General features: G+C 33.0%; 4 long non-coding RNA genes across 5 annotated transcripts in view; 3 read left to right on the top strand and 1 right to left on the bottom strand.

The window, feature by feature from the left end:
* Positions 1-22,194: 22,194 nt before the first annotated feature.
* Positions 22,195-24,728, bottom strand: LOC127120593 (uncharacterized). Its single transcript, XR_007803228.1, has 4 exons — positions 24,306-24,728; positions 22,959-23,099; positions 22,713-22,813; positions 22,195-22,472 (listed from the first exon to the last, which is right to left on the bottom strand). It is a non-coding gene; the product is annotated as an uncharacterized LOC127120593 (long non-coding RNA).
* Positions 24,729-34,491: 9,763 nt separating this feature from the next.
* LOC127115348 (uncharacterized) lies at positions 34,492-35,060 on the top strand. Its single transcript, XR_007800700.1, has 2 exons — positions 34,492-34,658; positions 34,782-35,060. It is a non-coding gene; the product is annotated as an uncharacterized LOC127115348 (long non-coding RNA).
* Positions 35,061-41,648: 6,588 nt separating this feature from the next.
* LOC127115346 (uncharacterized) lies at positions 41,649-42,176 on the top strand. Its single transcript, XR_007800699.1, has 2 exons — positions 41,649-41,780; positions 41,901-42,176. It is a non-coding gene; the product is annotated as an uncharacterized LOC127115346 (long non-coding RNA).
* Positions 42,177-70,505: 28,329 nt separating this feature from the next.
* Positions 70,506-72,089, top strand: part of LOC127120505 (uncharacterized) — a 15,826-nt gene continuing 14,242 nt past the window's right edge. For both annotated transcript variants that reach the window (XR_007803222.1, XR_007803226.1), the window contains exon 1: positions 70,506-71,202. This is a non-coding gene — a long non-coding RNA (uncharacterized LOC127120505). The remainder of the gene's footprint in view (positions 71,203-72,089) is intronic.

Below are 72,089 nucleotides of genomic sequence, written 5' to 3'. Positions count from 1 at the left end.
TTTTTTTTTTGTTTGTTTTAATGCCCCAGTTGGTTGTTCTGCTGATTCTCGAGATGCAGCTGAGTAATCTTCTTTTCTTGCTCAAGGAGTCGGGAAATACCGTCAGGAATCCCTTCAACATCATCTTCTTCCGCTTCGAATACAGGGAATTCAAAATTGGGAGATGACGTCCGATCATTATGTTCAATGGGTTTGAGAAACAACCTGCATAAAGATTTTGAGTATAAAAAGCACTTTGAAAATCAAACAAGACAATCGCTATGCAGATGAAAAGATTGCTTTTATTCTTGTTTTTTTTAGGGTTTTTTGTGATCACCAATTTCATGCAAAAAGCGAAAAGGGAAAACAAATGGAAAAACAAATGTTCAAACATGAGTTTATTTGAATGAAAATGTCATTGCACAAAATGTTGCCAACAATGTCATCACTTCTCCTTTTGGCATGGGAGAAGGGTTTTTAAACAAAGTGATTATTACTTTGACTTATGAACAACTGTAGGAAAGCCCACAGTGACCCAATTGTGATAGATCCCACCGGGGATGACAACTGTCAGTATCTCTTGCATCAGCAGCTTCTGTTTTCTGAACAACCCTTCTGAAGAAAAGTCGGCGCCAGCCCAGGACTTGTTATCTTCAAGCTTGATTAACATGGGGACCCAAGTCCTCAAAGCTCAGAATACCTGATCTGACAAGGTCTTGAACTTTCATCTTCAACTGAAAACAACTGTCCATATCATGACCAGGAGCACCCGAGTGATACGCACAATGCTGTTCAGGCCTATACCACCACCGAGGGTTGACGGGTATAGCCGGCGGGTCTTTGGGAGTAATCAAGTTCCGCTCTATCAACGAGGGATACAGCTCTGCGTAAGACATGGGAACCGGGTCAAAAATGATCTTCTTCCTCTCATTACTTGTATTGGCTTGATTACCATTGTGAGGCTGGTAAGCCTGCTGTTGAGGACGATGTTGCTGATGTTGATATTGCTGAGTTGGTCTTCTCTGTTGCTGTTGAGTTTGAGTTGCTGGGATAGTCACAGCAGCGACCTGACGATGTGGTCCTCTGTTTGCACTCCTTCGACGGTGCACAGCATTTGTTTCACTTTCTCCCCTTTTGGGTGCCCCAGAGGATGGCTTATTAGAACTGGAAGAACTTGAAGAGCCAGGATGGCGAACCGGAGTTCGGGTTGCTCTGACATTAATAGTCTCTACAGCAAGAGGTTGTTCACTGATTCTGATCCCCCTCAATTCATCACTCACGGCATAATCATTGACGAGAATAGTGACAGCATCATTCTCATGAACGGGTACACCCACTGGTGAAGCACGGTGGACTGGTGGAATCACGGCTTCCAGTCTCTGGGCTAAGGCACGCAGCTCCTCTTGCCCCTGAACAACTCCTTGCATCATCGTCATAAACTGGGCCATGTTTGCCCTCATCTCAGCCAACTCTGTCTGAACCTGGTCCATAATCCTCTGATGATTGAGTCTGGTTGAGTACCAATGCGGTCTTCGATCAGCTATCCTGTCTCAGTCAGGAACCAAAGTGAGGAGTCTTTCCAAACATGTCTGTAATGCAAGATATGTGCATGATATGCATGATATGGGTACTATTTTGTCATGAATGATCCTGATAAAGGATATGCATATGCGAGTTAACTTTTTTCTTTTTCATGCACTATTATTATTTTTTGGAAAATAAACATGCTATGATGCAAATGATGGAGCCAAGACTGGCAGGCTGTGCATCTCAGAACACCGGATCGAAGCTTCGGCTTGAACTCGGAGTCGCAATTCATCTGAAACCCAAGGTCAATCTGATAAACTGGCATTTGAACCCATTCTGAGGAGCCAAAACACTATCTGAGCGAGTACCCTCAAATTCAGCCCAGGGATTCGAAATAAACGGAACCCTCTGATCAATACCAGGGTCGAACCTCCGGCGTCCAGAAACAAATGTCCATGATTCATAGTCACCATCAGTACCGAGAGTCACCAACTGTACCTGTAATAATGATCATTCCCTCCCCACTCACGGGTGTCGTCTAGGCCAGGGTAAGGTCGAGAGAAACGCAGCATAAATAACCTTTCGCAGAATATCATCCTGTGCACACCCGATGTATGCACCGATAATATCCCACCAGGGTCTGAACTGCTCGTGATATCAATGTTCCGCTAAGTGGCGTACACCACCCGCTTCCCATGAATCACTCTATTCCTAGGCATCCTAGATTTCACTCATGGTCTGGGTATTGGACCTTTTACCTCGAGTAACTCCCACCCCAAACAGAGAAACACAGCCAGCACAGCAGATGAATGTGAATGAATGCAAACATTAATGCAAACAATAAATGCAAACAATAAATGCACATATATACAATGAATACAATAAATAACAGCAGAAAGCAACCAAAGCCCTAACCTAGAGAGCGCTAGGAGAGACTCGCCTAGGGAAGATGGACCAGCATAGGTCAACTTCTTTCATCCCCAGCAGAGTCGCCAGCTGTCGCATTACGCGAAAAACCGGCGGGAAAACAAGAACAACAGAGCCGCCACCGTGCGTTATTTATCCCAAAAGAGGGAAAGGAAACGCTCGAAGTAAACCTGGAAAAGACATGGTCTCGCGACCAAAGAGAATGGGATCGGGAGTCGGTTATGCGAAGGGAAGGTATTAGCACCCCTACGCATCCGTCGTACTCGACGGGATCCACGCACAATAGGAAGGAAAATGGTTGCTAAAACACTGCTCACACACACACACACTGGCTGAAAGAGACACAAGAAAACAGACAAGACTGACTCGGCAGGATACCGCATCCTGGGCCTACTTAGTCTATCAGGCATAGACATCAGAGTCAAAGTAGTTCGGACTGGGGAAACGACACATGCTCAATAGGATATCACGTCCTATGCATACGTATCTCCTTTGGACGAAGGAGAATCAGAGCATTCGTAGCTCGGCTGACACGCACACAAACAAACAGACAAAGGCAAACGTGGAGCCCGAATGCCAATCACTGGACTTACATCAGCATCCGAACCAACAAACACACACAGGAAACCAACTGCCAATCGCTGGACTTACGTCGGACTCCAACCAGAAAAGGAGAAACAACTCACACAAACAAAAACAAAAAGGGCGCCCGGAGCCCGAATGCCAATCACTGGACTTACATCAGCATCCGAACCAAAACACACGCAAGGGTGGTTAAGACACAAAGGGTTGAAAAAGAAGAAGGGCGCCCGGAGAGATCAGCTCATCTCCTACCTACGTACCTCATCTGGTATGAGGATCAGGGCGACGTAGTTCCCCTACGCAGGGAAAGGATGAACAAACAAACTAAAAGGGAGACTAGAGCTCGAGCCTAATAGTTGCCACGCAAACAAAGAGAGACGCTGAGACGTCAGAAGGAACACAAAGGTTGAAAGGACAAACTAATAGGGAGACTAGAGCTCGAGCCTAATAGTTGCCACACCAACAAGAAGAGACGCTGAGACGTCGAAAGGAACACAAAAGGCTGAAAGGACAAACTAATAGGGAGACTAGAGCTCGAGCCTAATAGTTGCCAAACACACACAAAAAAAAGAAAAAAGGGCGCCCGGAGAGATCTGCTTATCTCCTGCCTACGTATCTCATCTGGTATGAGAATCAGAGTTGCCGTAGTTCGGCTAAACTATTCCCGTTGGTTTGTGTTTTTTAAGTGGACAATGTCACTGCGCAATCTACCTGATGCTCGACCTTTGGAGACTTACTCACCTATAGTAGAAGGAGTTAACGTATCCTTAAGAGGGAATAATGTTTGTTTGTGTTTTAGGAAAGCTCAAGCAAGAAAGGAAGTCCTATACGAAGGAACCGTGCTACCTTAATTGACATGCAAACGAGACTACACGGAGTCTAACAAACCTAGGGGATACAATCACACCACACAAGCACATACAGCATGAAATAAACACACCAACAAGGGGCTCAAACATCAAGGCTAGGTTTTAGTCGAGGGGTCATATCAACCTCAACAAACAAACCACTGGAACTGGGTAGTGTTAGCTCTTAACCTTGCCATTGAGGGGCTAAGGTGAAGCAGATGAAAGGTGAGTGAAGATAAGACTTCACAGCTCTTATCCCTGGCCTGGGAGAGCTTAAGACAAGAATGTGTGGGTTCAGAAAGTGGGAACCCTTCTACACATTTAAAACTGACTCAACTGTACAATTGTACAAGATCTTGGGTTTGTATCTGCAATGCATCAACACAGTGGTGTGAGCAAAGCAGATGACACACAGAATAGCAGGGGATAGGTTGCATATCCCTTGGATTCTGCCAATTGCCTCTTCACTTAGGAGGTCTTTGACTCTATACAAGGACAAATGTAAACAGTCACAAACATTGCCTCTTAAGGAGGACTTCAGACAGTTGCCTGGCCAAGTAACAGGCCAGGTCTTCCAGACTACATGAAGTAAAGAAGTTATACCTCAATGCAAATTGCTCTTAAGCAAAGCAAAGCGAAGTTCACAAGGAACTAAAAGCAACTAAAGTACCTTAAATCAGTCAAGCACAGTTAGTATACAAGTCAAACTTAAATCAGAATGAAACAAAAGTTAACAGTCTACACAAGCAGATAAATGTGCAATGCACAAGGTTCAAGGCATGTGAGCCAAGCAACCTACAAAACAAATAGATTAGTCATGATAAACAAGCAAACTCAATCAATTTGTATTGGTCTCATTGGGTAATTGTTGCTTAACCTGAAAAAATGAGCTCAAACATGAGTAACCGGACCACTAGGACAAGCCTAGGGTCAAAAGGGGATGAGAAAGTCAAAACAGCAAATGAAATCCAATCAAAATCATATTCAAACAATCAATAAACAAACTCAATTGGGTTCACATTCATATCAATCATCATCATCATTTCATAAGCAAAAGATATCAAAGCATGGCATATGGAAGCTCATAGAAGTCAACAGCAAGACTCAGTTCAAAACCAATCATAAACAATTCCAAAATTTCTCAAATAAATCATGGTCAAACATAATCCATAGCATGGTAAGCATGTCAAATTTCAACTCAATTGGACAAGTAGAAGGTGGTCAATGAAAATCAGAAAGGCAAGGCGATTTTAAGCATGCTCCAAGAAGTCAACCAAACATGCATCAACTTGAAAAAATCATAAATCAGTGATAACAAATGAGAAATTAATGGGATCAAAATCATGGCAAAGCTTAAGATGTCTACTAATCACATATCAAATTTCATGTCCATCTAATAAAGTATGAGGATTTCACAGATGAAATGGGAACATGTATCACAAAAAGTCAACACAAGACCAAACAGGGGACAAAAATCTCAATCAATTGGAAAATACCATAAACAAATCCACAAAAAATCACATGTAAACTAGACATACTCAAGTGAATTCATGCAAAAAAATCAAAGCATTTTGAGGTTAAGAGGCATGGCTATGAAAATCATCAAGTTTCACATCAATGGTGTGACACAAATTGTCACACCCTACTTCAAAAAATCATAACTCAATGACCAGAGATGATAAATTCATAAACTTTATACCAACATCACCATGGATGTGTCTAGTTTATGCACAAAAAATTTCAAGGCCAATGGATAAAGTGTCACTATTTCACAAATGATTTGGTAAAAGGTACAAAATATTATCACATGTCACAAACCCTAATACCAAATAAAATACATTTATCACAAAAATCAAGAAAAATCATGATTAAATAATAGAGATCCAGATGAACACAATGCAAAAATTCCCATTAAAATTGGATCAAACATGATGGAATTATGAATTTTCAAAATTTGGGCATCAAATGAAATTAAAATCGAGAAAAACAAATGAAATAACATGATTTTAATGGGTCAAGGGCACGGTAGTGGCATTTTTGTGAATATCAGACCAACTAATCCAAACGCCGCGTTTTAGCCATGCAAGGGAAATAATCTGATTGGTCAATGGATAAAACAGTAACATGTTCATGCAGGCACGTGAGAAATTCAAAATTCTGGGCATGGTAAGTTTAGGGTTTATGTACAGTAAAGCTTCATCTTCATCAATCAGATTCGAAATTTTTTTTTTCCAGAAATACAAATTGAAACCATCATCGTGATCAGCAAACAACAAACATCAACATTCCAAAAGCCATTTTCATTGAAACAAACCATGCATCAAGAATCGAGCAAAAATAGATATGAACAACAAACTTCATTTCCACATAACTTCAAAAATACTCAACCATTTTTAGTGGTTTAAGTTTCAGAATGACCAGCATAGCAAGCTCTACATAAAGCATAGCATCATTTCAAGAAATGAGAGATTCGAAATACATACCAGATTTGAAGAGCTGAGTTGGATTGTGGTTGTTTGGTCTCAAATGGTTGAAACAGATGAACCACGATGCTCTAGATGGTGAGTGGTTAAGGAATTTTGGCTCAGCAACCCTTGAAACAAACCAATTCGAAATCTGCCATTGATGAGTTTGGAAATAGCAGCCCACGAAAGAAGCTTTACAGTTGGTGAATCAAGCTTGAAAGCAGCTCAAAGATGATGGTAGATGATGTAGCAAGCAAGGCAGGCGCGAGGGTTTTGCAATTTTTTAAGGAAAAGTTCAAAATGCCAAAATGTCAAATTGAGAGAGAGTGAGAAAATTCTGTGATAATGTTGGCTGCTAGGGTTTTGATTGACAGAAAATGAGCTTATGTACTTCTGTTTTAGGTTGCTAAGTGGAATGCTAAACACAATTAGCTAAAATGAAGTAATCTTTGTCATTTGCTAAATTTCAACCAAGTTGGTAGTGGGGTGTAGGTCTGCACGAAATTGGGCCTCTAACAAGTCACAAATGCAATTTCAGAACATATTTGAATGGCCAAAATGGTTGGAAATGGTTAAATTGAAGATTCACTTTTTCACCTCTCTTGAAAATAATTCATGTAAGTGCAAAAAGGCCATTTTGATTGGTAATGTTTTGATGCATGATGGTTACATATTTGGAAAGAGGAGGTCAAATGTGACTTGTTGCAAAAAAACCCCACCCAAATTGGCCAAATGGTTTGGGAGATATGGCCTTTTGAAGTTCAAGAATTTTTGAAAATGAATTGATCATAACTTGCCAACCATACATGGGAATTGAGAGTTCTTGGACTTTTTGGAAATGGGAGAACAAGATCTTCAACTTTCATGTTGGGCAAAAATTCATTTGAAGCTTGTATTATGATGTAAGTTTAGGATCAAGAAGTTTCCATTTTTGGCAAGTTTCAGTTACAGGTCAAGTTTCTATTTTTGGAAATTTCTTGTCTGGCTTCAAATTCTTCCATGATGGTGTTTGACATGTTATATGAGGCCTATATGGACATGAATGAACCCTCTCAAACCAAATCCCACCATCAAAACCATAAAATCAAGCCCAGTTGACCAAGGTTGACTTTTTAGGGTTTCTGGTAAACTGTGCATTGACTGATGACTTCTGAACATCCAATCCCTGACCAAAACACTTCCAAAGGACCCCTAGGTCATGTGAACATGTTGGACCAACCCTAGGGCCTTGGCTCAATGGAGATTGTACTTGCTTGATTGATTGACTGATCTCCTGATCAGTTTGACCTAATTCTTCTGATGATCTTGCACTTGAGGCAAAAGGGACAATGCAATGCTATGCAGTGGACCATGTTAATGCTATGACCTAATATGAGAATGTATGTACAATGATAGGTGCAAATTTGAGGTGCTACACAATTATGAAGCAGACTTAATAAACAAAAGTTAATGAAAATGAAAGTGATAAGACAAGCAAAAAAACCACCATATTTGGTTTCTCCCCCTGAATGTGTTAGAAACATGCAACTTAAGTCTCTCCTTGGGATATGTAGCTTCAGAAGGCTCACAAATAGAAAAGATGGTCGCTGCAGTAGTCAGTTGTTCCACCTCACACTACTATGGAAAACACATATAATGACGGTTTCACGTCTATTGTTAGGTAGCGTGTGATTGTACGTATACTGGTTCCCACAACGTGCGAATGATTGTGGTTATAAGTTAGGTAGCATGCATCTTATAACAATGGGTAAATAAAATAACTATTGTGAAATCATTTATTCGTCCTAGGATCGAATCCCTGCAAATCCATTCTTGCGTTTTAATATTTCACCACGGTTATATATTCCAACTGTGATCGTATGTGTAAGAGTTTATTATTAAATATGGGATTACTTGTTTTTTCCTGCCACTCGTTAACCATATACAACCATTCAAATAGTTTTTTTAGATAATAAACAAAAGAATTAAATTATTCTTGAAAAAAACTTAGACAGACCAATGTTGATCAAATTGTATGCATCTTGTAATTTTTTATTTCATCATTAATCTATATAATTTGATTCAATCATAAAATTTTCAAAGTAAAGATAATGGATGTATTCTAAGTCTTTCACAAAAAAATTGATTTCCTCTTTTTTTTTCTAGTTTATGCAAACATCAAATTTTGTGTGAACGACTCGGACTAGAACCCATTTATCACCATTGTTTTTGAAGAATTTATCGCATTGAATTAAATTCTATAGGTTAAAGAGGAAATAATGAATTATAAGATGCATAGAATTCGATAAACATTGGACCATCTAAGTTGTTTTACAAGAATAATTTCATTTTTCTAATTATCATCTAAGAAATCTATTTAAATGAATGCAAGTTCAATGAGGGGTAAGTGAAACAGAGAATCACATATGAAATAACAAACTCACTAACAACATTTATCAACAAAAACATCCATTAATTAACATAGATTAGGAGAACTTTATAACTAACCGTTCCTGGAATCTATGGAGAGGGTAAAGTAGAAGGGAGAGTTGAAAACATGTGTTCACTATGGGAATATTATATGATAGAATAATTTAATATTTCCACAGCGAACACAAGTTCGCTCTTAGATCCATGTTCATACAACCAGCTGAATCAGTGATAAATAAAGAACCATAATCCAACAAAAGGTTAACATATCAGAATATTGTAATCCAATAAATATTTATCAACATACAAGGTTAACATGTGATCCAAAAAAGGTTAACTAGAAGTACATTGTAATTCAACAAAAATTAAATCAACAATATGTGAAACATAAAAATGTCTTCAATCTTCATGTTTAGTAGAATTCATGTAGTTCTCAAGGTCTTCATCTGATTCATAATCAGTTGTATTCAGATTCATTAGGTCCTTCACAATAGCCTCTTCCTTCCTTATCTTTTTAGGGTTAAGATTCTTGAAGAGAATCTTCTTATAGCCTGTTCCACCAGATGGTTCACCAACACTAATGTGATCCCTAACATATTCAACTTCCTTTGCTTTGTTCAACCATAGATCTACCATATCAATAACCCCTCCTTTGAAGCCTCAATCACATAGATAAGTTTTCTTCCACTATTCATATTGAGAGAATGATCTGAAATCTAAACATGAAGAGAAACTCCGTTTCAAACTAACATACAACAACATACACAACAATAACAATAAAAAATCAATAAAATCTTGAACAAGAAGAAAATCATGTTAAAATCATGTGAAACATAACAACAACATACACGAAAACGAGAGAATAAGGGAGAAGAAGAATATCTTTATGTATGAAGAATAAGATTGAGGCTATATTGTAGAATAGGAAATCTAATGACGAAGAAGAAGAGAGAAAATGCGACGATACTGTCAAGAAGCGAGAGTTAATTCGCTTATATATGGATAAACAATTTCAACACGGTCGTATTCAAAAACCGTGATGAAATGTAATGCCTTTTACAATAGTTGACATTAACAACCATGGTGATAGGTATTTTAATTATATATATATATATATATATATATATATATATATATATATATATATATATATATATATATATATATATATATATATATATATATATATTAAGGACAACACTCATTGTAACGAAAAAGTAGAAAATTATTGGAGCTGGGATTCGAACCATGTCACTCCATGAATATATAATCATGGTTGATTAGTTTGATTGTAATGCAATGTTTTTTCATAAATATAAATAAATAAAGCGCGTCCAAAAATGAGGTATTACCACGGTTAACTGTCAGACCATTGTAATTTAGTGTTATCAAAGATATATTTTGTAGTAGTGTCAGGAGTCACACCCGATATATTAGTCACACTATTATTGAAGCAACAAATACAGTCAATGCCAAACTACTCGGAGCAGAAGTAGCAGCTACACCATGAGTCATCGGCACCCGGCAAGACAAGCCAGTCATAAGACCCTAATCTTTGGTGAACATGAGAGCCTTCTGAAATTGATCCATGTCATCCGGAAGGCACAAGTTACATCTTGTAAAAAAACACCCTAATTATCATGCAAATATCAATTTATTTCTGCTTATGCTAAGAAGGGGGTACCTCGTCTAGACCAAATATATCCTCATAGACAATCCCTAGATATCAATCACACATAGCCTCCTTCATTTTTTCTTCCTTGGAAGATAAAGAAAGCAACCCGGAGTGGTAAAATAATGAGGCCGGTGGAAATTATCTATATTCCAATACTTCAAAAAATAGCTTTTGCAAGAACAGAAATATCCCACTGGGTCTGAAGACAAACAAAAAGAAAAATGAGCCTAAAGAGTGAAGGTTTCACCAACATGAAACGTTCAAGGAAATTACCCCAATCAACGGTGAAAGGGTTGAACCAAGGCACTTGGGAGCAAAGGGAGACCAATCCATGGTCCCGGGTATCATCCTGAGAGGTACGGGCCACGAAAAAAAATATTGAAAAAGAGCTCCATATAAGATCTCTAGGATTTATACTTGATGCAAAATTCGAACACTTCCATGAAAGCCCAAGCTCCAGGATAAAGTTGAGAGGGGGAAACTCTCAAACCCTTTATTACGACCACCTCAAAATTGGAGAAAGGCAAACGCATCCCCAACATGGAGAAAAGGAATTCATATAGTGAAACCGAATAACCTATAAAAGAGATGGATGTCCTCTCCTCTGGACCTACTGGGAAAATTAACTAATTTGAGGGTTGTCGATTATAATGTTAGCATTTAATATAACCTCGACAACATTATAGATGGAAGGAGTCCAAACCACTTCAACAACCACTTAATGGTATCTATTGTCATTATCTGGCTCAACTAGCCGAAGTCCTCTAATCTAATTCATCAGCTTTATAGTGATTGTCAAGACCGATCTAAGACACGATAATAAACTTCCTTTGACATTCCAAATGATGCGAGATTTTAACATCATTGGATTCACGATAATTCATCTACATATATAACAAGACGAAGTTACCAGAATGTTACCTCTTTTGACATGTAGCTTCTATTTCAGTCCAGTAAAGACAGTAGGAGGAAATGGCTTTTCAATAGAACTCTCACCCCCATCCGCTCTCGTTGACAATAAAGTCTCTAAAGAATCTATGGAAGGGGCTTCCTCTGAGAAGTAGTCCTCGAATACTCCTTATGTTTTGGAATCCCCAGTTAGAGAAGCAATCTCTCATTCAGAATCCCAATGATCATAAGGAAGGGAATGTGATGCGGACTCCATTCCCCTTTCTGAAGAAGAATAAGTACTACTCTCTGAATCACTCTCTATGATAATAAGGTTATCACTCATCTTAAATAATGAAACGGTAAATACTTGAACAAAAATATAAAATGAAGAGAAAGTACCTTGAAATATAAGGTCGAAGGCAGTAAATCTAAACAAAAGGCCGAAACTCGGAGCTTTGAAGCTTTGAGTGTGCGGTGATGGTTACTCCCATAAAAATGCTCTCATAGAAGAGGGAAATACTAAAAGGAAACAATGAAACTCAATTTACAAGATTTCAAAAAAAAATCTCCATAATCACTCTATCCTTATATAGGCAAAAACAATTGAGTGGATTGAATTGAAAGTAAAGAGTAAATATGGATCAACAGTCAGATTTCATTTTGGGAACACAACTTCACTCAAGTGCACAACAAGCTATGTCACACCATTTCATACCTTTTTGGTCACACATCAAAGAAAAACGGAATTTTTTTTGATGATAGGATTGCATTTATTGCTCATGTTCCCCATTATGCTTTCACAAAACCAAAGTGACGCATGCCAACCGACGCCTGGAGAGCCTCTCCCAAAGGTCGACCACAACTAATAAAATAATCCCATGCCTTTCATATTTCCTAGTGAGTCTTGGGAACAATTATTTCGTGTTGGTCAAAGGCCTAAGGACACACTTCACTACACCAACCAAAGACCTACTAACATGAGGCCCATTTATTTGACTTGCTCTATTAACCCAAGGTATAAATACCTTCACAAATGGGTTTCAAGTATATAATCTCTAACCTTCACTTTCACTATGATTATCTTAAACCCTAATCTGACTTGGGTGTTGGAATGTTAACTATGTAGGTACCCTCTATGGATATATGTGTTTGCAGGTAATAAAGACCAGTATATAGAGTTTTGATGACGACAATGCATGACAATATCTCGATGATAACCAAAGTATCTTATAAGATAACTCAAGATCATGTGCTTATATAATCGAATACTATCTAGCAAAGTCTTGAAGCTACTCTGACGAAAGGTGTGAAATATCGCTAGGTCATGTCTGTCGGTATGTCTGAGTGAAACGAGTACTATAAAAGTAAGGTAATAGCTTAAGAGTACTAAGAAAATTCATGCACACACACACACACATACACACACATACCACACACGCGTGCGCACACACACACACACACACACACACACACACACGCGTACGCACATACTTGAAACCTCATTTTTAATCAATCAAATATCTTTTAAAAAAATTCAAAATTGAGCCAACTGATTAAAATATTGTCAACCTTCTTTTTGAAGCATTTTTTTTAACTAACCAATCGTTTGGAACCTTAAAATAATTGATTGGAAGATATTTTTGAACTACCCAATCGATTAGAACCTTATGAAAATTGATTGGAAGAATTTTCTAAATAACTAATCGATTGGACCTTAATCTAATCGGTTAGAAGAGGCCTAAACAATTAACTAACTGGTTAGGACATTATCTTAATGACTTGTAACGACTCCATATCAAAACTTTCCATGTTGGAATTGTTAATCGATTAAAAGTGAGTTGTCTAATAAATTATAACTTTATGCTAATAGACTAGAACATTAATTTGCCCCATGGATTATTTCCTTTTTCGGTTTTTTCTTCTCCTATATAAAGGTGGGTCGCATCCTCTTCATTTCACACCAATTCCCAAAGTTTTACATTTTCTTTGGAATTTATCTCTCTATTTTCTCCCTCTATATATAAACATTTTTCTTCACTTAAAGTTGCCTTGGTGCTTTTGAGTTAACACTTCTTTTGAGGAAGAAATTGTTTGAGTGAAGTGTCTTTGTTAATACTTTCAAGAGTGTGATACTCTTGAAGAGTAGAGTTTGGTTCTTGATATTAATCAGACTTACAATCTTTGTTTGGTTCTTGAGATTAGCCTAGAAAGTATCTATTTTGATTGTTATTTTAGCTTAGGTAAAATCCTCTTGTTTGATTAGGGATAAGCCATTGTAAGATCAACATATATCAAATGTTTCATGGGCATAACATGTAAAGCTTAAAGTTTTAGTAAAAATATCAAGAAGACCTCTTGAGGACAGAACTAGGCGAAAGTTTGGCCAAACCTGTATAAATATCTGGTGCATCTTTCTAACCCTATCCTTTTACTTTTCTGCAATTTACTTTAGTTATTTAATTTTTAGCTGCAATTACTCACATAAACTTACTAATATGATCTTAAATGAGAAAAGATTAACATTAATCACAAATTTTGAATACCACAATACCCCCCCCCCCCCTCTTGTGCTTGACGTCACTTGTTTAATAAGTGGCATCAGAGCCTAAATCTTGTTAAGGATTATTCGTCTCAGGAGTAAAAAAATTCTTCAAGCTATTCACTAAACAAACCTCTATCCTTCATTGGAGAAGGGTGTATTTCGTGGAAAGATAAAATGAAAATTTTCATAGAAGGGATAGATCGTGGAATTTGGAAGATTGTGAATGAATGTCCATTTTCTCCTACACACATAGTTAATGGTGTTGTAGAAAAAAAATGGAAAAAATTGGACGAAAGATGATAAAGAAAATGTGAAACGCATTTTAAAAGAAAAAGTTGTCATCATTACTGCTCTCGGTCTTGATGAGTTTTTGCGAGTTTCTCACTGTGAAACTACAAAAGAAATGTTGGACATCCTCCAAATCACCCATGAAGGTACTACTGAGGTGAAGATGGCAGGGTTGGGCACATTGAACCATGAGTATGAACTCTTTAAAATGAAATCTGAATAGAGCATTAATCAGATGCAAACACGATTTACCCATATTGTGAGTCATATGAGAACTCTGGGAAAAATATTTTCAAATGAAGAATAGGTTATAAATATTTTTAGATGCCTAAACCATAGTTGGCAACCTAAAGTCATTGTGATATGTAAATATAAGAATTTAGCAATCATGCACACACACACACACACACACACACACACACATTTTGGTAAATTGCGGGAACATGAGATGGATCTAAAAAGACTTGTAGATGATGAAGAAGATAACAAAATGAATAGCAAAAGTATTGCACTTGAATCTACAAACATCGAAGATAAGGAATCAAAATATGAAGACTATCAAAGTCAGGTTAATAAATTCGTGAAGTTCATGTTTCTAAAATTCAAGGAGTTCCTAAGGCACAAAAAGAAAACTTCAAGACTCCAGAAGCAAAGACAAGAAATTTCATCATTCATTCGTACATGTCATCAATACAGAGAGAAAGAGCATATAAGACAATACTGCTCACAAAACCCGAGAAGAAACCGAAATCAAAGAAAGTTCAAGAAATTCAAAAAGAAAGCATACACATCCTAGGATAACGATGATATGGAATCTTCAGATAAAGAAGAAGGAAATATTTGTCTCATGTAAAATCATCAAAATGATGAGGTAACCTCTCAGTTTTCCTATCAAGATTTATTTTTACTTTGTAAGAAGCTAACGAAAGAAACACGTAAATTATAACAAATTATATCTACCTCTAAAGACATTATCTCTTCCCTTGAATTGAAAAATAAAAACTTGTTGGAAGAAATAGAAAGTCTTAGAGAGAGACAATAAAATCTATTTAAAAACTCTTCCTCATATAATAATATTTTAGACTGATCTATCAAGTGTGATCAATGTGACATTTTGAAAAATAAAATTGATGATCATCAAAGCACATCTGATAAATTTTCTAAAGGGACAAACAACTTGAATCTTTTATTAGGAAACCAAATGGCGTAATGAAATAAGGTTGGTCTTGGTTATGAACCTAATAACAATAGTAAAAGCTTTAGCAATATTTTTAATGTCCGACTAAGATCTAAATGCAAAACCCTAAAATGTAATTAATGTAATAAAGATGACCATATTAACATGTTATGTTTCATCAAAAAGAGTCATGAGAGCAAAGAAGGACATCCTCCTTCACACTTTTATGAAGAACATTGTGAATGTAAAAATAGAAATATGCCCTCTCATGATATGTATTCCACTAACATCAAAGGATCCAAAAAGATATGCGTACCAAAGGAAGAAAAGTCAAATTATGATGCAAGGGAAGAAATAAATATGTTCTATTGTTCCTCTCCTACAAGGGAAGAATTTAATCTGCCTAATAAAAAAAAGGAAAAACCAATGGATATTTTAGTCATGGTGATATTCCTAATCTTACCATTTAGTTGTTCTGATTAATCATGGCATTATTGAACAAGTTACTTAATATTAAGTAAGATGTGTAACAAAGGTAATAAAGTATGTTTAATTCCTCTATATGCATGGTCAATAAAAATCATAATGTAAAATCCTTATAAAACCTCTTTTCGGAAGTACCGTGACTATGTAAGAACTCATACATATTACCTTTGGTGAACTAACCCGTAGTGGGTAGAAGTAGAGTTTTTACTTTTGCAAGCATCCCTTAGAGAGCATCATTGGAAGATGAAAATAAAGAGAAATAAAAATATCAAATATAAGAGTAAGTCCAAAGTCTAAATAGAGAAATTAAAGTTAAGTAAGTCAACCAAATAAATTATATCTTAAGAATTGGTGATCATTAAGGACCACTTCATTCAGAATGTTAATGGGGAAATCTCTAAGAGAACTACATCTCAACACTTCCCTAAAAAGGTATGTAACCATATGGATTTTTGTTTCACAAATTGAATTAAAGGAAATTGATGAAGCTATAATAAAATAAAATTGATATCTTGATATGCAATAAAGGTTAAATAAATTTGAGAGAAACAACGATTGGGAACTCGCTCCCAAAGCTAGTTGAGTTATTGAAACCTTAAGTGAATCTTTAGTAACAAGATTGATGGAAATCCTTATTTTAAACAAGACTCATTACGAAAGATTAAAATAAAAGAATATATCTCAATAAAATTTATGTCATGTACCTCAACTAGAAGCCATAAGGATGATTATAGTCTTCTCATACATTTTTGCAAAATCTTCCAAATGAATGTAAAGAGTGCACTTTTATTTTGAAAGCATGAGTAATAATAGTTTTAGTACATGTTGATCTTTCCAGTGGTTTTCTAAAACTCTTATTACTCATGCTTTCGAAATGAAAATGGGTCTCTACTATCTAATACAAGCTCATAGAGATATGTTTAATAGTCTGGGAAAAATTCTGCTTGAAAACAAATTTCAAAGGATGATACAACTCTTTTTCATACTGAGCATACTTTACTTGTGCATGATTTTTTGCTGATTCGGGGATACTGACGAATCCTTGTGCAAGAATGTTTCTGATATGATGAAAATTAAATTATGGGAAAATGCTTTTGAGAGTGCAAGAAGAAGTGATTGTTAACCCTAATAGATTTAACCAAGACATTGATTATGTCTTTCAACATAGTTGATTAAAATAATAATTCTAATCACAAGAGGTTAAGATGATAATTTTTTTGTAATGGATTTATCATTATTTTAATTGAACCAACTCTCATATCAAATGATTTGTAGAGAAGAAAAATCAACAATGGTTTGTCGTTTCTTCGAAAGGGGGAGTTTCTCATGTTACCTTGAGATTCAGAGGTAGTACACTTAATAGAGATATCAAAAAACTCTGATTGGTTCTCTAGTGAGTGAGATATTAACTTCTTAGTCAATTAAATTTATTTTATACTAACCTATAGTTGAGTTACAAGTTATTTTGGAGCCAAGAGATGCCAAATACAGCATGCCTTAGTCCAATATTAGTCTGAGGCCAAGAAGGATAAATAGAAGTTGTCCAAAATATTTCCTAAGACGAGAGAATATGAGAAAGAAAGAAGTATACAATATAGTTCCCTCTTGATATAGAAAGACTTTTAAGGTCTACTCGAGAAAGAATCAAGGGGAAAAAGCTCTCAAAAGCTTACCTATCGTTTGATTCCAAAGCTTAATGATATCTTACATGGGGAGGAATAAGCTTTTAGATCATATACATTACTATGGATTGCTACTATCCATATCTATATGTAACTTGTTCCTGTTACATGGAACCTATGTGCTTTGATTATTTTACACCTTTTTGATAATGATAAAGGGGGAAAAGTATACTCTCCAGGGGAGAAAACTATACTCTCTTCTAAATGAGGGGGAGTTTAATCACTCAAAAATACCTTTGTTTGTTTTTTTACCACCTCCCTTAAGTGATGTGTTGTCATCATCAAAAATGGGGAGAATGTGGATCTATGTGCTTGTAGATAATAAATATCAACACCTAGAGTTTTGATGACGATATCGCATGACAATATCCTAATGATAACCAAAGAATCTTATAAGATAATTCAAGATCAAGTGCGTATGCAATCAAATACCATCTAGCAAAGTCTTGAAGCTACTCCAATGAAAGGTGTGAAAGCTCGCCATGTCATTCTTATTGGTCTATCTGAGTGAATCGAGTACTATAAAAGTAAGGTAGTAGCTTAAAAGTACTAACATAACACACACACACACGCGCGCGCGCGCACGCACACACACACACACATACACACACACTTGAAACCTCTTTTTTAATTTATCAAATATATTTTAAAAAATTCAAACATGATCCAAGTGATTAAGATATTATCAACTTTCTTTTTGAAGCAGTTTTGGACTAACTAATCGATTGGAACCTTAAAATAATCGATTGAAAGATATTTTTGAACTAGCCAATTAATTAAGACCTTAAGACAATTTATTGGAAGAATTTTGTAACTAAATAATCATTTGGACCTTAGTCTAATTTATTATAAGAGGCCCAAATGATTAACCAATCGATTAGGACAATGTCTAAATGAATGGTAACGACTTTATATCCAAACTTTCCATGTTGGGTTTGCTAATCGATTAAAAGTGAGTTGTCTAATCCATTAAAGTTTTATGCTAATTGTCATACCCCAATTTTTCTAGGCATTTTAAAATTTTAAGCAACCAATTTTGTTTTGTTTTTGTCCAAAATAAAATTTTGGTTTTACAGACAGACCAATTAAATTGATTTCTTAACCACGCGTAAAATTAGTGAGAAATGTTTTAAGGTTTAGGCCTACAATTGTCTGTTTTATTGATCTACATTGTGTGTAGTTTAATCTGGTGTGCTCATTTTATTTTTTCGTATCTGTGTGCATTCGCATTTTGATTAGTGTGAGCCTTTTCATCCGGGTATTTTTAACTACAAGATTTAATTTGCGATTGTCTATTTTACTGAACTATATTTTGCATAGATAATTTTAGTGCATTCATTTTTTTCTTTGCACATTTGCGCGTTTGGTTTTTATTCATTTTTGTTTCATTTTTAATCAAAATAATTGAGAAAAACAAATATGAATAAATAAACTAAATGAGTTTATTTATTTGTTTTTATTAAAAAAATTATGTGAATGTTATTTCATCAAATTGAACTTATTTTATCACACAAAATATCTAAGGATAGCATTGACATTTAAATAAAATAAAAACCCTAGTGTGATACTATATAAGCTTAAGTTGGTCATTGCAAAGCTATCAACAGCCACTCATTTCTCTTATCCTCGTCCTTTCTCAATTTCAAGATAATAAAATAACAAAAAAGAAGAAAACTTGGATTAGATGCATGCTTTTTCTTCTTTAGTGTGACCTGTTCACTCATTTTTCTTCTTCACCCACACAAATCCCCTCACTATTATCTCCACGATTCTCCTTTTCTCATTCCTTCAAAATAAATCATATCAAATAAAGAAATAAAAAATGAGAGTGATATATATCTCTTTGCGTAGGCACGTGCAGAAAAAAATTAGAAGAAGACAAATCTTGTTCTTCATGAATCTTCTTCTTCATTGACCATTACGTCTTCTCTCTCTCTCTCTCTCTCTCTCTCTCTCTCTCTCTCTCTCTCTCTCTCTCTCTCTCTCTCTCTTGATCTCTTGATCTCCTGCATTTTTTCCACCATTTATGTTAGTCTTCACACCACCATCATCTTTGTCTCTCTTACGGAGACGCTTCCGCCGCCATCACCAAATATTGGCCACCACCACAAAATAATCACATATCTCCGTACATACGCCACCGTACGACAACAAAAACTACAAAGCTAGCTCTTTCTCTCTATTTCAAATCGCCGACCATCCATTCAAACCTCCATACCATTTCACACTTCATCAACAATAGCTCGTTGGTGTCGACATTTGTGCCACCACTACCACTATACTTAAGCTCTGATTCACTTCTCACCAATGTCAAACAACAACCGACGAAAACTCACAACATAAATCCACCATCCACGATTTTTCAGCCACCATCTTGGAGCTACCACGTAAACAACTATAATGCAGCCTCACCTTCAACAACTTGGATTTTACTTCGTGTTTCAACTCGTGTTCGTTTCGATTTCATTTCCGTGTGCATTTCACTACTCTTGAGGATAATGTTTTGTTCAAGATTATGTTGTTTTGTTGATTCGGTGTTATTTGTTTCGTATTTCGATTACATGTGCTTTTTGAGTCGAATTTGTTTCTGGACTATATGCTGGATTTTTGTTCGTTTTGATCATTGTAAAGAATCTGTAATGATGTAACATTTTTTTTTGTATGTGATGTTTTTTGTTGTTAATTTGGTGCATTGAAATCAGATCGTTCCACATATTCGACATGATTTGTATGATGTAACATTGTTGGATTTTTATTATGATGTAAGGATGTAATATGTTGATGCCTAGACGTGCTGCTTGGTCAAGTTAAGCATTATGTTTCGCACGGTACGTTGAGTTAAGTTAAATTCGCGCGTTAACTTTCATATCATCGAGTTACTTTTCTTTACGTTACGTTAACTTTCATTTCATTATGTTAACTCAATATACACTTTACATTTTGAATGCATCTTCTTGACTCGATTTCGATATATGCGTGCTCGTTATGATTATGGTATGCGCGTTAATTTTTCGATATTTCGTTGCGTTGTTTTCGTGAGTTATGTTTTATGTATTCACTTTGCATTTTTCGTTTCCTGAATGTTGTGTTTGATTCATGTTTTGTTATACATACTTTCTTTTCATCACAATTCGTGCATTACCATTTCATTGCATTATCTCAATTCTTGCGTTAACTTCTACAATGTTATAATTTGCGCCCCGCATTAGAATTTGTCTTCTCGCGTTACAACTTTCATCCATGCGTTAGAATTTACGACCTTGTGTTATAACTTATGGCCTTGCGTTACAATTTGCTCGTTAACTTTTGTGACGTTAGAATTCGCACCCCGCGTTAGAATTTGCGTCCTTGCATTACAACTCGTGATCTCACATTACAATTGACGCATTTGTATTATGTTATCGCGTACATTAACCGTTTCACAATTAAATAAAAACCTTTTCACATTGCAAACTCAAATTATTTCCAAACTTAATTAAAATTTGTTTTCTAATAAAATCAGATGAAAAAGGGACATTGGGGTACACACTCCATGAAACCCCAAATAATCAGCCCCGAGTCACACATCTTGGTCTTACCGAGCGTTCGTCTTCCTAAATAAAAGACATAATCAAAATTTGGATGAAAAGGGACATTAAGGTGTACAATCCTTGAAACATTGAATAATGGGCCCCGGGGCATATGCCTTGGTCTTACCGAGCATTAGCCTTCCGTCAAAATCCTTTCACAAATAAATCGGATAAAAATGGACATTAGGATACACACTCCTTGAAACCCCGAATAATCGGCCCCGAGGCACACGTCTTGGTCTTACCGAACGTTCGTCATCCATCTAAAAATAATCCAACCAATCAAACCTGTATTTTTATCTCCCTCGCGCGATCAAAAACCTTTTCACTAACGAACAATGTTTTATACATTCTACCGTGATACAAACAGATGCTTAAGCCTCCCATACGTGGGAATACAAGCAATGTTTAACCACTAGAATATGGTCAAACATGATTATTTCTACCGCGATACAAACAAACGCTTAAGCCTTCCATGCGAGAGCATGCAGAAAATATTTAACCGCTAGAATTTGACCTAAACATTTGTTCACTAAAATCAACCAACAAATACGTGGTTTTTTACCAAAAAATATGTAGCTTTGAGTTATCCATCACACCTGGGGATACGTGTCATACCCCAATTTTGTCCTACCTTTTATTTATATATTTCCCAATTCAGTCTTGCATGTTGCAATTCATAATTTTAAGTCCCATTTGCATCAAGCATGACCATTTCATTTGGTCATGCATTCCTTTAGCAATATGTCATTTATTCGCATGCATCTAATAAGGACATTTCATCTTAAAATTACTCATTTGACTTTATCTAAGCATCCTTGTTTTTTCTTTTCATTTTGATGGTTATATTTGCACCATTCATTAGATTGATTCTAAGAAAAGGGTTAAAAGTCAAAGTCTAACTTTTATCTCCAACTTTCTTTAGGTCTCATTTGCAATAGTTTTCACTACATTTTTACCTTACACAATTTCAATTAAAGTGCATACTTCCATTATTAGTGAAGCTAGTGGCATTTCAAAATACGTTTCTTGGATAATTGTTTTTCTAAATGCTTAGTTTTATTTTGCCATTAATCAAAATCATAAAAAAAAGAAGTTCTTACCAATTAATCAAATTATAGTACATGGACATAGCACATAGCATACAGGAGCATAAAAAGAAAGAGTTGCATTTGAATTTTACATTGGCAAGTTCACATTTGCATTAGAAATAAAAGCTTAGAAATTAATTTACATTCACCAACTGGTTTTACATTTTGAAAACTTTGCTAAAAAAATCAAAAACCTAAAACCTAAGGACTCTAAAACTTAATTTGCTAGTGTCCAACAATCTTTTCATTCCATCCAAGCTCACCATGCCTAAAACCTTGTTCTTTCTTCATCTTCAAGTCATTCATTTCCATTTCATGATCAATCACCAAAAATCTTGTTGCACAAAAGAGAAAACCCAAAAAGCAGAAATACAAAGCATCTTATCATGTGTTCCTAACATTTGACATTACATAAGTAACTCAATTCAAAAATCCAACTAAGGACATTATAGGCCCATTGTCCCTAATGACTATGTATACCTTAAAATTAATCAGAACGAAATCAGACAGAATAGTTGGGGACCATAATTTCAACTCATCACACATAGATACATGAGAATGCAACATTACATACCTACATCACCAAGCCACGCCTCATGCCAAACATTGCAAAGCTGCCACATCAAAGCCGCAACATAACAACATGCATCAAATAACAATGACAAGACTATCAACCTAGGCAGTATGAACAAGCAGTACACAAGGTCAGTCTAACAAACAGCTAACAACTCATGTAAATCAGTGCAACAAGCTCATGATTTTAGACAGAGCAGCAGGGTGGTATAAAATCAATTGTAGTATAGCCAAAATAGGGACTCACCAAGAAAGAACCAACCATCTGTCAATGAAACTTCCAATTCAATATTGGCTGCTACCTAACAAAATCCATTCCAAGTGTTTGTAAACAAGACCATCCTACTCATTTACCATACATGCTCCAATGCACCATCCAACACTCATCCTGCTATACAACAACATTAAAGCCATAAACCAACTTCACAATACAGTTGCAACCATGATCAAACAAGCAATACAAAAATTTCATGACCATAGATCAATAAGAGTACCATTGCTAATGTATTTGGTTCATAATATATCATCACAATAGAGTTTCAAGTACATAACAAATATCTCATAACATCACCTAAATAATCAACAAACCATTTATACAAGGTGGGCCACACTTAGTAGGCGTGATTAGTAGTAAAAATATTATTACATGGCAAATGAAGGGACCACAAGAAATTCCAAATATCAACAAGGTATAAAATACATTGAGGAAGCATCTTTAGCAGAAAATGTGGTTGCACCCTCAAAATTCCCCAACCCATATCATTTTCTTAAGCCTTAAAACCTAAGCATACATCTCATCTCATATGCATTTATACTTGATGACCACAATAATCCACAAGCTCAAGGCATGAGATTCATCTGTAAAAACCTCAAGATCCTCTGGTCATTTTGAGGTGTGCCCAAACCACCTTAACCTTAATCTTATCCTCAAGCATCCTAATAAGTTTGGAGGATCACTCAAAACATATCACTCACTCCCCAATTTCAATTTGGGTTGTGCGTCCGATTCTTTACCCTTTCCCTAGCGGTTCCCATGCGCTTACCTTTTTGAGGGTTTTAGCGACTATTTCCCCTCGCCTCTCCAACAGAGGCACACAAATAAAATCCGGTGGCGACTCTTCTGATCTTTTCATTCAGTCCGTCCAATTTTCCTCGCTACCCGAAACCCCGGTGGCGACACAATTCCACTCAAAAATATCCCACAAAATCAGGGATTTGGAAAAAGGTCTCTAACAGATCAATTAAAAAAAACACCAGCTCACCCCTTTTCTAACATACTCCATACGAGTTGAGAAAATCATCAAAGATTTCACACGTATGAGAGCAATAAAATCCCAGGCTATAAATACAATGCATTGTTTCATTCATTAAAAAAGGAGGAGACCCTATCGTTACCCTTCTAAAATCACTACATCCCCTACACCAAAGCTCACATAATTTGCATACTTACTCGGAGCTTTCTCTTGAAGCTCTGAGCTAAGAAGAGCTTGACCCGACTAAATCAGAACACACACCAAACAAAGAAGAATAAAAGGAGAAGAAGTAAGACAGAGAAGCAGAACACCAAATAGATAAAAGGGTTTTGAAGGATTACCTCACCGAAGTATTCATGGGACTAGCTCCGATTTGGTGAGTACCTCACTTTTTCCTCTGATTTCTTATTGTCATTCTCTTTGCCTTGTTGAGCTCAGCAAAAACGTTGTTTCAATTGTATAAAAATACGAATGATTATGGTTTAAATTAAGATTTAGAGTTTTGGTTCTGTTAAGAGTCAAGTCGGTCATATATGAGGGATTTATGGTAAATTGATGATGGATTTGGATTAAGGAGAGAAAAAGAGAGGGGTTAGTGTTTTAGATTTTGGGTTTTTGGCGGTGGTTCGTTGGAGAAAAAGGTGGTGCCACCGCCCTTGGCTGACAAACATCGTCTTCTCCGACAAAGTGGGATCGGAGAAGAGACAGTCAATTGCAGAGCATTTGGGAGCTCTGATAGGAGGAAATAGAAATGAGTTCAATAAATGAACGAGTTCAATAAATGAACTCATTATCTTTAGAGTCAGGGTTAAATACGTTGGTCTCTTTCCATGCATGCGGGCCAGATGGTCTTTCCTGTTGTGGCCATGCATGGGTTGATTGAGGAGTCAACCAGGGGATCCCCTATTGGACCTCCCCCCCCCCCCCACCCACCCACACATACACAGTGTTACACTACTCCCTCATCATTGTCTGTTCCTGGATGCCTTGACCAAGTCAGATCTATGGATCTGACAGTCAAGGCTTGTTGTGCTAGTCAATCGGGTTGATTGAGGGTCCAATGGACCCCCTCTGAGAAATGAGCCTCCCTTTGGACCTAGAATCGACTCTGACTCCTTGCATCCCCACTGTTTATTGATGGTGCGCCAAATTTGGGCTTATTTTGGGGTCAAAAGCCCAAATCCTTTGTTTTCTTATTTATCTCTTTTATTTTCTTGTGTTTTTATCTCTATTTTTTTTAATGTTTAATGTTACAAAAATAATATATATTATTTACTTAATTATTATTTTAATACTTTATTTATTAATTTAATTTATTTAACTATCCATTTATTTTTATGGGATTTGTTGAAATTATTACCTTGTGCTCGTTTGATTTATTTATTTGTGTAATTTCTCATAAAACATGTATGATGCATTATAATCATGATTAAACCATTTAAAAGTCAACTATTTTTCTATTCAACATCGAGTCCATTTTCAAACACCTTTATAAGTCGATTGCTTTTAATCATCGTCATCAACCTCACATAGCCTACTCTTGGAATTTCTTACAATGATACATATTCTATTTAAATTAATTGATTAGGTGATTGATTCACCAAACATACCCTTAATTCATCCATAAACGCGATTTTAAAACCTCGATTCAACGTCAAGTATTTTATTAAGTCAAAGTTAAAACACTCTAATTATACTTAAACATTACTTAGAAATGAAAAAATGGATGGTTTCGAGCCTTCGACTCCTCTCCTGAATTGTTTGAGTACGAGTTCCCTTACTCGATTAGTCAAACAATTGTCATTTCTCTTAAAACCTTCTAACCTTATTAATTCAAACCTATTTTCATAATAAACTAAACAAAAAATGGAGATGGTCTAGAGCCTTCGATTCCTCTCCTCTAATACTTGGATATGAGTTACCTTACTCAATTATTCGAATATTCATCGTTTATCTAAAAAATATCAACCATACGCAAAACCATTTTCATAACAAATTATATGAAAAAGGGGATGGTATCGAGCCTTTGTTTCCTCCTCTTGAATACTTGGATACGAGTTGTCTTACTCGACCATTCGAGTATACATCGTCCATTTAAAATACCTTAACTATATCAAAGCCTTTCGCAATTAGGGATGAAAATGGAGATGGTCTGGAGCCTTCAATTCCTCTCATTGATTATTTGGATACGAGTTTCCTTACTCGATTATCCGAGTAATCTTCATTCAAACCAAACATTCAACATATTAACTCAACTTCTCGCTCTTGTGCGGTCGAAAACCTTTTCAGAAAGAACACTATTCAATCCCTTCTAATGTGCATAACAAACTAGTGTTTAAGCCTCTGCCGAGAGTAGACAAGCCAATGTTTATCCTTTAGAATGCGATCTAAACAGTTGTTCATTAAAAAACACAAACAAACTGTAGTTCCCCGAACTACGAATTCTATAATTTCCTTATTGCACTATAAGGATACGCAGGCACGAGATTGCGAGATATTGGCGAACACACTAATAAAAAACCTCCCTTTTTCCCCTTTTGAGGTTTTCGTTCTTTTCTGTTTTTAATCTTTTATTCACTCGAAGAAAATAATTAACATTAGCTGACATTCAAATTGCAAATTAGACTAAAAGGTTTCCGTTGAGTACAACGAATGTGAGGGGTGTAATGCATTCCCCTTGCATAATCGAATCTCGAACCCAAATATGGTTGTGATGACTATTATTATATTTTCAAAGGTTTTACTGATATTTTCCTATTTCTTCATTGGAATAAATAAAGTCCGGTGGCGATATTTTCATTGGAATAAATAAAGAATAAATAAAATGATGTTTGAGAAAAATAGAATTGGGGGGGGGGGGGGGGGGGGGGTAAGAAAAGAATTCATTTATTATATTTTTGTGTTTGATAAGACCTTCGGACTTGTGCCTACGTACCAACATAAAAATGAGGGATCAAAACCTCATAGTTCATAGTATCAATTTCAAAGTGACTGGATTGCTTTTAATCAAAAGTTAAGTGAAAAGAGGCATAAAGGGCCCAAAAGTTTGAATGAGTGTTAGTTCTTTTTGTATTTTGAAAATTTAAGTCAATATGATTAGATTTATTTACAAGTTTGATTTAAGAAAGAAATTTGAAAATTCAACGGCATAAGGCCAAAGTTTCTAATTTGAAAATAGGTCTAAGTTTGAAATCACAAGCAAAGAAAGTTTTTGAAAAGGGGGAGAGATTTGAAATTTAAGAAGTGGGAGGAGATGAAGAGACTAATCATAAGCATAAAATTAAAAGTTAAGAGTTGAAAAGATATGACCAATGAGACGCAATCCAACAGACAAGAATGTCATATAGAAAACCCATTTTCCCTTTGGAACTTTGAATCAAGCAATTAGAAATATCAGACATCATGAAGATCAAGGCATCAAATAAAGATGGCCACATCCAAGCAAGCAAATCCCATAGCTAGCGTTCTTCTTTGTCTTCTCATGTATCATATGAAATACTCATTAATTAACTCAGAATAAGACATTAGACATAAGATTAAAATAACAGTTTATATCAAGACAATGTAGCAGATGAGTTCAAGTGAATCCCAATACTTGCATCAGATGAAGGCTCGGTTCACAATAACTTAGTCTCAAAATGTTGGCATTGGCCAAGTCCTTTTGCATATGGAATGTTGCCTAATCCTAAGTCCAAAAGTTCAGATCAAACTCAACAGTCCACCAAACATTTTTTAGGGTTTTTTGTTGTTTATTAGGTGTTTTAAGGTCCTAAGACCACAAGCACAATCAAAATACACAAACAAATATATGCAATCACAAGATATGGCTCAAATGAGCAAAGTGAAAATGGCATAAACATAAACAAGTTAAATGGAATGTAAATGGAAATGAATGATAAATGATTGAAATTAAATTGCATAAAGTAAATGACTTGAAAGTAAAGCAATGTTAATAAGAGTTAGTAAAATGTTAGTCAAGGTTAATTGCATGTTAGTGGTGTTTTGCTTTTTAATTGATTAAGTCATTCTTTGGAGAACACTCAACCATCTATTCACAAGCATGGATTCTAGAACCAAGACATCTTCCATAGGAAGGAAAAAAGGCCAAGTTTCCATACAATTCCTTGAAATATGGGAGACTTACAATCTCACTTACTAGAATGATATGCCTTTAAGGTCAAATTTAGCGCTATGTTAAGCAATCGTAATTGGACTTATGTAGAAGTCACAGCCACGCGCGCGCTATCCAGGATGGACTTGAGTCAAAGCGCCACACGCGTGGTAATCAAAACCAAAGGCCAAGATTAGAACGCTTGACCAAGATCAGATGGATGAGATGAAGGCAACTCACCACCGGAGCCCTGGCTCTGGCATCTTCTCCGGTGATGACCACCGGAATGGTCCAACCTAAACTTCATGAAAAATGAAAAACAAGGACACTATTTTGAAGAGAAAATGCCCAGGATCACGAATCTGGCCTCAATTTTCTCTAATCCCAAGTATATGAAAAAATACAGGGATAAAAATTTTGAGGATCATGAACTGAGTTGCTTTGATTTGATCTCAAAGCAACTCAATCTTGTTGCCTACATTGGTAGGACTTCAGCCAACCAAAAATCACAAAGAATAGGGAAGAGTTGAGAGAGAATCAAAGAGATGAAGTTTCTGCATTTTAACCTTCGAGTAGCTTTAATTCAGCTTGATCTTGATCTGGATTTGCTTGATTCTTCCTCCTCTTGCTTGCAGTGATCAATTGAGATGGAAATGGCAATGAATTATTGGAGTTTGAACTTCAAACTCGATTTCAATGAAATCCTCAAGAAATTCTATAGTGTGAGGGTCTGAGTTCTCTTGGCAAAGCTTGGGCAAGGTGTTGATGCATTTTCTGAACCCATGAGCTTATTTAAATAGGCGAGGGAATTGATTTTTGTACCACTTAAAATTTTGAAAAAATTGGAAATCAACTTGCATGGATGCATGAGCAATGATTTGGGCCTAAGGAATAATGTAGTCCATCTCCAATTCGTGTGTAATTTATGCTAGAGTCATTACATGGAAGAATGCAAAGAGGAATGATCACTTGAATCCAAAACTTGCCAAAACAAACCCAACAATAGAGCCATGCTCAAGTCCCTCAATTTTGATCCAAATGAGATGATCTTGGACTTTTTGGAAAGATGGGATAAAGGGGAACAACTTTCATGTTTAAAAATTTTCCATTTGAATCTTGGATCATGATTAATTTTGAGGTATAAGTTTGGAAAATCAAACATATTTGAAAATTTTCTAAGTACCAAGTCAAATACCCACTTCTTCCACCTTGAATAACTTTTGCTATGCGCTTCAAATGGAAAAGTTACTTCATCAAAGTTATGGATATTTCACATATATTTAATTTGGTCACCAATTGGACCTCATTTGGATTTTGCATGAAGGAGTTATGCATTTTAGAAGTTGAGGAAAATCACTTGTTCAATGGTAATGGCCCAAAATGACCTATAATGTTTCCTCTTGGCACATACATTTTCAAGTTGAATTTGAACTTACTCCAAACATAAAAGTTGAAAATGACATCTTGAATTTACTCATGTAACTTTAATGGCTCTCATATCATAAAAAATGAGCAAGTTATGGTCTTTGGAAGTTGACCTCCTAACTAGGGTTCAGACAAAATGACCTATAATCTTTCACCATAAAAAATGACTTTCCAAGAAAAACTAGATCTTGACTTCAACACTAAAGTTGTTTGGAATGTAATAAGGAGTAATATTTCTCTTGGAATAATTTTCATATGACAAAATTTGTAGAAGATAGGGTCTAGGGAACCCCAGTTTTGACTAGTTGGCTTTCTCTGGTCAACCACCATGAACCAACTTCCTAGCTTGACATTCTCTTGATATTTGGGACTCATGGAGGATAATATATGTTTATAATGATGTAATAAATTATCCCTTGAAATATTTTATCAATTGATGAAGACACTTGTTGAGGAAGTCACATAAGATACCCAGAAGAATTAGGGCTTCCAAGACAAACAAGCTTCAAACTCTTGATGAATTCTTGATCAAAATTATATTTGAAGATCATGGGGATCCATATATTATGTTTAGAGTCAATGTGAACCATATCTTTATTAGCATCCTTGCATTGAGGGTCTCAAACCCTATGTATGAGCTTGATGGAGCATGGGTGAACACACACACTACCTACAAAAGCAACAAACTATACATTGACATATTTTTGGTAATTTGGTTAGTAAATAATGAAAAAAAGTATCATACAATCAAAATGTGCTTGGTGAACTCTCCAAAAGCAAACCCAATGAATGATGGATAAGAAGGATGCTAAGGTATGATCCCAAAGCCAATGCATATGATGAGATAGCATGAGGGATCTTAGGGTCAAAATTGGGGTCTTACAGTGACCATCGCGAAGAATCGTATTTTTTGAGTTTCGATAATACATAAGACCGATATTAAATGTCTCGTCAATAACAATAATAAAAAACCCAAAAATATCTTTGTCTTGTCCAAAACTACGTAGATTTGAATTCTTCGTCGCACCTGAGGATACATAGGAGCAAAACTCACAGTCTTGTGAAGCACCCTAAAAAAACCTCCTTTGCGGCCTTTTCTTTTTTCTTTTTAAATTTTAATGATTAGAATAAAACAAATAATTAAATATAACATTATATTAACAAATCTAATTAAATGGTTCCCATTGAGTACAACGGATGTGAGGGATGATAATACCTTCCCCTCGCATAGCCGACTCTTGAATCCGAATTTGTTTGCGACGACCATTTTTTTAAGGGTTTTATCAAAATTTTCCCTTTCCTTCTAGAATAAATATAGTTCGATGACTACTCTGTTATCATCTCGAGCGTGAGAACGTCTGTGGTCATTTTTCGCATTGTGACACTAATCAATTAGAAAACTAATTTGGCCTATGAATCCTTTTATTTTTCAGCTTTTTCTTTTTCTATTTAAATGAGGGTCGCCTCGTCTTCATTTCACACCAGTTCCCGAAGTTTACATTTTATTTGGAATTTATCTCTCTAATTTTCTCCCTCTCTCTTTAGAAACAATTTTATTCACTTAAAGTTGCCTTGGTGCTTTTGAGTGAACACTACTTGTGAGGAAGAAATTGATTGAGTGAATTGCATTTGTTATTACTTGCAAGAGTGTGATACTCTTGAAGAATATAGTTGGATTCTTGAGATTAACCATTCTTAAAATCTATGTTTGGTTCTTGAGATTAGTCTGGTAAATCTCCATTTTGATTGTTATTTTATCTTGGGTAAGATCTTCTTATTTGATTGGGGGTAAGCCATTGTAAAGATCAACTTGTATCAAAAGGTTCATGTGCATAACCTATAAAAGCTCAAATGTTTAGTCAAAATCACAAGAAAACCTCTTGGGGACATGACTTGGCTAATGTTTGGCCAAACCTGTATAAATCTCTAGTGCAATCTTTCTAACCTTATACTTTTACTTTTCTGCAAATTACTTTCGATATAAAATTTTGTACTGCAATTATTCACATAAACTTACTAATACGATCTTAAATGAGAAAATGTTAAAATTAACAATGAATTTTGAATATCAAAATTCACTCCCTCCCCTGTTGTGCTTGAAGTCACTTGTCCAATACCCTGCATCTAATCCACCGTATCAGAGATTAGCAACACCGATTCAAGAACGACACCGACTATTAACGCCATTTCAAGATTAACGTCTCTTCGGGAAGAACCGTGATTGCAACCTTCAATCCACGGTGCCGCACAACCGAATCGCATAGAAAACTTTGCTCCATCATAGTTTCCATGATCCTTTCCGTTTTTTGGTTCCATAATAAAACAATAATCAACATCATAAATATCAATAAACCATAGCATGAAGATAAACTACTACTTTTACTAAAGTAATATTTTAAAATTTGTCTAGATTAATAATAAATTATTCATCAGAATCATGATCTCACTGAGTATCTCTCAATAGTTTATGTTTTTCTCATAGTTGGACAATACAGGAACTATAGAAACATTTTTCATTTTATCTAAGCAATACCAAAATATACATTATACACATGGACCACTAAGATCTTTGTTTTGGTTGTAACGTGGTCGGGCTTACAAAAGAGATTGGTTTTTCTTTGGATTCAAAAAGCCTAAAGATAAGAGAGCAAAATCTTTTTTAGTAAATCTTTTTTTTCAAAAAGTATGTTTCTTTGATTTCAATCTTCACAACCATTTTTATTTTGGTGACATTATTTTGTATGTATGCTTTGACATTTTTTTATTTTCCCTTTTTGTTTTATCAAAATATATTTGTTTCTTTTCACCATTATTACTTCATTTTCTTTTTCACACTATTTCCTTTTCTCCCCAACTTTGTTTTTAAAATACCCTTGCATTTCTAAGTGCTCTCCTATCCTTGAGACAAGGTGGTGAACATTATTTTCTTTTAAAATGAGATAAGGTTTGTAACGTTGAAAGAACAAAAATATTCATTTTAAGCTCAAATGAATTATTCAAGGATCACACCTTCATAAGGTTTTGGGTCAAGTAGTTTTTCACTCATGACTTCAAATATATCAAGTAATAGCAAGACCGGTGTAAAACCTACATAGTTAACATGCATTTTCAATCTTGTTATTTATGTAAAATATGAAGTTGCATACATCTCACTTTGGTAGGATTATCATTCTTAACTTACATTAACATGTTTTTATTAGACAGTAGTAAAATAAACTTTTTTGTAAGCAACTAGTTCATAGTCATGTTATACTTCACAAATAATCAAAATATTAATCATGAATTGGACATTTAAAAGAGTAAAATATTTTTTCATGTTATTTGTTCTTGACCTTCGTCATTAACATAGTTTTGTGATTCAAATGCACTTGGCTTTTTAGATCATCATCAACTAAACAATCTATAGAGAAACCTCTTTAAAGAAATTTTTTCAAATTGAACAAGTAATTAATCATGAAAATAATATAAATTTCACATGTATTTGATCATCCTTAGTTTCCACCCCTTGAAAAAAATATGTATCCGTCCTCAGACATCACAATAGGAATGGATTTTGTAGAAATGCTCGTTTAGCCCAAAAAATCTCGCTATGCCAACAATTGCAGTAGAGTGTGCTAGACACACAGAGAGCTTGACTAACGAACTTCTTGCATCAGTGCATTCTAACTGTTATACTTGTTCAAGTTTTATCTTTAAAATACACCATAAATCAAGAGAAAATATGTTTTACCAACAAATACTGTTGGAAACTTGGGTGTGCTCATGTACTTGGTACAAAATGAACAACACACCAACTCCATTATGCATGACAATTTGTTACTAACACATAATACATAAAACAAATATAAATTGTTCAACAATCAAATAAAGTAATGCAATAAAAACTTTACAATCATGAGGAAACAATGCAAGACCAGACTAGCCATAACATATTGTTATATTATCAACTTACGAATCAATAACCTAAAAAATATATACTTTCTAGACATCCATATAAATAACCTAAACAATATATGAAAAATATACATTACAAATTTACATAAGAATAATCTAAAAATATATATGAAGCGGAATATATTCACGTAAAAAATAAATAAAGATGGCGCAAAAAATAAGAAAGATGAAGGTTGAGAAACGAACCAACACATATTCACAAAAATGAAAAAATGTGATGAAGATTGTGACAATTGACCACATTCACCCCTTATCTCTACAATTTTGTAATATTATGTGTTCTTAGCTTTATAAATGTATGGATACGAATAAACTTTGATGAAAATATTTGAAGCAAACAAAAATTGCATTTTTTTAAAAATCACTCTCTTTATTTAGATGCGTTTTACATGGAGAAAAAGGAGTGATTTTTTTATATATATAAAAATTTAATTTTGTAAAGAGGAATTAAAAGATTTAAAAAATTAAAATAGGAGATCAAAAACACATTTAAGTTTATATATATATATATATATATATATATATATATATATATATATATATATATATATATATATATATATATATATATATATATATATATATATATATATATATATATATATATATATATAATAAAAGTAAATATATTGATTTATATAAGTAAATATTATTTTAAATTTAATATATCAATTAAAATTGTTAATATGATTAAGACTCAACCTTCCCATGGTCATATTTAAATACACATATAAATTAAAGTATATTCTTTCTACAAAGATACACATTAATGTTTTACAACTAATTCAAAAGTAATTTAGATTTTTATTGACTGAATTAAATATATTTGTTCTTATTTAATTAAAAATATTTATTTTGTATTAAAAAAATATTTCTTTTACTTTTAATATATATATATATATATATATATATATATATATATATATATATATATATATATATATATATATATATATATATATATTATATATATATATATATATATATATATATATATATATATATATATATATATATATATTTAAACTTATTATAACAAAGTACAACGTCACGATATACAGATATAAATAGACACATCATATAATATTTTGTTAGTACCAAAACAATATACCAAAAAAATATTGTGTTTGTACAAAGATGGATAATACTAAGATTTACGCTCTCACAATGTTATTCTTACTAGCTTTCTTCACTTTTGCATCAGGTTCGAAAATATTGTGTTAATTGATTTAAATGTATATTTTTCATGTTGTAGTAATTAACTTCAAATATTTTACATTTTACATACAACATGATATTTAATCCCACCTGCATTTTGTGTGTGCAGATATGTGTATGAAATCAGAAGGAAAATGGCTTGATGAAAAGAAACCATGTAAGACGGACAAACAATGTCAATCTCACTGTGTGATTGGATATGGAAAATGTGATTTGGGAAGGTGTTGGTGTTTTGTTCCACCATCTTCTGTCGATAGTATTCCTATTAGAATAGACCCAAATTAAAAATTCAGAAATTGCATATTGTGATGAAATTATATTGTCAAGATAAAAGTTATATATAAAATAAATATCAATAATAAATAAAAATATATATTTTATATTGAAATTTTATCGTATAAAGGATTTGTAAGCCTTTTTAATTTATTGACTTAAATGTATTTATGGTGTCCTATTTAATTGTCTTTAATTTTTGGTCCTCTTATTTCAAAATTTAATTTTTTTTATCCCTCAATTTTAGTAATTTTGGGAGATTTTTGTTCTTCCATCGATTTTTGTATATGTGGTAGGAATGATTAGAAAAATAAAATAAAATAATAATGTTACTATATATGTGGCATTAATAATTATAATTAAATAATAAAATAATCATATTAATTAGTATTTATAAAATTAGTGAATGATAATATAAAATATATAATTTATAAGAAAAATAAAGCTAACTTAAAATAATTTTTTATTTTTTATTTTATTACATAATTAATCAATTTTTTTATTATGCATTTTAATTTATTGCTGAAATTACTTAAACTTCCGATTAGGCATGACAACGGGTAGGCATGGCAACGGGGCGGGGACGGTTTTTGTATTCCCCAAACCCAAACCCGAATCCCAGATAAATCCCCATTTCCCGCCCCGATCCCCGACGGGGATGAATAATTGAACCCCAAACCCGTCCCAAATGGGTTCGGGGATCCCCGCCCCCAAACCCAAAACCTACTTCAAACCCAAAAACTTCCCCAAACCCAAAGTTCGCCCCGAACCCAAAACTTACCCCAATCCAAACAAATCTTAACTTATATTACAAAAATAAAATACAATTTCGAAGAATTTTAAACATATATTTCGAATAATAAAATACAAACAAAAGTATTAATTCATTAACCATACAATTAATATTTCATATTAACAAAACCAAATAATCCAAAATATAAAAACTAAATAATAAAATACAAATTGATATTCCAAACTACCATCCTAACAAATACATAGTAAAAAATATTCTACATTCCAAAATACCAACAAAACAACCACATAACTAAAAATATTCAACATCATTGTCTATGAAAATTGCTAACAAAAATAGATAAGTGGCCAACACCAATATTGTCTTCTTTCTTTCTCTAAATGCTATTCTCCATCTTCAAAGAGGGAATTTATACCACTAGTTAATATTTCACCTATACAAAAAATACATATTAAAATACAAACATTAATAATAAATAATAATACAAGTCAAAACTTAGTTACTCTTGTATTCTAATAACAAATTTGTTACTAACAAGAAATTAGTAATAAATAAATCGCTCCACACTTCATAATAAAAATTAAGAAATAGATGCAAGAAGAAACCCGTAATACATAAGTCACTTCACACTCCATATTAGAAATTGATAATAAATAAATCAAAGGAAATTTTTACCTTCTTCATCGAGCTCTATTTCATCGAGTAAAGTAGTGTAGTCATTGCTTAACTTAGAACCCATACCACCTAAAAATATGAAACACAATACAATATAAATAGTAATCAATTAACAAATACAAAATCATACCGTTAAAGTCCAAACTTGAAAAAATTAACATTGATATATATCATTTACAAGTTTTATATTTAAAAGCAGTATTCAAACCATTTGATTGTATAAATGATAATTTATCTTCAAATATCCAAGTCATACAGTAGTTACCCATAATCACAAAATACTGAAGAATAGTAACGTACATCGTGTACAATAGAGAGGAAACATATAAAATAAATACATAGAATAATAATAAAAAAAAGAATAGAGAGTAATGAAAGGCATAATTATATCTCATTTCATAATATATATAAAAATTGACAGAATAATATAAAAACATATCATTATTTTTAGTACTCCATAACCAACTTCTAGCGCACATCAAAGCCTCTAAAGTTGTCCAATGAAGTCGATTGCGATGCGGGCTTAAAATATGACCGCTAGTACTGAATGCGGATTCTGAAGCTACGGTAGAAATAGGAATTGCTAAAATATCTTTTGCAATTGCTTGGAGTGTTGGATATTTGATGCCATTTAACTTCCACCATAATAGAATATCAAAATCAGGACTTCGCGGTAAAACTTCCTCTTCCAAATAATGATCCAATTATGTTTTAACAAATGAAGTTCTAGCTTTTTTTTTCTTCTGAACATATGCATCATAATCATCTAAACCATCATTAGCCACACGACTAGATTCCAACATTGGTGAGTCACCACAATTTTCTTGGTTCAACTTCAATTGATAATCAGCAATTAAGTCATAACATAGTTGTTGAATCCTCTTAACTTGCTCAAAAGAGTCTTGTTCATACAATTTTTCATAATAGTATTCAAGTAACTCTATTTGGTATCTAGGATCCAAAACACTAGCAATTCCCATTATATCATGGGTGACACTCCAATATTTATCAAATTTTTGTAACATCTTGTTAGCCATTTCTTTGATCAATAAATTGGAAGAGTTAATCCAATCAGATATTGCCAATTTAATCTTACAAATCTCAGGAAAAAACATGTTGGCAGTGGGATACTTAGTGCCAGAAATGATTTCAGTGATTTTGTTGAATAACTTTAATCTTTCACAAACATCTCTTGCAAATTTTCATTGTGAACTAGTTGGAACACAAGTGTATCGAGTGTCACGTAGCCTTAACCGACTAAATACATCCTCATACAAAATAGCAATGTCAAGCATTTTATAAGTGGAATTCCATCTAGTTAAACAATCTAAACTTAAAGATTTAGTGCAAGAAATTCGCAATTGTTTAGCTGTCTCCTCAAATTTTTCTTTTCTTTTAGGAGTTGCAGTCCAATAAGCTACACTATCCCGAATCTTTTCTATTCCATCTTTCACTACTTCTAAACCATCCTTTACTATCAAATTTAACATGTGTGCGCAACAACGCATATGAAGTAAATATCCATCCCTCAACAAAGTACTTAAATGCAACTTCTCCTTAATTTTGTCTATCACAGCATCATTCGTGCTACAATTATCTAAAGTGATAGTTGACAATTTTGTATTGATATTCCAGTCCATTAAACACTTAACTAAAGCAGCACAAAGTCTATCACTTGAATGAGGAGCAGGAATATAAATGAACCTAACACATAATAAAATTCAAAATATGAAATAAATAAAGCTAACATATTATATTTATGCTTAAAGTAGACATAAAAAATTGTAATTACCTCAAGATGCAACTCTGCAAATTCCAAGCTCCATCAATATAATGTGCAATAACAACCATATACCTTTTTTTTTTATTACTTGAAGTCCACATGTCTGAAGTAATCGCCACTCTTGCTTGAAGACTATCTAATAACTTTGAAGTTATTGTCTTCTCAAACTCGTACATTTTAAATATCTCCTTCCTAATAGTATTTCTACAAGGAACATGAAACAATGGTTGTAGAGAAGCAACAAATCGTCGAAAACCAATATGATCTACAATTGAAAGTGGATACTCATGCATAATTATTGCACATGCAAGCTCTTTCCTTGATTTTTCAGCATTATAAGTACCAACTCCTAATTCTTGCTTTCCTTGCAAGCTCTTTGGCATTATATATGTTTGTCCTTTTGTAGTCTTATTCTCATGAATTTTGCGATGAATGCATGTCTCCATATGTTGAAGCAAGTGTTTCGTTCCATTGCTCGATTTTCCACCAAGAAATTTCTTGCAATATTTACATTGAGCCTTATCCTCGCCACTAACTTTCACCTTAATAAAATGATCCCAAGCCTTACTCCTAATTTTTCCTTTCTTTTTTTTTCTGCCAATTCCTCTATATTATCACATGTATCCATTTTATCAATTGTCTCATCATTAGGTATTTCAACTGTTTCCTTCGATGGTGTCAGGCCATTAAGCGAAGAGTTGAAACTTTCTTCCATACCAGGAGCTAGTTGGTGTGCACTATCTTGTGAAATAAGTGGGTCAACGTTACCAACATTTTCCATGTTTATCTCATGTTGAATTGTTCAAATTACAAAACCAATTAAATACAATGTATATCAACACTAACTAATTAAACAAATCATCTACGATATTAAACTACAAATTAAGCTTTTAGTTAAATAAAACCAATAATTAAACAAATAATTTACAGTAGAGAATGTCATACATATGACCTTGCATTACAGTATGAATAATTTTGTTGAACTACACTTCATATTGAAAATCCATACATATATTTCTAATTCATATTTAAGCTTTTAAACACTATATTAAGAAAATCAAGAAGAACATATTGCTTACAACAATCAAATTCTTCTACAACCACAATAAAGATTTAAGATTTAGAATTAAAAATAAGAAAATAAGAAGAATAAAACTTACAGTAAAAATAATATTGATGAAGATTTCAAGATCGTGAATTGGAGATGTGAAACGTGAAAAGAAAACCTCAATGATTCTGAATTTCTGATAGTGAGATTTTTGGAATAATGGAACAGACAAAACATAATTAAGTCATTAAAATTGTTTTTGGAATTTTAAAAGACCTTTATTTTGTATAACTAACCATAAATGTAATGAGAAAGTGGAAAGGTTAAAAATATAATATATGAGTTTTTAAAAATAAATATGATTTTCTTAAATAATAATAATATCAATAATAATAATAATATCAATAATAATAATAATAATAATAATAATAATAATAATAATAATAATAATAAACGGGGCGGGTTCGGGGACGGGTTCGGGGTGGGTACTACACTCCCCATTACCCGCCCCGTCCCCATATGTTAAAATCGGGGAAAACCCAAACCCAGTCAAAGCGGGTTTTCCCCGTCAAATTCGGGGCGGGTACCTGCGGGTATGAGTTATATTGTCATGTCTACACACACCAGAAAAATTGTATTCAAATACATTTATAAACGGTATCAAAACAAAAATAACATATATACATTGAAATAATATTTATTTTATTCTATTGTGGAAATTATATTAAACAGTAAAAATTAAATAATTTACTTAAATTTTGAATAATGAAAATTATTCAATTTTTTTAAAGTATGTGAACAAATGCGTGTGTTATTTTCAAAATAAAGTATACTAACGGTGTGAATACGAGAAAAATGTATGAAAGAATAAAAAATATGTATACTTTAAAATTTTGATAAATGTTTCTTAAATTTCTATTTAAAAAAAAATCAAAAGTAGTTTTAAAGATGTATAATTGATTTTAATGTGTTTAATTATTTTTTAAAATATATTTGACTAGATCTCATAAAAAAAAGAATTTTACTATTGATTCTAACTAGATTTTAAAAGAATGTAAATAAAAAGAGTGACTTTAAAAGAAAAATGCTATTTTTGTTTGCTTCAAATATTTTTTTATAGTTTACTTGTATTCATGCATTCATAAAGTCAATTAGTAAAATACTTGTATCGACGCACGGAGATTTATTTGTTCCATGTATTTGTTTTTAATATATAATAAAAATGAAATGAAAGAAAGACAATTGTTTAATCAAAAGAATTTATTATTTTTAAAAGAGATAATATGTTTGTGTCTATAATTTTTTTCGTATATAAAAATATTCTAAACATCAGTATATTTTTCTCTAATTAAATATTTTTTTTATTTTGACATTATTTATAGAATATCCGAATCAATGTCAAACTTGTTTATATATATAAATTTTAATTTAAAATTCTTTTTTCTGGAGGTCTAGTTAAATCTATTTAAAAAAATAATAAACACATTAAAACCAATTATACACCTTTAAAATTATTTTTAATTTTTTTAAAATAGAAATTAAAAATACACCTATCAAAATTTTAAGGTATACAGATTTAATTTTTATTTTGGTATAAAATATACATATTTTTAATCATTCATTAATTTTTAATTTATTATAATTTTTTTATAAAAATTCTAAATCTTAAAGTTAGTTTGATTTTTTTTAGTACTTTTGTAAATTAAATAATTATTAGAATCTATAGTAAAATTCTTTTTTTAGGAGATCTAGTCAAATCTATTTTAAAAAATAATTAAACACATTAAAATCAATTATACATCTTTAAAACTACTTTTTATTTTTTTTAAATAGAAATTTAAGAAACATTTATCATAATTTTAAAGTATATATATATATATATATATATATATATATATATATATATATATATATATATATATATATATATATATATATATATATATTGTATAAATAATATTATTTTACATTTAATATATTAAATAAAATTGTTAATATGATTAAGATGCAACCTTCCCATGGGCATATTTATATATACATATAAATTAAAATATGTATATATCAAAATTAAATAACACAGTGAGAAATTTAATAACATGACACATCCAATAACTCTTAACCACATATTCGTATAATTCACCGTTGGATTTAATATCAATCGAAATTACTTGACATGTCAACGGTACATTAAAACTGAAGTCTTACAAAATTTCATGAAAATCATTAATTTTTATAATTCTCTTTAATATATCAAATAATTTTTTATTGATGTGAAATTTTATAAGCATAATCTTTGTAATAGTAGCTTTTAATTCAATGATATATTCTATTATATAGACATAGGAAGAAGAATTATCGAATTTGCTATATTATTAAATTTGACATCTTAGTATTATCTGATTCTAATATATATATATATATATATATATATATATATATTCAAGGTACAATCTCACAGTATACATATATAAATAGACATATAGCATATACTATTTTATTTGTACAAAGATGGGCAATACAAAGATCTCTGCTCTCACAATGTTATTCTTACTAGCTTTCTTCACCTTTGCGTCAGGTTCGAAATTAATGTGTTAATTAACTTAAATGTCTATTTTTCATGTTGTAATAATTAACTTCAAACATTTTTACAGTTCAAATATTTTACCTTTTACAAGTGTATTTATTGTGTGTGCAGATATGTGTATGAAATCAGAAGGAAAGGGGTTTGGTGAAATGAAGACTTGTAAGATTGATAAAGAATGTGAATCTTACTGTGTGACTGGAAATGGAGTATGTGATCTGGGATGGTGTTGGTGTTTTCGTCCACCATCTTCTGTCAACAGTATTCCTATTAGAATAGTCCCAAATTGAAAATTAAGAAATTGAATAGAGATGAAATTATCTTATCTAGATCAAAGTTATATGTAAAATAAATATCAATAAAAAATAGAAATATATATTTTATTACAAATTTTTATTTTATAAATTTTTTTGTATGTTTTATAATAGAAAAATGTTATTCTTACGCTATATTCTACATCTACATTGTATTTTACTGTTCACCAATACTGTAAACAGAAAAATATTATAATAATAAATTATTTTTAAAAAAATATAAAAAATTATTATTATTTTTTATTTTTTTATTATCTGGACATTTTATTAACCAATTTTATAAAAAAATTTAACGAATTTTGTAATTTGTATTAACCAATTTGATGGTTATTCAAAATCATTTTTTTAATGTCTTTGACGTTTATTAATCAATTGCATAGTTTCATTAACCAACCTTTTACTTTGGTTTATCACTAAAACTTATTTTTAATATCTAAAAGTTTATTAATCAATTTCGTCACTTTATTAACCAACTTTTTACATTTAATTAACCAATTTTTTTTACTATTTTAAGTCACCGTTCACGTGTACTGTTCATAGACATTGTTTATATGTATTGTTCATGTTATGTTCACATACTGTTTGTAAATATATTATTTTATTTTAAAAATATATTATTCATCGTATAAATACGGTGAATAGTATATACGGTGTAAATATTTGATGTAGAAAATGATTTAAGAATATCAATGTTATTTATAATATATTGGTTTAAATTCATTTTTTGTCTCCTATTCTAAATTTCAGTTTATTGGTCCTTTCAATTTTAGTATTCTTAGAATTTTTATTGTGACCTTCCACTTTTGTATATGCGATATGAATGATTAGAAAAATAAAATAAAACAATAATGTTAATAAATATATGGCATTAGTAACTAAAAATAAATAAAAATAAAAATAACGTTAGCTAATATTTATAATATTAGGTAATGATAATATAAAAACTCTCCTATTTAAAATATTAATTCATTAATAATTATTTTTTATTTATTATTTTATTGCATAATTAAATAATTTTTCAATTATGTATTTTAATTTATTAATGAAACTACCAATCCATTTTCAATCCAATGTGTTCTAAAAGTTTAAATCCATATGCTTCATTGCACCGTGTAATTGAAATGAATTCAACATTATTAGTCAAACTTCATAATCAAAATCTGGTTTTAAAAAAGATAAAAGAAAATATAAAAACACTATTTCTCCGGCTACAAGATATTGATAAAGTTCATGATGTGAAAGTAGAACCTTGAAAATATTGTATCTCCTAAGTATATCCCTCACCTTTTGACCTTCCTTCTTATCCTCATATTTCTCACCTTCATGTTGAATTGTAATTCTTTGTGTCGAAGCAGGTTGCTCGACAGAAGTAAGGAAGTGTCGAACCCCCTAGTGTGTTGAGTTGTGTTAGTGTGTCGAAGCATGTTGCTTCACACAGGATTTCGACTTAGATTTATTTTAGTAGTGTTAACTATTTTGGACTTGTATAGTTTTGGACTTTGTCTTGAGGTCCAAGTTAACATAAATCTATAAATAGAGGGAGTAACCCTTATTCTTGTAATGAAGTGAATAGAGTATTCATAGCATTTGTAATTCACAGTATTTTGCAATTGTAAAGTGAATAAAAAGTTTTCCACAGTTTGTGGACAGAGAAAAACTCTGTAGAATTTTAATTTTTCTTCTCCTTCATCATTCTTTACTTTGTTTCTTTCTCCGTTGTTCTTCTTTTTTATTGTTGTTGTGTGGATGATAACAAGCAGATAAAAGTTGTGTTCTGTTATCAAGATCTTTGGGATCTTGTGAATGAAGGAGTAAAATCGCTTATAGAAGACGCGACAGATCAAGAAAAGGTTGCACATAAAGAATTGAAGAAGAAAGATTATAAAACTATCTTTATAATCCATTAATGTGTTGATGCAGATAACTTTGAAAATGTTAGTGATGCAGAGCCAGCAAAAGAAGTATGAGAAATTTTGGAGAAATCCTTTGGAGGCACGGAGAAGGTGAAAGAGGTGAGGTTCCAAACTTACAAAAGAATGTATGAATTGCTTCAGGTGGAAGACAATGGAAGCATAACTGATTTCTTCACCAAGGTTACGAAACTGGTGAATCAAATCAAGACATGTGGAGAAGTGTTAACATCAAGATATGTTGTTGGAAAGATCTTGAAGTCGTTGGCTCCAAAGTTCGACCACGTGGTAGTAGTCATAGAAGAGTTGAAAGATTTGTCAAAACTGACAAAGGAAGAGCTTCGAGGGACGCTTGAATCTCATGAAAAAAGAATGATTGAAAGAGCTGCAGGAAAATCGAAGAGTGATATGGCTTTGCAGGCTCAATCAGCAAAAGAAAGGAAAGACAAAGGTAGCTGGAATGACAACAAAGGCAGAAGAGGTTACAACAATTCGACTGGTCGAAATCAGCAAGAAGAAAACTGGTTGAATCAGAGAAAACCCTGGAACCAAGGCAACCAAAGAGATGGTGTTGCAGGTAGAGGAAGAGGTGGTGGTCAAAATCCAGACAAGAGTCACATTCAGTGTTACAATTGTCAAAGGTATGGTCACTATTCTAGTGATTGTCTAGAAAAGCAGAAGAATCAAGAAACTTATGCAAAGCTGGCGAAACATGAAGAAGAAGAGACGTTGTCGATGGTTATAATAAGAGATGGAGAGAGATTCAAGGACCAATGGTACTTGGACTCAGGATTCTCATCACACATGTCTGGAAGAAAAGATTGGTTTGTCAACATAAATCCCTCAATGAAGAACATGGTGAAATTTTCAAATGACAACACTCTAGCAGCTGAAGGTGTTGGTGATATTCTGATTATGAGGAAAGATGGCAAGAGGTCAGTAATTTCAAATGTATTATACATACCAGGCATGAAGAATAATTTGCTCAGCATAGGACAATTAGTCGAAAAGAACTACAAGGTGTCGATCAAAGACAAGATGATGAGAGTTCTCGACTCAAATGGAAGGTTGATGTTGAAGGCTCCAATGTCTCATAATTGAACCTTCAAGATTGAACTAAATGTGGTAGAGCATGAGTGCCTTGCAACAAAAATCAACAGAGATGAATGGATGTGGCATTATAGACTTGGCCATCTCAAATTCAAAGACATCAGAGATTTGAAGAGAAGAAATATGGTTTAAGGATTACCAGAAATTGACATTCCAAATGAAGTATGTGAAGAATGTGTGTAGGCAAAACTGCATAAGAACATCTTCAGTAAGGATGTAGGAAGCAGGTCGAAGGAAATTCTTGAAGTCATATACTCTAATGTATGTGGCCCTCTCCAAGTGGATTCGATTGGAGGTAACAAATACTTTGTTACATTCATAGATGATTTTAGTCGAAAACTGTAGTCTTACCTGATCAAGAAGAAGAGTGAAGTGATAGAGGTATTTTCCAAGTTTAAATCTATGGTCGAAAGACGGAGCGGTCGAAAGGTCAAGATTTTGAGAACTGATGGTGGTGGAGAATATGTGTTGAAAGACTTCGACGCATTATGTGTGAAAGAAGGGATTGTGCATGAGGTGGTGCCACCCTACACTCCACAACAGAATGGAGTCGTAGAAAGGAAGAATAGAACCATCATGAATATGGTTATCAGTATGTTGAAAGGCAAGCATCTACCCAAAGAATTACGGGAGAAGTTGTGTCGACTGTGACGTATATTCTGAATAGATGTCTGACGAAGAAGCTAGAAGGAATCACACCAAAAGAACGTTGGTATGGTGTCAAACCTAGCTTGAGTCATCTGAGGGTGTTTGGATCTATAGCATATATGCATGTGTCAGATCAGTTAAGAAGAAAACTTGATGACAAGTCAAGTCAGATGATCCTGATAGGATATCATTTGACTGGAGGATACAAGTTGTTTGACCCAGTGAATAAGCAAGTGGTGATCAGCAGAGACGTGATCATAGATGATCTTAAGGAGTGGGATTGGACTGAGAATCTCAAGAAAGATTCAGTGAGAATCTTTTATGATGAACCAGCTAGTAAAGTCGAAAGAGAAGTTCGACAGGAAGAAGTCAGAGGTGAAACATGCCCAAGCAGACCTCAGAGAACAAGACACATGCTTGCAAGGTTGCAAGAATTTGTGATTACATCAGATGATATGGTCAATGAAGAAGGTGAGTTGGTACATTATGCTTTCTACGCAAATGTTGAACCAGTCAATGCAACTGAGGCTTTGAAGGATTCGAAGTGGATGAAAGCAATGGACGAAGAACTGAAGTCAATCGAAGTCAACAACACCTTGTCACTTGTGGAATTTCCCCAATATAAGAAGGCAATCAATGTGAAATGGGTATACAAGGTGAAGTTGAATCCCACAGGAGAAGTGACTCGACATAAGGCGAGACTTATGGCAAAAGGATTTCTTCATAAAGAAGGAATCGACTTCGATGAAGTTTTTGCACATGTTGCTAGGACAAAATAATCAGGTTGGTTGTTGGTCTAGCAAACATGACCAACTGGCAGATGTGTCAGATGAACGTGAAATATGCATTCTTACATGGCCCCTTAGAAGAAGAAGTTTATGTTGCATAACCAGCTGCGCTTGTGAAACAAGGCAAAGAAAGAAAGGTGTACAGGCTACATAAAGCCCTGTACGGACTTAAACAAGCTCCAAGATCTTGGAACAAGAAGATAGATGGCTTTCTAAGGGAGAAGGAATTTATGAAGTGAAAATATGAACATGAATTATATGTAAGAAGAAGCAAGAGTGAATTGCTTATACTATGTCTCTATGTCGATGACCTGTTGATAACAGGTAGCTGCAAGAAGAAGATCGAAGGCTTCAAAGGTGATCTCAACAAGGAATTTAAAATGTTAGATCTGGGTGACATTTCATATTTCCTTGGCATTGAATTCTACAAGAGTGGTAGAGGTTTGATGATGCATCAAAGAAGGTATGCAGGTGAAATACTCAAGAGATTTGAGATGCAAGATTGCAACCCAACTTCGAATCCAGTTGAGCCCAGATTACAACTGTCAAAAGATTCAGATGAAGATGATGTCGACCCAAACCAATATAGAAGACTTATTGGGTCACTTCGATACCTTTATCACGCAAGGCTTGACTTAGCATACAGTGTAGGTATGGTGAGTAGATTCATGCAAAAGCCAAAGGTATCACATCTAGCAGCGGCGAAAAGGATATTAAAGTATCTGAAAAGAACTCTTGACTATGGAATTTTGTTTCCTATAGCTGATGAAGGAAAATAATGCAAATTAGTGGGATACACCGACTCAAGTTGGTGTAGTGATGCTGAGGATTGAAAATCCATAGCTGGTTATGTGTTTATGCTAGGTGGTGTACTAGTTGCTTGGAGTTCGAGAAAAGAGCCAGTAGTGGCATTATCTTCGCGCGAAGCAGAATACATAACTACTTCTCTTTGTGCATGTCAAGCAACATGGATGGTGAATCTGGTCGAAGATATAACAGTGAAGAGTCATGGAGCAATTACCATGAAGATCGACAACATGTCAGCTATCAATCTGACGAAGAATCCGATAGCACATGGTAGAAGCAAGCACATCGAAATGACGTTCCATTATCTTCGAGAGTGGCTAACAAATAGGAAGATGAATGTGGAAAACTACAGAACTGAGAATTAGATTGCAGACATCATGACAAAGGGAGTGCAGGTCGAAGTGTTTAGAAGACTAAGAGCTATGATGAACGTAGATAGCTTAAACACAATGAATTAGGGGGTGTGTTGAATTATAATTCCTTGTGTCGAAACAGGTTGCTCGACAAAAGCAAGAAAGTGTCGAACCACATGATGTGTTAAGTTGCGTTAGTGTGTCGAAGTGTCGAAGCATGTTGCTTCACACAAGATTTCGACTTAGGCCTATTTTAGTAGTGTTAGCTATTTTGGGCTTGTATAGTTTTGGGCTTTGGCTTGAGGTACAAGTTAAACTAAATCTATAAATAGAGGGAGTAACCCTTATTCTTATAATGAAGTGAATAGAGTATTCATAACATTTGTAATTCACAGTATTTTACAGTTGTAAAGTGAATTAGAAGTTTTCAACAGTTTGAGGGCAGAGAGAAACTCTGCAGAATTTTAATTCTTCTTCTCTTTCATCGTTCTTTACTTTCTTTCTTTCTCTATTGTTCTTATTTTTTTATTGTTGTTATGTGGGTGATAACAATCTTGTTCATCAAGATTGCAGACATCATGACGAAGGGAGTGCAGGTCGAAGTGTTCAGAAGACTAAGAGCTATGATGAATGTAGATAGCTTAAACACAATGAATTAGGCGGTGTGTTAAATTGTAATTCCTTGTGTCGAATCAGGTTACTCGACAAAAGCAAGGAAGTGTCGAACCACATAATGTGTTGAGTTGTGTTAGTGTGTCGAAGTGTCGAAGTATGTTGCTTCACATAAGATTTCGACTTAGGCCTATTTTAGTAGTGTTAGCTATTTTGGGCTTGTATAGTTTTGGGTTTTGCCTTGAGGTCCAAGTTAAACTAAATCTATAAATAGAGGGAGCAACCCTTATTCTTATAATAAAATGAATATAGTATTTATAACATTTGTAATTCACAGTATTTTGCAGTTGCAAAGTGAATAAGAAGTTTTCAACAGTTTGTGGGCAGAGAGAAACTCTGCAGAATTTTAATTCTTCTTCTCTTTCATCGTTCTTTACTTTATTTCTCTATTGTTCTTCTTTTTTATTGTTGTTGTGTGGGTGATAACAATATTGTTCATCAAGATTGATTGAAATTCTTCATAGATTGGGATTTCCAACACTTCAAACTTCAAAAACCACACAAAATTCCATGTTTGCATCCAATAACAACAACAATGAATTAACACAAGAAGTGCATTTGATGTCGTTATTTTTTAATGTAATCATACTAACGACGATGTTTTATTCTAGAGGAATTTTCACATCGTCAAGTCCGTCACCTTCCATATTTCAATCGAATCGAACATAAATAATCGAAAGAGATAAACATGAGTTGATATCATAGAGTGAAGAGGGAAATTGTATCAATATTCAAATCTATGGGTGGATAACACCCGCTAGTCCGCCTGAAAAATCGGCATCACAAAATTAGATTTGGCCGTGTAACAACGGATGAATGGGTTCAACAACTACAAAACTCGATTCTATACGGATTAATGCGGGCGAGTTCGGTTTGTGGAAAAATGTATGTCGGTATCCGAAACCGCCCGGAAAAAATAGAAGCAATAGTAAGTTGAAGGTTCTATCATGGATGTTAATGGTTGTTTCATATTCCATACATTTAATTTTCACACAACAAAAAATTAAAGAGAGCAAGTAAAGAACTACATAGAAGTAAAGTGATTGGTTGGCTTCACTAGGATTAATGTCGTGGAGGATTGTGAGACATTGGATTTAATATACAAGGATTGAGAATTTAAGTGACTGAGTTTCAATATGTTGTGTTTCTTAAAGCAACACGTGACATGCCTGTTGCACATGATATAGTAAAGCTTTTCTTTTTAAATAATATAACATATTCATGTCTTCTTCTTCTTCGGTATACTTAAATGGAGTTCTTTTTCTTTTTTTCAACATAGTAGAAATTTTTCTCACATTAATTTATTCATCATCTTCTCATTTTTTATGCAACAACAAAATTAGATCTGAACATGAAACCCGTTAAAATTCGCCCAAATAACCCGCAGACTTGCCAAACTGAAACCGTTGAAATTGACTTTATGCAAGGGATGTATGTGGGTTGGGTTGGATCGAGTTTGACATAACCCGTTACCCAATCCGTTCAAACTTCAATGAGTTGAGTTCTTCGTCCAACCCGCATTGTCATTTTCAAAACTAAAATTTTATCGAATTTATGCATATGATGTGCATGCCCAAAATTCTATCAGAATAAGAACGCATGCATAGGATGGTTAGGCAGGATGTTAAATAAGAATTTGGCAGTCACTTAAAAAAATATCTACATATAAACTTAAGCTGAAACATTTATTTATATATATAATAAATTGAAACATTTTATACACATAAAAATCAAATTGAATAATTTATATATATATATATATATATATATATATATATATATATATATATATATATATATATATATATATATATATATATATCTTAGAAAAAATTAGAACAAAGAAATTTATATATACTAGCATTAACACTATATTAACAGTATGTATGTATTAGAAAAAATTAGAACAAAAATTTGTATATACACATGCAAAACTAACACTAACAGTATGTATATATTAGAAAAATTTAGAACAAAAATTTTATATATACACATGCAAAACTAACACTAACAGTATGAATATATTAGAAAAAATTAGAACAAAAAATTTAATAAACACATACAAAACTAACACTAACAGTATGCATATATTAAAAAAAATTAGAACAAAAAATTTAATATACACATATAAAACTAACACTGACAGTATGTATATTTTAAAAAAAATTATAAGATATTGTTTATATATAAACACATGGTACCAACATACATATATTTAAAAAACTTAGAACGGAGAGTTTATATATATAAAACAAACAAGCATAACTAGTAACAAAAGTTTGAACATTGAAGTAGAAAATAGAAGCTTACCGAAAGGCAAATGGTTTACGGTGGTGCAACCTGTAGTGTATTGTTATTGTTGTGCTCAGTGGTGGATTGAAGGTGTTGGTCGTTTGGTTTCCGTCAAAGACGAAACGAACGGACGAAGTACGTGTTGGATTTGTTTTGTATGTGTAGGGTGAGGTTCGGTCAGAGGGTGTGGTTTTCGGCGAGCAAAATGAGGGCGGAAGAAAGGGTGGTTTATGGAGGAACTTTGAAGTGCGTTGATTTTCTGAAGTTATGGAGGAAGTTCTCAAGTGTATTGATGAATGAAGAGATGGAGTAGGTTGTTGTGTGAGGAGAAAGTTACATGATGGATTTTTTGTTGTTGAAGTTTTCCATCCATCCTTATGAGTTCAATAGTGTGGTTGTTCACTAAGCATGTGTTATGTGTTGGTTAAAATAAAGGTATTGTTGTATGTAATGATGTGAATTGTATATCATGAAGAAGAATATGGAGGGGGTTTTCTTGAGATGAGTTAAAGGTAATGTTGATGGTGAGTATCAGTTTATGAAGAAAGTGTTGGGAGAAGGGATGAGAAAGTGAAGTGTGATGATGAATGATGATGATGGAGCAGAGAATGAGAGAGTATAAAAAGTCAGAAAAAGAGAGATAAAAAAATATCTAAGAGAGAGACCACGTGGGAAGGAAGGAAAAGAGGAGAAAAATATCTAAACACATGTCATATGTCAACTTTATGATGGTTCAAAATTAATCTACTTTTAAAAAATAAAATAATAACAAGTGTCAAAAGGTGATTGGTTGTCTAATTTTATTTAAAAAATAAAGTAATTCTTTTATCTTCAAAAGTTAAATTAAAAATAAATAACCACAAATTAAAATTGATTTGAAAATACAAATAATTCTAAATAAATCTTCCGATTATTTTTTACAAAAGAATAAAAACAATCAGACAAAAATTGAATAAAGTTTGGGTGCAAAAATACTCGAAAAAAAAGGAATGCATTAAAACGATCATCGTGAAATAAACTTCTTTGAAAATACAGGTTTTGATCGATTTTTGAAATAAAAATTGACCGGTTAAATGGCTCAGGCGGATAAATTTGAGATTGAAAAAGTAGTCGAAAAATTAAAACTAGCAGCAAAGTTAAACCACGCGAATCGTAGATTAAGAAAACTGACGTGTTCAAGCTCAAATTTGAAATTTCTCGTCCGCTAATTCGATGTACAGTTGAGAAACGGTGCGAACGATCTGTCTGTAGATCCGGAAAATTATTTTGTGTGACATTTTAAGGGTTATATAAAACAAAATACATGTTGTGACAAGTATACAAATGCAAACGTCTTGTAAATGAACTGAATTGTTGACTGAATAAACTAGAATGGACAATCAGATGCAAATTAATCGTCCTTGGATCATTTACTGCTGATTCTCAAACACAAACAAATCCCTATAAAGATTTAGACGATGACAACACTCTTGATTATCATCTTTTGAACCTCTGAAACAATATGCAACAGAATGAATGATGTACTGAGATTTGAGAAATCAAATCTTTTGATTTCTCAATCAACAAATGACTGAATGAATGTCATCAAGACTAGATAAAGTTCCAGAATTCTTGACTTTTCATCTAAATCCTGATGAATGCTTTTAACTGATGAAATGGTGCGACAAAATGGATTGATTCATGTTATGTTGATGCGAGTGAAAAAACGCAGGGTAAAATTTAGGGTATGACAGCTGCCCCTGTTTAAACATCTTTAACTAGAGGATATGAAGAACTCTTCTTCAAATCATCATGGTGAAAGATAGTTTAAATACTAATATACCCAAAATTTTCCCTCTTATGTAGAAGAATGATATGGTTATGGTTATGACCGAATGCAGTCGAATTTAAGAAATACTCTTGATTTTTTAATCAATAGATAATGATGCAAATGAGTGCAACGAGATTTAAGAAACACTCTTGATTTCCTAATTATCGGGTGATATGAATGCAATGAATGTTAATAAGTACTCTTGACTCCTTAAAAATGAACGCAAATGAGTTAAGAAATGCTCTTGATTTCTCAATCATGAGATGACAAATGATATGTATGCTAAGAAGTACTCTTGACTCCTTGGAGATGAATGAATTAAGAAATACTCTTGATCTCTTAATCATCATATGGATGAATGAAAATGTAGATGAATTAAGAAATACTCTTGATTTCTTAATCATCGGATGATAAATGATATGAGAAATGCTCTTGATTTCTCAAATGTTGTGCAGGTTAAGAAGTACTCTCGACTTCTTAAATATGAAATGTATATGATTTAAGAAATAATCTTGACTTCTTAATCATGAGAATGCAGATAAATTAAGAAATACTCTTGATTTCTTAATCATCGGATGATAAATGATATGAGAAATGCTCTTGATTTCTCGGATGCTATGCAGGTTAAGAAGTACTTTTGACTTCTTAAATATGAAATGATATGAGTTAAGAAATACTCTTGATTTCTTAATCATGAATATAAATGAATTGAGAAATGTGCTCGATTTCTCAGATGATATGCAAATGAATTAAGAAATACTCTTGATTCCCTAATCATGAATGTAAATGAATTGAGAAATACTCTTGATTTCTCAGATGATATGCAAATGAATTAAGAAATACTCTTGATTCCCTAATCATGAATGTAAATGAATTGAGAAATACTCTTGATTTCTCAGATGATATGCAAATGAATTAAAAAATACTCTTGATTCCCTAATCATGAATGTAAATGAATTGAGAAATGCTCTTGATTTCTCAGATGATATGCAAATGAATTAAGGAATACTCTTAATTCCTTAATCATGAATGTAAATGAATTGAGAAATACTCTTAATTTCTCAGATGATATGAAGATGAGTTAAGAAATACTCTTGATTCCTTAATCATGAATGTAAATGTACTGAGAAATGCTCTTGATTTCTTAGATGACATGCAAATGACTAGGGATTAGAGACTCATGTCCAGTTGCTCTTGACTGACGGTAGACATTCCTGGGAGAACAAATGATCATATTCAGTTGCTCTTGGCTAAAGATGTCATATTCAACAACTCTTGGATGAACTATTGCATTCAACTGCTCTTGGTTGAAGCAAAACTGCATAAAATAAAATAGTGTTCAGCTACTCTTGACTGAAACCACTGCATTCAACTGCTCTTGGTTGAAGCAAACTGTCGGAAAATAAAATAGTAGTCAGCTGCTCTTGGCTGAAACTAATGCATTCAACTGCTCTTGGTTGATGCAAATTGCTGGGAAATAAACAAAATACTTCCTTTGGGGAATAACCGCATGTTCAGCTGCTCTTGGCTGACAGAAGACTCTTTTGGGGAATGAGAAGATCTCGTAGATTTGTTAGGGATGAAAGGTTAATGTTATCCAAAAGGCTTAGCATTAGTATCAATTATCAAACTGAATGATCCAATCCAATGCTTCTTCAGAGAGTAGATCAGTAAGGGCAACTTGCGCTGTTAGGGATTAACTAAAGTAATCTGTTTGGGGACACAAGATATTCTCTGGGAAATAAATGCACAGGAGACTCACTGGAGATATACTGAGAAACATTCAATAGATCTTGTCTATCACAAAACTCTTATCCATTAGACTCACTGGGGAGATTGCTAACTTATGAAGAGGTGTCCATCTTAGGCAACTACTTCAAACAGACTTGATGAAGATAATGTTGTTGGGGATACCTTTCTCAAGGAATCATACTACTATAAACCTCGCCTGGGGAGTTCATGAAATTTTGTTGGAGAAAATACAATGTTGGAGAAACTCTGTGGGGAGATATCTATTGGGGAAACCAAGCAAAAATTCCGTTGACACTAGAGTTCTAATAGGTGAATAACAATCACCTTGCTGGGGAAGAAAATTGCATTGAGAATCAACACTAACAATGATCAAATTCTGAAAGTACTTACGGAAGAAAATAATTGTTCTACTCTTGAGAACACCCCTTGAATCTTGGTTTGTTGAGGATTACACTGAACTTCCTTGAGAGGTTGTTGAATCCGGCTGAGGTTTATAAATGATTTGTTTTGTACATGATATGTAAAATGAATGTGAATGCATGAATGTATTAGTTTATGCATTTTGTGGTTATCGAGCTCTGATTCCCCGATAGCACTGGCTTTTAACAGTTTTGACACCGTGAAGATGGTTTGCAAAACTTTGATTTCTACTTTTCCGCCTGGAGGGCTTTAGTTGGGAACTCTTGTATTTGGAAGAATAGAGAACTCTGACTTGCTTAGACCATGGTGATCGTTGAGATGTTTCACATCTTGTGAACTTATCATGCCCCTATTTATTGGGCCTTTGAAAAACAAATTGACAGTTGCTTTCCAAAATCTTACCATAAGATGGCTTGCCCCAACATTCTAAATCCTACAGCAGAATTCCCCTGAGTGCCTGAATTTTGGAATGGAGAGCTTCATTGTACTATGGATGTGGCTTGCCCCAGCATGAGCCTCAGAGAGACCTATTGCGTCTCGAAGTGATTGCCCCAGAATCGCTGAATCTTGAAACGACTTGCACCAAGCTGACTGCTCCTTGGAGGAATTTCCATTATGCTAATTTGTGATTTGCAAATAAAATTGTTCATTCAAAAAATGGTAATTTTAATGCATTGCTTAGGCAAATTTTGAAATCAATCATTATTGAAATGAATGGTAATATATAGTGAACAGATCACTGGTTTATTCAAAGTGCGACAGACAACGGGATATGATACCAATACAGATGATTTAGCAAATATCTAGGAGTCAAGTTAACGCAACCTTGCTGAGTATGCTTTCAAAAGAAATCTTGCTTCAATTAGGTCTTTTGAGGGTTGTAATGTGGTCTGGTTCACGGTTATGAACAAAAGGATATGAGGCTCAAAATTTAATTTTAACCCACCCCTTCTTCATGATGATCTCCAATCTTACATTCAGTTAATTTGACAAACGCATTCAACTTCCAAAAGAGTTTGAAAGTGTGAAATTGCTGGCTTAAGAATCAATTATGATCATTCATTTGAGGTTGCAGTCACTTGTCTTTGGTAATCACAAAAATTTATTTATGTTTAGGAATTTTGGGTGACCCTTTGGTTCTTGATTTGATGGTCACATGTTTTTATTCTTTCCCTTTTTTTCTTCTTTTCCCTAAATTTTGCGTGGAATGGTTCTTTTGAACTCTCAGTCCACCGGGATGCCCTAATTTTTTCCTAAGTCACCTTTTTGGTGTTCGACTTAGCAGGCTCTTTGTCTTTTTTTTCTTTTTCAACTGATTATGACTACCATGTCATTGGTTTATTGAGGAATAACCACAATATCTTTCGATTTTTATGTTTGATTCGACACTTCTTGATGTGTGAAGAAAAGCATGTGGTTACACGTCTTTAGGTGTTTGGAATGATTCTTTTGAACTTTGAATGCATAGCCGAATTAACTGAAAACTACTCTGCACAGGGTTCAAAATAAAGGGTTTTTTCATTTAGAAAGAAACACCAACCTCTAGGCTCAAAGGGGTTGACGAGGGATTAACTTCCTTATATCTCCGGTGCTTAGGAGTTGAAACAATGCCTTACATCATCAACAAAGTTTGTTTGAAAACATACTTGTCAGCAATTTTGGTTTTTTTTCATTATCCTCCCTCAAATCTTTGCTAAAATAACAGTTTGATAAAGAAAGGTTAATGGGAGTTTTTTTTATATAAAAAAAATGAGTGAATACGACATGATTGATTCAGAAAATGCATGATCACTTCATTAATATTATAATTGAAAGAAAATAATACTTAAAAGAAAATACACATTCAAACATGCAAAGTAAATACAAATGAAAAACGACAGTAGCCAAATGATTGTTATTGTTGAGGATGAGCTTTCTCGCTTGATTCATTGTAGAGTTGTACTTCTTTATAGTTGGTTCATCTGATTCTTTATCAAGCCAACATATTCTCTTAACACAAACTAGATTTGATCGCCTAGGTCCATGATCCTTTGAAAGTTACTTTGAGTCTGATACGGGTGTCAGGAAATCAAGTACGGGTTATGGACAAAGGATGGAATGAGTTTTTTGTGTGAATGTGTGCATATGCATGTTTGATACATGCAGACGCTGTGACTTTTTATGATCATATTATGTATGTTATGACAATGAAATGCTCATGTATATGTATGCACATTTGAGTACGTGATCATTAAACATTCTAATTAATTACTTCATGGAGGAAATGTTCCAGGAAAAGGGAATCCAACCACAGGTAGGCTCTAGACTTTAAAAAGGTTCCTAGAGTCATGGACCCTATTCAAGAATACTATCGTCAGAACGACTAATCATAAGACAATAATATCTTAAAGAGGATCTATTCTAGGTGAGGTCTTTGTATTAACCCAATGAGTCCTAAGTCTCGTAGGTCAATACTACACAACCATCGACTCCACGGTTCTAGACATGGTTCCCAGAGTCATGGATCACATCTGACAATATTATCGTCAGAACGACTGCTCGTAAGACAATAATATCCTAAAAGATGATCTATTATGAGTGAGGTTTTCACATTAACCCAACGAGTCCTAAGTCTCATAGGTCAACACTACACAACCATCGGTCCTAAAAGCCATAAGTTCAGGGTTCTACAAAAGGTCCTCAGAATCATAGATCGAGGTTGAAAGTATCACCGCCAAAACGACTAATTGTAAGACAATAATACTTTCAAGGGATCTCATCTGAGTGGGGTTCTCGCATCAACCTAACGAGTCCGATGTCTCGTAGGTCAATACTACACAACCACCATCCTAACTTAAGTTTTTCTCATAGCTAGGGTATAAAGCTTTTCCTCACACAAATGCCAATAGTCCAGAAAGTTCCAATGATACCATATACCAATAACACAACAATTGGAAATACAGATAATAAAGACATATATAGATAAAACAAGTAAGAATTAAATAAACAAGTAAAAGAAAAAACTCAAACATAAAACAAACTAAATTAGGGTTGACTCGCTTAGGATAACTTTAATCAATTTCCCCAGCAGAGTCGCCAGCTGTCGCATCGCGAAAAATACCCGAGTGTAAGAAACACTCGAAATATAAACAAAATAGAGTTGCCACCGAACTTTATTTATTCCCAAAGAAGGAAAGGGAAAACATCGATAAAACCCACGAAAAACAAAAAGAAATGGTATTCGCAACCAAATCGGGTTCGGGAGTCGGTTATGCAAGGGGAAGGTATTAGCACCCCTCACATCCATCGTACTCGATGAGACCCATCTAGTTAGTTTCGTGTTAGAGTGTTAGCGCGATATCGTTTACGAACTTCTACTTATCGAGTGAGGAAAGAGAAAGAAAGAAAGGAAAGACTTAGGGGTATTTTAATATTAATGTGCCTGACAAGATTTCACAATCCTGCTCCTACGTATCTTCAGGTGCTATGAAGAACTCAAGGCAAACGCAGTTCTGCCCAAAGAGAACTACTGGGTGGATTGCTTTTAAAGAGAGTGATGCTTGGATCATATTTGAGCGATTAAACCTTTACTTGCTACTCGCTCTTAGAGGCTGAAGTCTTTGTTTGTTTCGCATCAAAATGGATGTTGCATACTCTTTTTGAAAATGTTTTCGGAGTCGCACAAGGGCGGAAAACAAGTTTGATGAGTTTGAGTTAATTTTAAGCGGAGACAAGCATCCAAGCAGGAAGCTCTACTGCAGTACTCAGATGCTCGAAAAGGAAAAGGCCTAAGCCTAATCACTCTCTTTTCATCCAAAAGTTTGTTATGAAAATGTGTGACAAATTAGGTCAAAGTTCATTAACGGAAGACGATTAATCAGACATAGAGCTCTACAGCAGTGTCCAAATAATCGGGAAAGAGAAGGTCGATACCCAATCAATCTTTTTCTTATATAAGAGAAATGACCTAATTCTAGTAATTATTGTATTTTAATATGGAAGATGAATGTTTGAACATTGAGCTCTACAACAGTATCCTAACATCCGAAACAGAGAAAGTCTAAACTTAATCAGTTTCTTCCATTTTTATTGTGAAAAGCTTTTGAAAATAGGGGGACGACTTGACATTGGATCAAGCGTCTGAAGTTGTACTTATGAAAATAGTTTGGATGTGGCAGGGGTTTAGATTTTTAGTGAACATTTGAGGATAGGCGTGCTCCTAATGCTTGTTTACTCAAGATATTCAAAAGGATATGCTTCCAATCGTCACTTGTTATCCTTCGATTTTATTAAAGTATTTTGGGCATAGAAACATTTTGACTTTGGATCAAGAGTTTTAATTTAATTTATAAAATAATTTGAATTAAGCGAAAGAGCTACTCGATGTTGGATCAAATACTCAAGTCGTGAAAATGGTTTGACTTGTCGAAAATGGTATTTGAGTTTAAATATGAATATAAATTTGGTTTTTTTTTGTTTTGAAAATAAATATGGATTTTTATTATTTTAATAAGATTTAATTTTTAATGTTTAAATATTTAACTATTAAAAAAACAAATGATAAGAAAAAGAGAATCAAAATAGAGTGTGGTTTAATGAGTAAATAAGCTTATATTCTAATGATACCCAGTCCAACAAGGGAAGTCATTCAAATTAATTTCAATTAAATGATAGCAAATAAGAAATAAAAAAAAAAATAAAGTAAAAGAATAGCAAAAGAAACTAAAATTTATCGACTTTATGCATATGATGTGCATGCCCAAAATTCTATCAGAATAAGAACGCATGCATAGGATGGTTAGGCAGGATGTTAAATAAGAATTTGGCAGTCACTTAAAAAAAACTATCTACATATAAACTTAAGCTGAAATATTTATTTATATATATAATAAACTGAAACATTTTATACACATAAAAATCAAATTGAATATATATATATATATATATATATATATATATATATATATATATATATATATATATATATATATATATATATATATATATATATATATATATATATATATATATATATATATATATATATATATATATATATATATATATATATATATATATTAGAAAAAAATTAGAACAAAGAAATTGATATATACTAGCATTAACACTATATTATCAGTATGTATGTATTAGAAAAAATTAGAACAAAATTTGGTATATACACATGTAAAACAATCACTAACAGTATGTATATATTAGAAAAATTTAGAACAAAAAATTTATATATACACATGCAAAACTAACACTAACAGTATGAATATATTAGAAAAAATTAGAACAAGGGGAGTGCAGGTCGAAGTGTTTAGAAGACTAAGAGCTATGATGAATGTAGATAGCTTAAACACAATGAATTAGGTGGTGTGTTGAATTATAATTCCTTATGTCGAAATAGGTTGCTCGACAAAAGCAAGAAAGTGTCGAACCACATGATGTGTTAAGTTGCGTTAGTGTGTCGAAGTGTCGAAGCATGTTGCTTCACACAAGATTTCGACTTAGGTCTATTTTAGTAGTGTTAGCTATTTTGGGCTTGTATAGTTTTGGGCTTTGACTTGAGGTACAAGTTAAACTAAATCTATAAATAGAGGGAGTAACCCTTATTCTTATAATGAAGTGAATAGAGTATTCATAACATTTGTAATTCACAGTATTTTACAGTTGTAAAGTGAATTAGAAGTTTTCAACAGTTTGAGGGCAGAGAGAAACTCTGCAGAATTTTAATTCTTCTTCTCTTTCATTGTTCTTTACTTTCTTTCTTTCTATATTGTTCTTATTTTTTTTATTGTTGTTATGTGGGTGATAACAATCTTGTTCATCAAGATTGCAGACATCATGACGAAGGGAGTGCAGGTCGAAGTGTTCAAAAGACTAAGAGCTATGATGAATGTAGATAACTTAAACACAATGAATTAGGCGGTGTGTTAAATTGTAATTCCTTGTGTCGAAGCAGGTTACTCGACAAAAGCAAGGAAGTGTCGAACCACATAATGTGTTGAGTTGTGTTAGTGTGTCGAAGTGTCGAAGTATGTTGCTTCACATAAGATTTCGACTTAGGCCTATTTTAGTAGTGTTAGCTATTTTGGGCTTGTATAGTTTTGGGTTTTGGCTTGAGGTCCAAGTTAAACTAAATCTATAAATAGAGGGAGCAACCCTTATTCTTGTAATAAAATGAATAGAGTATTTATAACATTTGTAATTCACAGTATTTTGCAGTTGTAAAGTGAATAAGAAGTTTTCAACAGTTTGTGGGCAGAGAGAAACTCTGCAGAATTTTAATTCTTCTTCTCTTTCATCGTTCTTTACTTTATTTCTCTATTGTTCTTCTTTTTTTATTGTTGTTGTGTGGGTGATAACAATATTTTTCATCAAGATTGATTGAAATTCTTCATAGATTGGGATTTCCAACACTTCAAACTTCAAAAACCACACAAAATTCCATGTTTGCATCCAATAACAACAACAATGAATTAACACAAGAAGCGCATTTGATGTCGTTATTTTTTAATGTAATCATACTAACGACGATGTTTTATTCTAGAGGAATTTTCACATCGTCAAGTCCGTCACCTTCCATATTTCAATCGAATCGAACATAAATAATCGAAAGAGATAAACATGAGTTGATATCTTAGAGTGAAGAGGGAAATTGTATCAATATTCAAATCTATGGGTGGATAACACCCGCTAGTCCGCCTGAAAAATCGGCATCACAAAATTAGATTTGGCCGTGTAACAACGGATGAATGGGTTCAACAGCTACAAAACTCGATTCTATACGGATTAATGCGAGCGAGTTCGGTTTGTGGAAAAATGTATGTCGGTATCCGAAACCGCCTGGAAAAAATAGAAGCAATAGTAAGTTGAAGGTTCTATCATGGATGTTAATGGTTGTTTCATATTCCATACATTTAATTTTCACACAACAAAAAATTAAAGAGAGCAAGTAAAGAACTACATAGAAGTAAAGTGATTGGTTGGCTTCACTAGGATTAATGTCGTGGATGATTGTGAGACATTGGATTTAATATACAAGGATTGAGAATTTAAGTGGCTGAGTTTCAATATGTTGTGTTTCTTAAAGCAACACGTGACATGCCTGTTGCACATGATATAGTAAGGCTTTTCTTTTTAAATAATATAACATATTCATGTCTTCTTCTTCTTCGGTATACTTAAATGAAGTTCTTTTTCTTTTTTTCAACATAGTAGAAATTTTTCTCACATTAATTTATTCATCATCTTCTCAATTTTTATGCAACAACAAAATTAGATCTGAACATGAAACCCGTTAAAATTCGCCCAAATAACCCGCAGACTTGCCAAACTGAAACCGTTGAAATTGACTTTATGTAAGGGATGTATGTGGGTTGGGTTGGATCGAGTTTGACATAACCCGTTACCCAATCCGTTCAAACTTCAATGAGTTGAGTTCTTCGTCCAACCCGCATTTTCATTGTCAAAACTAAAATTTATCGACTTTATGCATATGATGTGCATGCCCAAAATTCTATCAGAATAAGAACGCATGCATAAGATGGTTAGGCAGGATGTTAAAGAAGAATTTGGCAGTCACTTAAAAAAAATATCTACATATAAACTTAAGCTGAAACATTTATTTATATATATAATAAATTGAAACATTTTATACACATAAAAATAAAATTGAATAATTTATATATATATATATATATATATATATATATATATATATATATATATATATATATATATATATATATTAGAAAAAATTAGAACAAAGAAATTTATATATACTAGCATTAACACTATATTAACAGTATGTATGTATTAGAAAAAATTAGAACAAAAATTTGTATATACACATACAAAACTAACACTAACAGTATGTATATATTAGAAAAATTTAGAACAAAAAATTTATATATACACATGCAAAACTAACACTAACAGTATGAATATATTAGAAAAAATTAGAACAAAAAATTTAATAAACACATACAAAACTAACACTAAATTAGAACAAAAAATTTAATAAACACATACAAAACTCGCATCAAAAAATTTATTAAATTAGAACAAAATGGATTGATTCATGTTATGTTGATGCGAGTGAAAAAACTCAGGATAAAATTTAGGATATGACAAATAATTTATAGTGTTATTAAATAATATTATAAATATTAGTTAAGATTTTTTTATTTTTAATCTTAATCATCATTTTCACCTCATTAAAAAAAAAGTTATATATTAATTATCCATGTCACCTGTGCAAAAAAGAAAAAGGAGACAAAAAAATCTCAATATTAATGATACTGAGGGACTAAAAAACCTAAATAAGGGATAAAAAGTTAAAAATACTTAAATGAAATAATTAAAAATGTATTTAAATTTAATATATTTTATCTTTATTTAATGATACGTCGGTCAGGACTAAATTGTATTGGTACAATAATCGTTTATTATTATTATTATTATTATTATTATTATTATTATTATTATTATTATTATTATTATTATTATTATTATTATTAGATATTTAATTATTGAGTTAGAATGAAATGATACATGAGTTAAATGGTAACTCTTCCTAATGACTAAAATAAAATAGGGTTGTTGAGGGAGAAAAACATAGAAGTCTGTTAGATTTTTCAAAACTAATAAAGAGTTGGAATTAGGTCAACAAGATAGAAAATCTAAATACTAATGGGTTATAAGCCTATTAAGAGAATAATAAATTATATGATTAAATATGTTTAACGTTCTAGAAATATTTCATCATTCAATTTTAATTTTTAATTTTTATTTTAAGAATATCTCTTAAAGTTTTTTGTCCCAAATTTTGATCTCTATTGTCTATTTGCTCTAATGGAAGCTGACGTGATATATCATGTGTCATCTCATGTTATTTAAAGTCAACAGTTCGTTTGATTGGAGAAAAAAATGCCTTAGATTGTCGTGTTATAAACCTCCTTAAATTTAATGATTTTCTTCATGTTCACCGGGATAATATTGTTAAAATCTAAGTCCACATTCTATCCATTATCCGTCACCCAAACCATATTAAGTCCAGTTCACACTGCCACACAAAACAACTCAAAATCAATCTTAACAAACAAATTTATACATTGGGAACATCACAAAGATAATAACAAATAAATTTGAGTTATTTTCGTAATGATTTATAAGGAATGTATGTCTATAATACAAAAATGTATACATATAGTGAAATCAATAATAAATAATGCACAAAAGTAATAATCAATTAGATATATGAAATAATAACCATGTTAACATTAAGATTAAGACCTCAAGCATGAAGGAAAATGTTGACGTAATCGAACAACTCCAAAGAAGAGCCGGAAGTTTTGTCACACAATTTTAAAAGACTTGTAGGTTTATTTTCTTCTTTCACGTCAACCTTTTATTTCTTGGAAATAGTTTTTTTCGTTCTCTTCTATGGCTCGCTTCTGAATGGTCTCGTAGTTCTTTTTTGAATCGATGGTGGAAACGATGATTTCTGGTTCTGGTGAAGCGGTTATGGTGAAGCGTTTCCGCCATTTTATCAGAATGTGAGGGTTCTTGTTCTTCTCAACTAAAAGACCGTATGCTTATACAGTTGGTGTTCCTCTATGGATTGCTTTTGAATGCATTCTTCTGAGGTGGAACCATTTTCAGCATATTCAGTCGATGCCACAATGTTGTTGAATTGCTTTCTTCTAAAAATCCCAACAAACTCACTAATTTGATCTTTGCAATTGTCCAAAACATTTTGTTTGATACATTCCTCTCACAACCATTTCATCAAATAGTTGGTGTGCACTACAAATCAAGTTCCTCTTACAACAACACGAATAACCCTAATAATTCGCGAAACAAAACCTCTGCATCCTCAACAAAACCACTATAAGCTAAAGAAGACAACATGGTGTTCCAAGTTACTATACTCTTATAAGTCATATCATTAAACACCATAAAAGCTTCATTCAAACACCCCTATCTCCCGAAAAATGCCAACAAAGTACTACCCACAAAAGCATCAACATCAAAGACTCATTTTTTAATACTCAAAGCATACAACTGTAAACCTTGAACCAACTTTAACGTTTCACAACAAAGCAAACTCGTTAATGTATACTAATTAGGAGCAAATCACGTACCCTCGAGTGGTTCAACAAGCTCCAAGCTTCAACTACATTTCCACGTTGAGTATAAGAAACTAGTGTTCTTTGAGGTATTTCCTCGAACATCTTGCATGCTTGAATGAAGTTATTGTGGGATATGTAGGAGAAACTATATTGTTGTTGATGAAGATGGATTGGTTTGAAATGGGTGCTTTGTAACCGTATTTTGATTTCTTGTTATCTTTTAATTAATAGGTATGGGTTACAAAAATATTTGCATTGTAATAAAATATACACCAACACAATAAAAAATCAAATACAATCTTAAATTCATTTGATCTTATAGATCAACATTTTGGACCTATCCGGAGATAATATAACTTTAATCATTTTAATCTAATACATGATATGTTATTTTTAGTATTAGTTATAAAATATTTAGAAACTATCTATATGCTAACAAAATATAAAACCAATTGTATTTATATAAGTTGCAACTACACTCATTCCCCCAAATATTGACTGATATGAACATTTAAGTCACGGATACATTCATTAATGTTTATTTTTATATCACATCTTTTATTATTTATTTTTCTTTCTTCTTCTAATTTTTCTAATTTATATTTTTTTATAATTAATAAAAGATAGTTTCAAAAAGTGATTTATAATTTTTTTTCATATAAAACTAATTGATTTTTTTTATTTATAATTTATGTGAAATTGTTATAGTGACTTATAATATGAAATGGAAGTAGTGTCAATTTATATGAGACTTGTTGTCGTAAGATTTATAAAAATGTGATTATCGTTGATAAGTTTTCTAATATATATATATATATATATATATATATATATATATATATATATATATATATATATATATATATATATATATATATATATATATATATATATATATATATATATATATATATATATATATATATATATATATATATATATATATATATATATATAATATAATTTTTTATTCTAATAAGGAATACTAATAATGCTTAATCAATGTAATTATATATTTGAGAAGTGAACTAATAATATACCGTAAATATGATGATTCTATTAATAATGTATAGTAAATATGATTGATTGTAATACTCCCTCGCAGTCAAAGTGTGAGGTGGACGAACGATGAGACTGTCTATGAAATCTTGGAACAGTATCAAGGGAAGACCTTTGGTGAAAACATATGCAATTTGATATCTCAATGGAACGTGCATAACTCAAACTTGGCCACGAGCCACTTTTTCACGAACGAAATGAATATCCAACTCAATGTGTTTAGTTCTTTGATGTTGGACCGGGTTTCCAGAGAGATAAGTTGCACAGACGTTGTCACAGTAAACCATGGTGGCTTTGTGAATGGGACAATGTAATTCGAGAAAAAGATTATGTAGCCAGCATGATTCAGATACTACATTTGCAACTCCACAATATTCGGCTTTGGCATTGGATCGAGAAAAAGTGGGATGCTTTAACGACCAAGAGATCGGGTTATCCCCAAGAAAAACACAATATGTAAACCATATTGGCATCTGCCCTGAATATAGCGCAGGATATGTCTAAGGGCATTCATGTGGTCTTTCATTGGGTTGTTAGTAAAGAGACATATATGTTGCACTACATAAGAGATATCAGGACGAGTGAAAGTAAGATATTTGAGGGCTCTTGTGAGACTACGATATAGGGATGAATCCTCACGTTGACTACTATTGATGGCACTCATCTTTATTTTTGTGACGATCGGAGTTAGACATGGTTTTCAAGATGACATGCCCGCACGCGCGAGAACTTCTTCAGCATACTTTTTATGTGAGATAAATAGTCCTTGTTGGTGTGGTGTCACTGCAATGCCCAAGAAATAGCTCAAAGATCCTAAATCTTTCATAGCAAACTCGAAACTGAGCAAAAAATGATAGATTTTCACAAACCATCGGATGAGGTTTCGAGAATAATATCATCAACATAAAATAAAATATATGTCATATGAGTGTGTTTCTTGTATATGAAAAGAGAGTGATCACACTTGCTTTGAGAAAATCCAATAGATGAAATGTAGTCGGCAAATTGCTTATACCAAGCTCGAGGAGCCTATTTGAGCCCATATAGTGATTTTCATATGAGGCATACATGATAAGATTTTCTGGAATTTTAAAGCCTAAGGGTTGGTGCATGTAGACTGTTTCTTTTAGTTTACCATGAAGAAAAGCGTTATTTACGTCCAACTGATGAATTTTTCAAGACCAAGAGGTAGCAATGCTAAGAACTAATCGAATTGTTGTTGGTTTGAAAATTGTATTAAAAGTTTCTCCATAATCAATGTCAACCTGTTGACTAACACCATCACCTACAAGTCGGGCTTTATGCCTCTCTAAGTTACCATCATAATTTTCTTTATGTCTAAAAATCCGCATAGACCGAATAACATTAACATCAGGTGGTTAAGGCAATAAACCCCACGTCTCATTTTTAATTAGAGCATTATATTCATCAACCATAGTTATTTTACAATTTGGATTTAGTTTTAAAATGCCATGTTAGCTCCTAGTTACTGGTTTGGTGTCTGCTTGTAAAGTTGATTGAAAAATATGAGGGAGAATTTTTAGTATGAGACTGGTATGGTTGGTTTGTATAGGAGATGAGGGTGAGTTAAATGATGTTGAATTTGGGGAAGGAGAGGTGGTTTGGTTTGGTTCATGGGTTTGTTGAGGATTAGATGCTCCGGTTTTGTGTGGGTCTATTTGGTCTTGGTCCATTAGATGTTATATATTGTAAGGGGAAGACTAACTGCCTAGGAAAATGTATGTGTTGGGTTGGGGGTATGCAGTTTTGCATATGGAAAAGTGGATTCGTCAGACAAGACATGGAGACAAATAATATATTTTTTTTACGATAAGTCTAAACATTTATAGCCTTGATAGTTTGATGGATACCCAAGAAAAACACATTTTGTGGACCGAGGTTGAAGTTTGTGTATTTTGGATGTAGGAAAGAGAGGAAAACATAAAAAACAATCAAACACACGTAAATGAGAGTATGATGGGTCTTTGTGATACAACATTTTAAGTGGTGACTCAAAATTGATAGTTTTGCTTGATAAAAGATTTATGAGGTATGTTGTCATTTTTAGAGCATGATGCCAAAAAGAAGTAGGTAATGACGCGTGAATTTAATAAAGTCCCAATAATATTGTTAATATAGCATATTTTTCATTCAAATTTACCATTATGAGAAGCTGTGTAAGGTCGTGATAAACAAAAAAACAGTTCTATTAGCTTCACGCATTTTTAGAAAATTACTACTGACATATTCACTATCATTATCACATTGAATAGTTTTAATGTCACAATGGAATTGTGTGTTTATGTATGCTCTTAGTTTTTCAAACATAGGATAAACTTGGGATTTATGTGATAGTGGAAAAGTCTACAATTTTTTTGAATAATTATCCAAAAACATAACATAATATTTGTGACCAACATAACTTAAAATAAGAGATGTTGATACATCATTATGTAACATATCAAATGGTAACAAACTTCTATTATGAGAATTTGTGAAAGGAAATTTAACATGTTTACCAAGAGGACATGATTGACGATAATGAGAAATTAATTTCTTAGACTTATCATAATCAATTAATTTATTTTGCTTAAGAGAGTTTGAAACATTTTCTCCTTGATGACCTTAATGATTATGCTAAAGGGTGATGACAAAACTGTAAATGAAGAGGTAGGCTCGACTTTATTGGTAGAGGTGGCGGTGGTGATGGGGTAAAGGTCATCTTGGCTCTCGCATCTTGTTAGAGGCACCCCCGTCTAAAAATCCTTCATGGAAAAACCAAATGAGTAAAATTCAATCGAAAATTTATTACCTATAGTGAACTTACAAACATATGTTAGATTTTTAATTAAATTTGGGGTATGTAGTACATTGTTTAGGATAAGAGGAGGTGGGGTCCTATTTGTATACTACCATGATCGTAAATAGGAATAAAATGACCATTTCCTATGATGATTTTATTATTTTTTCTCAAACTAAAATAAGACGAGAGATTACCCTTCAAGGAAGTCACATGAAAAGTGGCTCTGGTGTCCATATACCAAGACGAGTACGGCTGAGCAAGGTTGAGAGTATGCATAACATGTTCAATGTCAGTTGGGTTGGGTGTCTTGACGTTGAAAGCAACTTATTGAGGCCTAGGACCAAGAATGCCATCTTTGAGAGGATTATTGGGCCTACCCCAATTTTAGGATGGGTAAGGACATGGTGGAATGTTCCAGGGAGCCCACTACTGCCAAGGACCCCATTGCTGCCACTATTGCTATCCGCGCCCACCACCACTAAAATGGTTAGGACTATTACGACCACCATACCTGGTGTCCTGTCTGCCAATATTATGGTGGTTCCTTTTTCCTCGGTTACCGCAGTTTCGACCAGAAGGGACGGTAGGGATTATAGCTTCATATGTTGCGGTTTTGGTCAAAAGTGTTGATGTATTAAAGGAGCTAGACTCACGAGTAGCGCGTGGAAGCATTGTTGTTTCTTCAAGTTCTAATCTTAATTTTGCTGAGGCAAAAGTTAAGAGGGGGTCATGATATTGAACGTATGTCACAAATCCAACATACAAATCATTTAGGCTCGATATCATTTTTAATGTCAAACGGGTATTAGTGACGGGAGATCCAACGTTGGCAATTAGTTGGGGAGACGCTTAAGTTGATTACAATAAGATTTATTGGATGGAAAATCTTCCAACTTTGTGTTACTTAATTGATTTTCAAGTTAAACAGAATGCATATGTTTGTTGTCATGAAACATTATAGTGATATGGTTCCAACATGCTTCAACAGAGTCATCAGCCACAAGAATATAATTGATAATATATTATGTGATGGTTGCATACATCAATAAGACATCATCAAGGCGATTCCAAAGTTTGGAATCCTTTTACTTGGCGACGATCGCGACTATGCAAGTTATTTTATCAGTGGGAGGTATGATATGATCAAGAAGGTTGTGGACACGTACTTGCACCTTAAACATGGCAGACCATAATAAATAGAGATTAAAATTATTATCCAACTTTACTGGGATGATGGGTTTGACGTTCGTAATGGATAAAGCAGTGTGATCGTTTCTTTTTACCGTTAGAGGAGCAGGGTGGTTTGATACTGACAAAGTGTCGTTAACATCGTTTGTGTGTGTGTGTGGGTGGGTGGGGGGGGGGGGGGGGGGGGGGGGGGGGGGGGGGGTGCTAATCATCACAGACATGTCAATGTTTGAAGGGAGGGAAAATGTGGTTGAGAGATAGACATTAGGTTAGGATTTGTAAGTCTAATACCATATAAGAATGTAATCCCCTGATTATCATTGATAAGTTTTCTTTTATATATATATATATATATATATATATATATATATATATATATATATAAATATATATATATATATATATAATTTTTTTTATTCTAATAATAAATACTAATAATACTTAATCAATATAATTACATATTTTAGAATTCAACTAATAATATACAACAAATATGAGTGATTCTATTAATAATGTATAGTAAATGTGAGTTATTCTAATAAGATTAACTAATTGTTATACAATATATGAGTCATCTTATTTTGTTATGATTTTATTATTATTATTATTATTATTATTATTATTATTATTATGAAGAATGCAAAGGGTTCTATCGTAACTAATTTATCATATTCTTAGATTATATTTTGTGATAGTATGGACCACCTAACTCTTTGTGAGAACTGACATTTCTCTAGCCTTCAACCACCTTTTCACCATCTTTCGTCCTTATCCTCTCTCAACCCAACTGTTCCTCCTTCAATATAGTTTTGATGATGGTGGTGCATCAAGCTCCCACAACCGGTGACACTATCGTTCAACCAATTATTTCTCATGCTTGAATTTAAACTCGAAAAGGTCAGGGTTTCGCCTGCATTAACCTCATGGTTATTCTTGTTTGCATCATTCGCGTGGATTTGGATTATTGTCGTTGTTTTTTGTTTTTCTTAATGTTGTTTAGATCTTGATCTCTTCATTGTCAGTTTATTCTATCAACATGCTAGCTTCTCCTTTCTTCCGATTCGAAGTAGACATTTTTTTCTTTTGATTTCAAGTCTGTTAAGATCTACATGTTTCAAGATTTAAGATTTGTCATCACATAATTAATGGATTTTTAGTTGGTTAGGTGGTGGTCCTGGTTCGTGGAGTGGATTATGGTTTTATTTGCATTCAATGTTAGTCGTATTAAAAATCATATAAATTCTTAGAGATTAGGTTTGGTTTACTTGGATAGAAATGATTGTAAATTTACTATTGTTTGTCACAGTAAATTATTATGTGTGGGATCATTCCCGTGTTGGCGGTTGATTCTTTTACTATAATCAATACATGGGTATGTACTTGTCAATTCACTCACTTTATTATTTTGCAATTCATATATGGGCTCACTAGATAATGGAGGCGATGTTTATTTGTTTGCTTAAAATTTGAATTTGTGACTTCTTTACTCTTTATGGTTGTTTTATTTTACTCATTTGGGTTATTACGTATTAACCATTAGGTTTGTTATACACTAGATAAGGTCTTATGTCCCTCTAGTATTTTATACTTTTTCATTTTGTACTTATCAAAAAGTAACGCATGTGTGGCACCCTTATGCTGGTAGGGATGGTCAGAGGCCTTAGTGAATTTATATGGGTTAGATTTTGCTCACGATGGTCATAAACCCCGTTCTGTGGTGTTTTTTAACCATGGAGAAAGCAAACTCACGTGAGGTGAGAAACTAGGTATTCTTAGGGGTGACCAGAGATCTTAGTGAATTTTTATGGGTTATGACTTGCTCACAGTGGATAGAAACCCTATTATGTGGTTTTTTAGCTATGGAAAGAGCAACCTCGGGTGAGGTGAGAAACTCTGTATTCTTACTGTATTTTGTATATGTAATAAGTTATCCTTCTTCATGCTAGGGATGAGGTATTTATAGAGGTTTATGGGTATAGAGTTAGGGACTCTAGAGAATGATAACCGTAACACCTTGATTTTAAAATTAATATTTTGTTTAATTATTGGAGTGTTTATTTGTGTTATTTGTGTTATTTTGGGGTTTTTAGGGTTTTAGGGGTATTTTAGTAATTTTATAATTAATTGGATTATACAGTTGGGAGTAGAAAAAAATAACATATGAGTTAATTGAATTATTAGAGATATTTAAATAAGGCTTAAATAGTCTTTTGGTCCCTTAAGTTGGCGTATTTTTTGTTTTCGTCTCTGTATCTTGTT

Source organism: Lathyrus oleraceus, chromosome 1, assembly GCF_024323335.1.
Source record: "Lathyrus oleraceus cultivar Zhongwan6 chromosome 1, CAAS_Psat_ZW6_1.0, whole genome shotgun sequence".
Classification (NCBI taxonomy): Eukaryota; Viridiplantae; Streptophyta; class Magnoliopsida; order Fabales; family Fabaceae; genus Lathyrus; species Lathyrus oleraceus.
This window is presented reverse-complemented; position numbering and strand designations above follow the sequence as displayed.